This window comes from Primulina tabacum, chromosome 14 (assembly GCF_025594145.1).
Source record: "Primulina tabacum isolate GXHZ01 chromosome 14, ASM2559414v2, whole genome shotgun sequence".
NCBI lineage: Eukaryota > Viridiplantae > Streptophyta > Magnoliopsida > Lamiales > Gesneriaceae > Primulina > Primulina tabacum.
In genome coordinates, this window is record NC_134563.1 from 753,985 (window position 1) to 826,073 (window position 72,089).

A 72,089-nucleotide genomic window follows, 5' to 3' on the forward strand; every position below is an offset into this window, starting at 1 on the left:
CTACTCAAGAACATTCAGTTATCAAGTTAGTTGCGATTTAATTTAAAGATCACATCCAATTTGCAAATCCCAAAATCAAGCTCACACTTCAATTATCTATTCGTAGCAATCAGTCTACCATTTGAACAATTCAATTAACACATTACATTATTAAATTTGATCTTTTGAGATCAGTTGTGCTAGTATTACTTAGTCAGTTATTCACTGATAATTTTAAGAAAATCTATGAATTTCAATTTGGCAGTGTTTAAGTCAAAACAGAAGTGGGCTTTTACATCTTTTTGTATTAATCAAAGTTTTTAGTAAAAACATGTCCTTGAAATAGAAAGAGTGACGTAGGAACAACTGAAATCTCCGAACATCCAGAAAAATCCTTGTGTCCATCTTTCCTATTTACTATTTCATTATTATCCTTCAAACCTTGAGCTTTTTATACTATTCAAGCCAATTATTCAAATCTATCTTACAGTTTATATCTGCACTATTTTTGTTAACTGATTGATATTGACATACAAGATTTCGAGATCAGGTCTTAAAAGAACTGACTCACATTCGAAAAAAGAACTAAAAAAAACTTAAGTGTTTATTCAACCCCTCCTTCTAAACACTTTATCTGAGTTAACCGATCCTAACATAGTATTATAGATAAATATAAATTATATAAAGATATTTTTATTTATTCATTTAAATTTAATTCAAAATATTAAGTACAAACCATTTTTTGTTATAAAAATAATAATATATTGTAGGTTTAAAAAATACTAACCATGAATCTATATATTCATTTAACTTGAACTTTAAAAAGTTAAGTTCGAACCACTAACCATAAATTTATATGTTCATTTAACTTGAAGTTTAAAAAATAAAGTTTGAACCATTTTTTGTTATAAACATATATGTTTGTTTAACTTGAAGTTTAAAAAATTAAGTTTGAATCGCTAACCACAAATTTAAATGCTCCTTTAACTTGAAGTTTAAAAAATTAAGTCTGAACTATTTTTTATTATAAAAAGCAGAAAAGATATTGTATGTTTAAAAAAAATATTAATAATAGTCCACTTTTTCATGTAAAAGAATGCATAGTAAAAATATGCAAAAAAATTAGTAATATTGAACTTTTTTATTTGAAACTATATATAATAATGTATCAATTAAATTAATTTAAAAACTATAAATTATTAATTAATAGTTGGGAAAAAGAAGCCATAATAATGTATCAATTAAATAAATTAGTTAATTAGGTAATTAAACCAAAAATTCGAAAAGTCACCTAAATAAACAAATAAAACATTAGTTAAGTAATAGTGGAAAAAAAATTAACTAAGTAAATTCACAAATGAAATTCATATATTTTTATAGGTAATTGATATGCATGTGTGTTGCACGTGTGTAACATATAAAGATGATGTGAGGAGACAATTATAATCTTACTCTCACTATATTTTATTTTTCAACCATTAATTCAATCTACGATACCTCGATAAAGTTCAATTTTTTTTTTTTAGTTCTTGAATACTAATATAATTAAGTTGTTTTAGGTTTGATATACATATAAATATATAGTGTTGCGATATTTGTCTATAAAAATATTTATTAATGTAATCCCTCATCAAAACAATATTCTTACTATCACTGTATCACATATTTTAATATCACAAATCTTAAAATTGTAAAAATAATATGGTTAGACTGTGAGTATTCAAAGTTATTAAAAAAACAAATATATCAATTTTAAATTTTATTTACAACAGCCATAATTTCTAAATTTTCCATTATGTATTTTGAAGTTTTACAATTCAATATATAAATCACGTCTTTGAAAAAGTAACTACAAGTTCTATAAGTATTTATCAATGAAAATTTGATAAGACATAAAACATGAAGACAACTGTAATATTTTTAAAAACTCTTATTTTACAAGAAAAAAAATATTAAAAAACATAATTTTTTTAAAAAAACCTTATAAATCATTTTAACTAACTTAAATTTAAGAGTAATTTGTTTCACATAAAAACGATTTGAATTCATTTTTCTTCCTCTGTTTCTATCACTTTGATGCATATAAGAGTAATTGTTTCACACAAAATCAATTTCAACTCATTTTGATTCTTTTGAAGTGTTCTCTTATGACACCCAAATACTATTTGTGTTTGTCACGTCTAGGATTTTACGGTTTGGCCCATTGGCAACCACGTCAGTGCAATCCTCATTATGTCCACCATTTGCTTAGTATAAGGTTTTACACTGTAGACCAAAATTATGAGAAATAAAAATCGTGTATTGGGTAACAAATATAACTTTTGACCTGAAAATCAAAATATATTTGAATTAAAAGATTAATATTTCATTGTCTTTCAGTTTTGTTAATGATTTCATAATCATCAATATTGATTAGTTATAGTAGCTTAATATTAGCTTAATATTGTATTGTAATAAGTAACAAGAAAAGTAGTTATAATAATTTTTTTTACACGATACGTAAAAATGTTTATATTGTTTACTTTTGGTCTATTAGTTTACTACTTAAATTTTTGTGGTCTCTAAATAATTTTATTCAAAATTTTTTTGCTCTGATGTTTAAAATTAATACACAATTAGTCCTCATTATTTATTTGATGTTTAAAGTTAACACTTAATTTATTTTTTGGTTTTTTTTAAATGTCTAAAAATCAAAACATTAAAGTAAAAAATTCAATGGAGATAAGCTATAAGGTGGAAATAAGTTAAAAAAAATTTAAAAAAATATTATACTTTTATAATCATATTTACCACAAAAATTATAATTATTTTTAAAATTTAGATAATATATTTGAAATGATCCAATTTATTTAATAAATAACAATTTCTGTACTATATAACTTTTAAAATAGAAATATAATTTTTAATTCAATAAACTATAACAATAATATGGATTTATTTAAAAAAACAATGCAATATAATGATAATCGGATGAGTTTTATAAGTAAAATGGTTTAGATAAAATGTACATAAGTTACTTAGTAAAGATAATACGGTCAAAGGATTCAAAAAAAATTATATATTCAAAGATTGTGACAAATAACCAAAAGAAATTAACTAGTGAGCCGAAAATAAAAACATGCACTTTAACTATGTATTACACAACCATTTTCACAAGATTTGGTTTTTATTATGGATGAACAAAAATTATATTTTAATAAACTGAAGGGAAATATTATTTCGAAATTTAATTGATATAAGTCCGTGCATGTTAAATTATTTTCCTAACAATATCTTTTCCTTATTGATTTATTTGATTATAATATTTTATGTGATTTTGCCTTTCTTAGATAATGATATAATCATTCAAAAGTAGTCTAGATATGATATTTATTGGAATGATTTAAAGAGATATGATATCAATGTTTAAATAAATTTTACTTATAATAAAACTCTTGCTTTCCTTATGATACTAGGTTTCCTTATGGAGATAGGATTCTTCATCTATAAACAAGAGGTCAAGCATATGAGAAACAGGCTTCAAGATTGAACATACACATATGCTTGAAGTGGAGATTTTCAGAGCAATAAAATTTTCGAAGCCGACGGTGGTTGAAGGGTGGTGATCAAGTGTTGCCGTGAATATTGAGAACATCTTCAGACAACATCTGGGAAGAAGTTGGCCGAAGATTGCTTCTCTTGGATCTACTTTTTAGCAACACGTTTTTGCTTTCTTGTTTTAGTTTTATTCTGGTTATTTGTTTTTAGAAAGCATTTATTTTCTCAACTTGTTGAGAAAATTGATTTTTTGTCATAATCACTAGTGTTAGGTTTTTGTGAACGATTGATTTTTCTAGTGATTAATTTTTGTCATAAGGCACCGCACAAGTATTTATACTTGTGCAAATTTAATCTTGTCATCACATTTATTTAAAGTAAATTTGTGCTATAAAAGTTAATTTTCCGCTGCATGTTGTCTGAGATGTTGTAACATCTGGAACAACACCTAATTCTGACAAAACACAAAATTTCTATTTTACATCATATACTGATATTTTTATCAATTTTGACATCTGTCGGACAAAATAATCCTAACAAGTGGTATCAGAGCCTACTCTTGATATACTAAGTGCTGATTCTGGTTTTTGTTTTGTTTGACAGAAAATAAATCAAATGGACACATCACTTGCAAGCGCAGCACTTCGACCACCAGTCCTAGATGGTACAAATTACAGCCTATGGAAGGTCAAAATCAGATACTACATAAAATCCATAGATGAACGGGCATGGCAGCGCGTCATCAATGGATGGACTTCACCAACCATGACTGACCGAGATGGTGACAGCTTGCCAAAACCTGAAACTGGATGGACTACTGATGAAGTGCAAAGTTCGAACTACAATTCAAAGGCTTTGAATGCTATCTTTACGTCTGTTGACGTGAATATGTTCAGTTTGATCACAAACTGTACTTCTGCTAAAAGTGCATGGGATATCCTCCAAAGACACTGTGAAGGTTCTGAAAGTGTGCGACGAACCAGATTGAGGATGCTCACTTCCAAATTCGAGATGATGAGGATGGAAGAATATGAAAATATACTAGACTATGATCGTCGCCTACGGAAAATTGCTAATGAGGCGTTCAGCCTTGGAGACCCTATCTCCAATGAACGTTTGGTTAGCAAGGTTCTTCGCTCCCTGCCCAAAAGATTCAACATAAAAATCTGTGCAATAGATGAGGCTAAGGACACTTCTCAAATGTCTTTGGAAGATCTTATTAGTTCACTTCGTACCTTCGAAATGAACATGGACATGCAAAAGAAGGACAAGGGGAAGACAATTGCATTACAAGCCTCGAATGACTCATACAATGAACTCCTTCAAATTTCCCAAGAAGTCAATGATTCTGATCTTTGCGAAGACTCTATCTCCTTTATCACAAAGAAATTCGGTGATTACTTGAAAAGAATCCGAGACAAGAAGAAGGATGCAAAACCATCGAAATCTCCAAGTCTTCCACTCCTTGAAAGGCCACAAATGTTTCCTGCCAAGCAACAATTTCAACCAAGGAATGATGGCAAGGGACAGTCTAATGCAAGGAAGTATGAGTCGGTGCAGTGTAGAGAGTGCCAAGGTTTCGGTCACTATGCCAATGAATGTGCCAACATATTACGCAAGAACAAAGGCTACAATGTTTCCTTAAGCGATGAAGAATCTGATGAGGAGGAGAAATCTAATGATGAAGATAACCACACCTCCTTGAATGCACTGTTGACAGAAAGACACTGCCTGCAAGTGAATCCTTTAGATGTTTCCCTAGGTGTTGCCACACCTGGCCGCAACATCTGCGAAAAATCAATCTGTCTGAAATCTACAGATTTTGGAAATTCAAGTGTAGATGATGAATTAGAAGATGATGAAGAAATCACTCTTGAGAATGTTCAAAAACTTTATGAAGAGCTATTTGAAGATTGGACCAAAAGAAACAAGCTAAACTCAAGTCTTATGAAGGAGAACATTGATCTAAAAGCTGTAGTTGCCACGCTTGAGGTAATATTGAGTAAAAAGGATTTGGAACTTGGTAAGACTAAAGAAGAACTTCAAAAGGCAACTGAAACCTTGTCCAAGTTTAATTCAAGCACATCCAAGCTTGATTTCATACTTTTGATGGGAAGAGATGACAAAAAGGGCTTAGGTTTCAAAGACAACATATTTGAGATGGGTGAATCTTCAAAATCTACGGTGTTTGTGAAAGAAAAAAATGAAACAGGTACACCAGCACAAACTACATCTTCAACCAAAAGCTCTCCACCGAAAAGACAACCTGCTGCACCCATTCCTCGGAAAAGAAAACGAAGGTACGTATGCCATTACTGCTTTAAGCCTGGTCATATCAGGCCCTACTGTTTTAAACTCAGGGATGATCGCATGAATCAAAAGTCAAGTCGGATGTTGCCCCAAATGTTGCCCAACACTTCCCGCAACGCCTCCCACCATCGACCTAGAGTAAGACAAATTTGGGTACCAAAGGTAAAAACTCACTGTAATGTTGTCTATACTTTGTTGAAAACTAACACTGCAGGTCATTGGTACTTTGATAGTGGAAGCTCACGCCACATGATGGGATCACGAGAATATCTCACCGATTATGTTGAGCAAAAATGTGGTAGAGTGACATGGAGGGGGAGCTAAAGGAAAAATTGTTGGAAAAGGTACTTTGAATGTTGTACTCACAGGTAAGATTTTCGTGCTTTGTATCTCAATCTGAAGCAAAAAATGTCGACGAAGCTTTAAAAGATGAATTTTGGATAAATGCTATGCATGATGAACTTGAGGAGTTTGTTCGAAATAATGTTTGGACTTTAGTTCCATCTCCTGACCATGGCAATATAATTGGAACAAAGTGGATTTTTAAAAATAAAACTGATGAGTCAGGGAACATCATTCGAAATAAAACAAGGTTGGTTGCTTAAGGGTACACACAGGTTGAATGGGTTGATTTTGATGAGACCTTTGCACCTGTTGCCCGCATTGAGTCTATCCGACTTTTGCTAGCTATTGCATGCTTTATGAAAATCAAATTATTTCAAATGGATGTTAAAAGTGCATTTTTGAATGTGATTTTGTGTGAAGAAGTATATGTTAGACAGCCTAAAGGATTTGAAGATCCACATAATCTTGATCATGTATACAAATTTAAAAAGGCTCTCTATGGTTTGAAACAAGCACCCCGTGCTTGGTATGGCAGACTGACTGAATACCTACTCGAAATTGGATTCAAACGAGGTGAGGTAGATAAAACTCTCTTTATTCAAAAATTCAAAGGTGAGATCCTTATTTGTCAAATCTATGTTGATGATATCATTTTCGGCTCTTCATCCCAAAAGCATGCTAATAATTTTGTTGAATGCATGTCTACTACTTTTGAAATGAGCATGGTTGGTGAATTACATTTCTTTCTTGGCCTACAGATCAAACAAATGCATGATGACATCTTTTTGTGCCAAAGTAAGTATGCCAAAAATCTGATAAAGAAATTTGCTAACGAAAACTCTAAGCACATGAAGACACCTATGGGCTCAAATGAAAAATTATCTAAAGACGATGCTGCCGAAAATCTTGACAACACCTTATATCGCAGCATCATAGGAAGTCTCTTGTACTTAACTACTAGCCGCCCTGACTTAATGTTTAGCGTTTGTTTGTGTGCTAGATATCAATCTAATCCTATGATTTCTCACTTAAAAGCCGTAAAACTTATATTACGATACATAGCCAGAACCATTGACTTAGGATTATGGTATACACACGAAACCAACACAAATCTAGTAGGGTTCTCAGATGCTGATTGGGCTGGGGACTTGGATGATAGAAAAAGTACTTCTGGTGGTTGTATCTATCTTGGAAATAATTTGATATCATGGCATAGTAGAAAACAGAACTGTGTATCACTTTCAACTGCTGAATCTGAATATGTGGCAGCCGGAAGTGGTTGCACTCAACTTTTGTGGATGAATCAAATGATAGAAGATTATGGGCTTAAAAGTGAACCCTTAGTTATGTACTGTGATAATTCAAGTGCTATTAACATTTCAAAAAATCCAGTACAACACTCTCGAACAAAGCACGTTGACATAAGACATCATTTTATTCGAGATCTTGTAGAGAAAGGATTGGTTCGAATGGAGTTTGTTGATACCAATAACCAACTGGCTGACATATTCACCAAAGCATTGGATTTTTACAGGTTTTCCAATTTTAGGAAATCTCTCAACATGTGTTCTGCCTAATCATTCTTGAATGCTGTCTCAAATGTTAGAACATCTCGGACAACATCTCATTTGCATATGCATCTTTAGAACTTAGACATACTGCATTGCATTCATACTGTGATTTGATGTGTTAAAACTGTGTAGCATAATTTTCTGATGCACTAACAATTCCTTGCTATATTCTAAGAAACTTCACACATATTCATGTAAACCTGGTCACAAAAGATTCGAAGTATCGTCACTTGACTCTAAACAAGGTGACAAATTACCCGAGACATTGAAATACAATCATTAATAATGGGTCTGTGTTTAGAAGGAAAGATGGAAAAAGCTACCTAAAGTAGCCCAATGAAGGTTGGACTTTAAGTGTGGGAGCTACCCCTTCTAAATATTAACACAGAAATAGGAGAAAATGGAAAAGTTACCTAGGGGAGTCCAATGAAGACTGTTCTTCTAGTGTGGGAGCTACCACTCCTATGTTTAGAAAATTGTTGAATCATTGTGTGTGAAGAAAAATTGAAAATTGTTTTTGGAATTGTGCGTGTTGTCAGAAGATGTTGCCAACATGTGTGACAACACTTCATTCGTACTCATATCTCATATTTACTCACATGCTTTTATTATGTTACACTCTGTTATTAGGCATCCATAAGTCATGCATAAACATTACAGGGTGAATTTTGTCGTGTCATAAGGATATTCGTATGTAAACAAAGGAAAATTCTATAAAAATCCAATTTTTGCAGTATTTCGAATTCATGTGATCGTTGATGTCGAGTGGCACTAAAATTTGATGTGGAGTTATTTCTGGAAATTTTGAAAATATGTTGTACACAAATCATCCCAGTAATTATCTGGATGGGTTAACGGTTCAATTTCAGCGTTTAATTTTCTAACCGTTAGATTAGGATGGTTACAAATTTTTTTACCGTTGTGAGGATGTGCTTTATTAATGTTTACTTTATACTCATTTATCTCACAATTCCGATCATCGGTATTTCATTTAAACTCCTTGAAATCCCTAGCACTGTTCACCGCATAATCTGTTCTCTGATACTTTTATCCGATTTTTTTAAATCGAGCTACTCTCTCTAAAATTCACGGAATTCACTCTCTGAAATGGCAGGAAAGGGTTTTGATTCCCATGATATCCGAAGCGAAATGGGCCATACAGAGGATGTTCCCTCGCCTCCCGCAACATCTGCAACAACACTCCCTGTTCAGAATTTGCAGATTATCCCTGCTGTGCTAATGCCCGAGCCTCTGGAAGTCATTGCCCCCGGTGAGCCTGGAAATGCACTGGATATCGATAATCCACCAATCATCAGGGTTTTCGATCCATCCTCTCTTCCTAGAAGACGATCCAAAAGACAAGCAGGATATAATCCTGATCTGACACCTGGGAAGTGTTTCCGTTACAAGGGCCAGCCTTCCACTCGGCCGTCACTGATTGATCCTAATAGCACCTCGGGGGATGACTCCGACGATGCTGATTTTGAGCTGGTTCCTCGCAAACGGCCTGTCCCTGTAGTTACTGCTACTATTGCTAAGACCACAGGTTCCTCTTCTGCTAATGTACCCATCACTCCAAAGGAAACACATGTTGCACCTAAAGCAGATGAAGATGAGGTCTCCCTGGCTCAATTTATGGCCACACTGAAGAAAAACAAGAAATATGCTCGGCCCACGCCTCGCACTCCTCCACCTGCTTCCAGTAATGACGAGATCAAAGATGCCTCGGCAAGCCGCTCTACTAGTACTGAATGTGGTGGCCCCTCTCACCATACTGATGATTCACCTGATGAGGCTGCCTCATCTGCCCCTGATGTCTCTGCAAAATCCTCGGCTGATGAAGATGTTGCGGAAGATGTTGCCAACAGTGTGGACAACACAGATGGTTCTGGGTATGATCTCATTGCTGCTTTCTCAAACAAATTCTACACTGCGCAAGCCTCTGATCAGTGGAATATGTATGTGCACCGCTTATTTTTGGAGGAAAAGAATATTGATGAGGCTGTCTTCGAAAGACAAAATCTGCTCGCCTTTCTGAAGCACTGCCATCTTCTTCCCACTATATCAGCGGTAACACCATTTTCCCGACTGCCTGTGTTAGAATTCAATGCAAACCTATCCCTGAGCGTTGGTGATGAACGCTCTGCCCAGTATGGGAAAGTATTTGTAAGAAACAGGATCTATGAGTTCACCCCTACTGTCATAAATCAATTCTACCAGACCCCACCATTGGACATTGATGGTCTTGCCCCTGACATTGATCTGGCTACCTCAACCCTCACTGGAGGTGTTATTACTCACTTTCCGGTCCATCCACAGAAGCTTTCAGCTGCAAATCTTACTTCATTTTATTCCGTTCTTCACAAGCTGGCCATCCGAAATTGGACTCCTTCTACAAACACCACCACCGTCACCAGGCATCAAACTCTAGTGTTGTATTCCATCGGGCAAGATGGAGTGTTTGATTTTGGACAACTGGTGTTCAACACAGTGCTTCAATATGCTGAGGGTGGTCTACGATTTTCGAAACTCCCATTTCCCAGTCTGGTCTATGGGCTTCTTGTCTCCCAAGGTTTTGTTAGAAATGTCCGCGAACGCTTATCCGACCTTGGTGAACCATTCAAGATTGCTCCTGCACTCTTCAAGGGCAATCGCCGAATTGATCTTCCGTGGTGTGAATCTCCCAAAACACCACCTGTTGCGACGCCATCGCCAAGTCCTCCTGCTCCATCCCAGTCCACTGACTATATCATGATCTCTGTCCCAGACGCACATGCTCACATTGCTCATGCTGAGGCAAAGATTGAACAAGCCAGGGCTGCTGTTGTTCATGCTATGAAAACTGTTGAACAAGCCACGGCGGATATTGCATACTATGAAGCATTGGCTAGACACTTTCGGATGCTTTTGGATGTAGCAGTCTTTCCTGGACAAAAAGGGGGAGATGGAGATGATCAAACCAAAACCGAGACCGCAGCTGGACCTTCCGGGACCAAGGATGAAGGAGATGAGGGAAATTAAGTGTTTTGGTTAAGAGTCTTGTTTTTGTTTTACTAATGGTTTCTATCTATGTGTTGTTTCTGCCTCTTTGTTTATCTTGCAACTACTAATGAAATGACGCAGATGTTGTCTTCAGTGTTGCAAACATTTCTTACATCTTTAATGTGTGCAGTTTGTTCAGGGGGAGAAAAATGATTTAACTCAGGGGGAGTTGATTAACTTAAGGGGAGTTGATGTGAACTAAACATTGACACTTGAGTTTGATCTCATTTTTGTCCAAGAAAGGCAAAAAGGGGGAGATTGAAGGGAAATATTATTTCGGAATTTAATTGATATAAGTCCGTGCATGTTAAATTATTTTCCTAACAATATCTTTTCCTTATTGATTTATTTGATTATAATATTTTATGTGATTTTGCCTTTCTTAGATAATGATATAATCATTCAAAAGTAGTCTAGATATGATATTTATTGGAATGATTTAAAGAGATATGATATCAATGTTTAAATAAATTTTACTTATAATAAAACTCTTGCTTTCCTTATGATACTAGGTTTCCTTATGGAGATAGGATTCTTCATCTATAAACAAGAGGTCAAGCATATGAGAAACGGGATTCAAGATTGAACATACACATATGCTTGAAGTGGAGATTTTCAGAGCAATAAAATTTGCGAAGCCGACGGTGGTTGAAGGGTGGTGATCAAGTGTTGCCGTGAATATTGGGAACATCTTCAGACAAAATCTGGGAAGAAGTTGGCCGAAGATTGCTTCCCTTGGATCTACTTTTTAGCAACACGTTTTTGCTTTCTTGTTTTAGTTTTATTCTGGTTGTTTGTTTTTAGAAAGCATTTGTTTTCTCAACTTGTTGAGAAAATTGATTTTTGTCATAATCACTAGTGTTAGGTTTTTGTGAACGATTGATTTTTCTAGTGATTAATTTTTGTCATAAGGCACCGCACAAGTATTTATACTTGTGCAAATTTAATCTCGTTCATCACATTTATTTAAAGTAAATTTGTGCTATAAAAGTTAATTTTCCACTGCATGTTGTCTGAGATGTTGTAACATCTGGAACAACACCTAATTCTGACAAAACACAAATTTTCTATTTTACATCATATACTGATATTTTTATCAATTTTGACATCTGTCGGACAAAATAATCCTAACATAAACAAAATATGTGAATCTAAATGCTGAAAAGACGGTGGAGAGTGATCGTTGGTGCCAAGAGGTTGCACGGACAAGGAGCGACTCATGATAGAATTTTAGGCAAAAAAAAACATGAATGAACCGATTTCACACAGAAATGAGAGGATTTCGAGAATGTGCAAGTTTGGGATTGTACAGTTGAGGTTGATTTAAAAGGTTTGATAGGTATTTCTCATGTCAATAAGGTCCATCTTCTATTCGGAAACTCATCACATAAGAATTCCAAAGTTAAGCGTGCTTGAATTTAGGCAATTATGGGATCGGTGACCCCTTGGAAGTTCGTCAAGGTGGGTGTGACTGAGGATATAAGCACGATGGAAATACTTATGTTGGTAAAGTGGGGAGATTCATCAAATATGGGGCGTTACAAAATCTATAAAAATATGCATTTAATTAATTTGCTCGTTTATTAGAACGTTCTATTTGATTGATTATATTTCAAATTTTGTGTATAAGGATAATATAATCGATCATAAAAGTTAATTTGATAAATATTTTATAATTTTATTCGGTATAAGAAAAATGAATTCGATTATAGAATTTATTTGTTAGAAATTTACTATGACGGAGTCGTAGTTTTATGTATTAGTTACTCCTTCTAACAAAAATTATTCGACAAAACTCTAAAGAGTTAACAAAAATTATAATGATGGGCTATACAAAAAATATGTTTAGTCAATTTTATTTGTTTTACTAATAATTTAAATTATGATCACTATTATATAATGTATTTATAGTATGTTATTTTATGATTCAACGAATTAGTAATAATTGTTTTATCTATGTTATTATTTTATTAGATCTCATTTGTTAATGAATATAATTTTAGAACATTTAGTTTTGATAATTGGTAAAAAGATCCAAACTGAATTCAAGCAAGAAACTGAAACCAGTAACCTAACTGATTGCATTCTCAAACTGATATCCAGCGTAAAAATCAACTTACAAAACTGATTAAGGAACTTCTGATTTAACTCTACCGTTAGGCCATCACTTTAAATAAGATCGTTACAAGGACCTTACCTATTAGTGATTAAGGATCAGAATGTTAAGGTTAAAAGTGATCAATGTTAAGGTTAAAAGTGACCGTCTCTGTCAGAAGTTAACTAATACAACAAAAGGTGATGAATTGGCAACTAGCACATTTGCAGTCATGAACGGATATCTTTTGTACAAGTTACCATTAAATATTGAGACTATATATAGGATCAGTTGAACCAGCTAAGAAAAACAATCTTCGACTGAAAAGAAAGCTAAATCTCTTTTCAAAAATATTACAAAAATTCAGATTAAAGAAGAAGCACACATGTATTCATTATTTATCTAATCATATCAAGGATCATATTCGTACACAAAAAATTTCAGTTTAGTTCGTATAAGTTGTGAGCAAAGAACTCTACTTCTCTATGTTTTTTAGTTTCAATTTTACTAAGAGTTTCAGTTAGGCCGTGTTAAGTCCTACTGAAGTGGATAATTTCAAATCAGTTATAATTATCAAAGTCTTTTAGTATAAACCTTTGTTCAAGAAGAAAGAATGAAGTAGGAGTACTGAAATCTGCGAACATCCATAAACAATCATTCGTTCATTTACTATTTAATTTATTTTCTCTTAACCACCCAATTGAATAGCCAATTGTTGAAACCAGTTTCAGTAAGCCTACTTCCGCACAGTTCACATGATTGACTTGCTGATAACTCTACTGACAAGAAGAAAGTTTTAGCATTGTTAACACAATTGAAATAATTCGAAGAAAATTTATTCACACCTCTAAATTTTTAATCTCGATCCTGACATATAATTTTCAATTTTATTAGAGTTTTCAAATTTATTATTCGTGTAATATTTATGTTATTTGTTGGGGATCGAAATAGAGTTTAGAAGGGGAGGAGATGAATAAACTCGTTCCTTTATTGGATGTTTTTGCAAAGGGTTCTAGAATCCTGTTAGAGATTATATCTTATCTTGTTCGAACAAATATCCAGCACCCACTTCAGTAGGACTTACCCTTAGCCTACTGAAACTCTTAGTTTCACAAAACAATAGAATAATCACAACAAAGTTCTAGAAAATGCTCTTTTCCAGATTACAGACTCTTCTCAATAAGATGTAGTAAAGTGAATTGCTTATGAAGAGATAACGAAACAGCAACACAATATGATCTCAGAAGATCAGATAATTGCTATAACGAGTGTGCTGTTTTTCCGTATGTTAAGCTTGAAGATATAAAAAAGTTCTTTGATTTGCTCAAAACAATGTTGGATATAGAATATGTTCTTTGAAAATAATAAGCGTTGTTTTCTATATAGGGTTTATCCTTATATATAGAAAGCTTTGAATCCAACATCTATAAACAAAACGGCTTCTTTGACTCTGAGTAAATCAGCTTTATCACCTAAAAAGGGTCCTGCAGAAATCTTCAGAATAATCAGTCTTTGTTTCATACTAAATTAGTAAGGAGCGTTAAATGTCTTTGTACAGCATTAATGGTGCAATTAATTCTAGTACTAGGTAAAATAACATTAACATTTAAGATTTGTAACTATCAAACAAAAGACGTTAAGTTCTTCTTGTTTAAGCTCAGTTCTGCTTCTGGTTTTCTAAATTCTGATTCTGCTTTATATAAGGCATTAAGTACTTGAAAAGTATTGCTTCTGTTTAAGAGATACGAGAGCTTTTGCTTATTATACTGTCTTCTAATTTTACTATTACGACCTACTGATTTTGACTCTCATCACCACAATTAAATTAAGTCTAACATTATTCATGAACGTTAATTTACTCCACTTAAAAATTGGCACAAAAACTCCTAAGAGCTAAAAATAGACTTTAAAATTGGCACAAATTTTTTTATAAATATATGAGACTGTTTCATGTGTCAATTTTGTGAAACGAGTCTCTTATCCAATACGGCCCATGAAAAAGTACTTTTTTTCCCTCCGTCAATGGACCGAGTTGACTTGTCTCATAGATATAAATTCATGAGATCCTCTCACAGAAGACCTACTAAAAAATTGGAGAGCTGTACAATTTTGAACAAAAGTGTAAACTTCGTTTTCCTTCGATTTATTTTAAAATCTATTAATTAATGGAAAAAGATAAATCAAACAAAAAGACATCCAAAAAATAAAGATAGAGTTCATAAATCAAACAAAAAGAAAAAAAGAGACAAATCAAACAGAAATATTTATTGTTAAAATAAAGACAAGGATATAGTTATGTTGGAGTTAATCGTGCATGAGTGAGAGTAGTACTGAGATGGATGACCTCCTGGGAGGTTCTCATGCGTCATGCTACTGACGTTACGCAGCTTTATCTGGTTGGCTAGGTGGGCAATAAAAGAATGACGCCAAATCTTAATGGGTAATATTACCTCTACTGGGAACATGATCGACGGTAAAGAAAGGATAAGAATGATTTCTAAGGGATATAAGAAAGCACCGGCAGATAGACAAACATCTCCTCGGACTCATGGCATGCAAATTTCATTCAAAATAATGGAGGCTAAATTTATTTTTCTTCGATTTATTTTAAAATCTATTAATACAACAAACAAATAAAATACATGTATTTATTAATATTATTTAACGAAAATAAGTGCAAATCACACAATTCTATTAGAGTTTTAAAATTTATTATTCGTTATTTACGTTATTCATGAATGTTCATTTATTTAACTTAAAATGAAAATTGGTACAAAAACTCTTACGAGACTGTTTCACAGGTCAATTTTGAAACGGGTCTCCGATTCGACCCAAATCACGAAAAAATATTATTTTTCACTCCGGAAATGGACCTACAAAAGACCTACTAAAAAATTAGAGAACTATAAATTTTTCAACAAGAGTGTAAAATTCATTTTCCTTTGATTTATTTAAAATTAATTAGTTAATGGAAAAATATAAATCAAACAAAAAATAGAGGCTAAATTTCATTTTTATTCAATTTATTTTTGAATTTCACTCCAAAGAAATGAATGCTAAATTTTATTTTGCTTCAATTTATTTTAGAATCCATTAATATATGAAAACAAACAAACAAAGAGACATATTATTAATATTGTTGTTGTTCTTGTTGTTGTTGTTGTTTAATGCAGATAAAGAGATACATGTAAATTCAAATTTCAAAGTCATATATTTATAGTAGTATAGATAAATATAGATATAGGTATAGATACATGTAAATTCACAAAGTTCTATTAGAGTTTTCAAATTTATTAATAGCGTAATATTTATGTTATTCATGAATGTTAATTTACTCAACTTTAAAATTGGCACAAAGCTTGTATGAGCTAAAAGTAGACTTAAAAATTGATACAAAAACTCTTATGAGACTGTTTCATGTGGCAATTTGTGAAACGAGTTTCTTATCCAACCCGACCTGATCCGACCCGACCCGTGAGAAAACATTGTTTTTCACTCTGTAAATGGAACGAGTCGACCCATATCGTAAATATAAATTCATGAGATTCTATCACAGAAGACCTATTAAAAAATTGGATAGCTGTAAAATTTTGAATAAAGTGTAAACTTCACTTTTCTTCAATTTATTTTAAAATCTATAAATTAGTGGAAAAAGATAAATCAAACAAATGATATCCAAAAAAATAAAGATAGTATTCATAAATCAAACAAAAGGAAAAAAAGAGAAAAATCAAATAAACGTAATTGTTTTTAAAATAAGGGTAAGGATATAGTTTATGTTAGGGTTAAGCATGCATGAGTGAGAGTAGTACTGATATAAATGATGTTAGAATTAATTTCGTTGTGGAGATGCTAGTAAAAAACCAGTAGATGCTGGCTTAAATACAAAACCAGTAGATGTAAATAAGCCGAAAACTAGAAGCACTTGTACCGCGCTAAAACCAGTAGCAGCACTTATCAAGTAATGCTTAATCTACTTAACAAATGACTTCTTAGCTAAAACCAGAACTAGAAGAAATACAAACTCGAAATAAACACTAGCAAAATTTTGCGTATCTCAAGTCTTTAAATATTATCGTTAATCTATTAACGTGATACTAGCATTTATTGCTTCATTAAATGCCATTAAATGTTGTACGGGAACATTTAAGACGGCTTATCATTTTTGGTATGAACTGAGACTGATTGTTTTAATGTATTCTGCAGAGTCCATTTTCAGCAATAAAGCTGAACCACTGAAAAGTCAAAAGAGCCGTTCAGATTTTATAACGTTGGATGAAGCCTATATATGGAGACGAAGTACTTTTTAAGAAGAAAAGAAGAGAACGAATCTCAATCAAAAATTTCATTCAAGCATCGCTAGAACTTTCAGTTATCTCCAAAGCTCAACACTGAAAAAGCAGCACACGCTTCATTGCATACATTTGATCATTTGAGATCATTTTGTGCTAGCTATTTTCTTTATCTCTTCTTAAGCTATTCACTTCACTATCTCATTAATAGAAGAATTTGTAACTCGAAAAGAGTTATTTCCAGAACTTAAGATTATTCAAGTAGTTGAGTTGTAAAACTAAGAGTTTCAGTAGGCGAATGGTAAGTCCTGTTGAAGTGGGTGTGTACAACTGTTGTACTGTATTCACCAAAGTCTTTTAGTGATACCTTCTGGAAACAGAAGAAGGGGAGACGTAGAAGATTCATCTTCGAACTTCCAGAAACAAACCCTGTGACATCTACTGCTTTTCTGTTCTACTATTTTTCACCCACTAACCAACAGATCGTTTCCGCACATTATCTTGTGATCTGCTGGTCTTTAAACTTGAACAAAAAACCGCTATCATCTCTAACAGGATTCTAGCACATCATTCTGAAAAATCGATTAAGTTTGCCGTTGAGTTTATTCACCCCCCCTCTAAACTCAACCCGATCCTCAACAACTGGTATCAGAGCAGGTTATTCTTGTTCTGAAAAATATTTAACAGACATGGCTCACTTCAGCAAAATTCCAATGTTCTCAAAAGAAGACTTTGATGACTGAAAAATCAGAATGCAAGCTCATCTTGCAGCTCAAGATGATGACATGTGGTATGTCATCACAGATGGTCCATTAAAGATCTTAAAGCCAAATCCACCTGTTGCTATCACCGAAGGTGCACCTCAAATGCTGGAAAAACCAAGATATGAATGGACAAGTGAGGACAAGAAGAAAGCCAATCTTGACAACGTTGCAAAAGACATTCTGTACAAGACACTCGACAAAAATACCTTCAGCAAAATCAAGATGTGCCCTGCTGCCAAGGAAATCTGGGAAAAATTGATTCAGATCTGTGAAGGAAACGAAGAAACTAAGGAAAACAAACTTTCTGTAGCCATGCAGAAGTTTGAGAATATGAAGATGAAGGCTGGAGAAACTATGAATGAGTTTGATGAACGCTTCAGTAGCCTTGTCAATGAACTCTTAGCTCTTGGGAAAGATTTTGGCAACAGGGAAGTTGCATTAAAGGTAATGAGAGCCCTACCCAGAGAATGGGACGTCAAAACAATGGCAATGAGAGCTTCCAGGGATCTAAACAAGTTAGAACTACATGACTTGTTCTCAGTGAGTTTGAACTTGAAGTTCGAAGTGGAGAAGAGCCCTTAGCAATTCCACCAACCAAAGCTCTCGCAGCTACTGTTAACTCTACTGCTACAGTTGCCCCAAGTTCATCTTCTGCTACTGCTATAGAAAGTACTTCTGAGAGAAGCGCTGAACAGATAAGCAATGACGCAATGTCATTATTTGTTAAGAAGTTTTCCAGATTCATGAGAAAGAATCACAGAACATTTCAAAGTCCCAACCGCAATTTCAAAAAGGAATCACCATCTGGTGATATGGCATGCTTTAACTGCGGAAAAGTTGGACACTTCATTGCTGATTGTCCAAAACCAAAGAAGGATGACCAGAAGAAGAAGGGTGTCAAACGCAATGATAAAAAGACCAGAAAAGACAGAAAGGAAATGATTGCAGAAGAAAGTAAGTCCAAATGGGCAGACTCAAGTTCCGAATCTTCTGGTTCTGAAAGCCATTCAAGTGACAGTGATGAAGATGAGATCAAATGTCTGATGGCAAATACGGAATCAACCTCGACATCCGGAGAGGTACAGGTGAAGAAAGCCCAGATCAGTAGCTCAACATGGTATTTGGACAGTGGATGTTCCAGACATATGACTGGACAGAAGAGTCTACTATCAGAAATAATGAGTTGTGCTGGACCAGAGATAACCTTTGGGGACAACTCAAAAGGTAAAACCGTGGGTAAGGGTAAGATTATCCATGGTAACATCACTATTAAAGATGTGCTCTTAGTTGAAAATCTTTGTTATAACTTGATCGGTATTAGTCAATTATGTGATAATGGATTTTCAGTAGCTTTCCAGAAGCACACTTGCACAGTTAAAAATGCTGATGACTCTACTGTTTTAACCGGAATTAGAAAAGGCAACACCTAGAAAATTTCATGGAACATAGATCATATCATTACTCCTACATGTTTAGTTGCATCTCTAAGTGATAAACACTGGCTGTGGCACAAGAGATTGAATCACCTGAATATCAAGTCTATCAACAATCTCAAAAAGCAGAACTTAGTCGATGGATTGCCAGAAATAAATTTTGTTAAGAATCATGTATGTTCTGCATGTCAACTTGGTAAGCAAGTAAGATCTAGTTTCAAAAATAAAGGCAGCAAATCATCCTCAAGATGTTTAGAATTATTGCATATGGACTTATTTGGTCCAATCTCTATCATGAGCTTAGGGGGAATGAGATACACCCTTGTTGTTGTTGATGATTTTTCTAGATTTACTTGGGTAATCTTTCTTGCTGGAAAAAATCAAACCAGTAGCCTCCTGATCAAACTTCTGAAAAAGATTCAAAACGAAAAATCAGTTTCTGTCATTAGAATCAGAAGTGATCGAGGTACTGAATTTACTAACAAGACTCTTGAGATATATCTAGATGAACAGGGCATTCATCATGAATATTCAGCTGCCAGGACGTCCCAACAAAATGGAGTAGCTGAGAGGAGAAACAGAACACTTAAAGAAGCTGCTAGAACAATGCTAGCAGATGCAGACATCTCTCAGCGCTTCTGGGCAGAAGCTATTAATACTGCTTGCTACACACAAAACAGAACAATGATCAACAAGAGGAATAATCAGACTCCTTACGAAATATGGAAAGGGAGTAAACCAAATGTATCTTACTTTCATGTTTTTGGTTGTAGATGCTTTGTGCATAATAATGGTAAAAATCATTTAGCTGCATTTGATTCAAAATCTGACGCTGGAATATTTCTTGGATATTCAGCAGTTAGTAAGTCATTTAGAATTTTCAATAATAAAACACTCAATGTTGAAGAATCTATTCATGTTGTCTTTGATGAAGACAGCAGTGCTCCCGAGATTACTAACATATCTAATCTAAGTAACCGGTTAGACAGGGTTCATCTGGAACTAGACAATGAAGATGATGCAGAAGCAAGTGTCAAGGATATTCAAAATCCAGAACCAGACATTCATATGGTAGAACCAGCAGCTGACATTCCAGAACAATCTACTGCTTCACATAAAGATAATCTAAATCCTTTTATTTGGAGAAAATCTCATCCTCCATCTTTGGTGATTGGAAATCACAAGCTCTGCTAAGGACCAGAAGACAGATGATGAATGAATACATGCATGCTGCTTTTATTTCTCAAGATGAACCAAAGAATATTGAAGAAGCTCTTCTGGATCCCGATTGGATAGAAGCTATGCAAGAAGAGCTGAATCAATTTGAGAGGAATAAAGTTTGGTTTCTAGTACGTAGACCATCTCACCAACTGTCATTGGAACCCGGTGGGTATTCAGAAACAAACTAAATGAAGAAGGAACAGTTGTCAGAAACAAAGCAATATCGGTTGCACAAGGAGTCAAACAAGAAGAAGTAATAGACTATGATGAAATCTTTGCACCAGTAGCTAGGCTCGAAGCTATCAGAATATTTTTAGCCTTTGCTGCTTTCAAAAATTTCAAAGTGTATCAGATGGATGTGAAGAATGCGTTCCTCAATGGTCTACTACAAGAGGAAGTCTATGTTGAACAGCCTCCAGGTTTTTCTGATCATCTATTACCGAATCATGTTTTTAAATTACACAAAGCATTGTATGGTCTGAAACAAGCACCTAGGGCTTGGTACGACACACTTTCACAATTTCTTAATAATCATGATTTCACCGTTGGTACCGTGGACAAGACTTTATTTACCCTTGTCTAAAACAAACACATATTATTAGTTCAAATTTATGTTGATGATATTATATTTGGGTCAACTAACCCCAAATTATGTGCAAAGTTTGTAAAGTTAATGCAGGAACAGTTCGAGATGAGCATGATGGGAGAATTAACATTTTTCTTAGGACTTCAAATCAAGCAACTTGATACTGGAATCTTCATCAATCAAGCTAAGTATACAAATGAACTACTGAAAAAGTTTGGGATGGAAGCATGCTCTGCTGCTTCCACTCCTATGAGCTCGTCTACCAAACTTGATAAAGATGAAGGGGGAAGAACTCCAGTAGAGGTAACTCAGTATCATGGTCTTATTGGCTCATTGTTATATCTTACTGCCAGTAGACCCGATATTATGTTTGCTGTTTGTATATGTGCTAGATTTCAATCAAATCCTAAACAATCACATTTCATTGCTGGTAAAAAAATTTTAAAATATCTGAAGGGTACTCAAAATGTAGGCCTCTGGTATCCTAAGGACTCATCGTTTAATCTTATTGGATACTCAGATGCTGATTATGCAGGATGTAAACTGGATAGGAAAAGCACAAGTGAATTTTGTCAATTTCTTGGTGACAGGTTGATCTCCTGCTTTAACAAAAAGCAGACTTCTATAGCCACGTCTACTGCAGAAGCAGAGTATCTTGCTGCTGGAAGCTGTTGTTCTCAAATGCTTTGGATACAACAACAACTTAAAGACTATGGAGTTCAAGACTCTGAATCACCTATATTTTGTGACAATACGTGCAATTGCTATATCGCATAATCCAGTACTCCATTCCAGAACGAAGCACATTGATATCAGACATCATTTCATTAGAGATCATGTGCAAAAGAAGAATATTCGTCTGGAATACATTCCTACTGATCAGCAAGCAGCAGACATATTTACCAAACCACTTCCTGAGAATAAGTTTTTATATTTTCGTAATGTTCTTGGATTAATTGATTTATCATAACTACTGTTTATTATCTTCTGTTTTCACTTGTCTTCTGTTTCTTTATTCTAATCCAGTAGAAATATTCAGAAATAAGAACAGCACAAGAGGCATGGAAAAACGAAATCTTTTATTCATATAATCAGATGCATTACATTACAAGGGGTACAATTGAAGATATCAGCAGAATGATTACACAGATTATCCTACTAAGCTTTTCAGTATCATCGATCCACTAGCACTCTCTTATTGCATTAGAATGCTTATGGAAGGGAATGGTGCTGCATCCCAATCCTAATAAGAGCAAACAATCTTTTTGATTGTTCACATTACAACTTCAGGAGTTTGATCCAAGGATCATTATATAAAGAACGATATCTTCAAATATCTTCTTCGAAAACGCAGCAAGTTGTCTTCTGAACATTCTTGCTTCGGCTTCTGGATCAGATTCTGCTTCTTCATTCACATTAGTTTTCATTTGATCTTATGTATGCTTAACTTTGTTTAACTTGTGCAGGTATTTATAGTGGTATTCAAGGGAGATAAAGATCCTTGCGACTGTTCATTATCAATGGTTCAGATTGAAAGTTTGCCAAGAGTCGTTTGGAGTTTAATATCCTTTATTACTGCATTAATTGAGGGGGAACATTGTTATGGCATTTATATTAGAAACTGATTTGTCTTTTCGATAAAACAGTGTATCTACCAGAAGTTGTCGAAGTGCTGCATTTGTTTCAGCACTTTACCTTCTTCCAGTAGATATTATCATAAAACGACAAATCAGCTTCTGTTCTTTTAGCAACCGCCTCGGACAGCCCGCCATTTTTTTTACTGAATTTTTTTTTATAATTTGAAATAAGTAGAGTAACTGACACTCCTGTTTTCTCTCTCTACCAACCATAAACATATCGACACATGTCCCTATGTTTACTGACGGCTGTACATTTCATTCCTTTTAACCGTTCATTTTCTCTTTCATTGCACTTTACGAATTCAGATCATTACTTTGCATCTACTGCTTTCTCGCATCTACTGCTAATCTACCTCTAATCTCTTTCAATTCAGAAATGGCCGCAGCTTATACTTTGAATGCTTATCAGGTGAACTTTGCATCTGTTCTCACCATTAAGGATGAGAACCTCGTTAAGATGTTCAAATCCTTGGAAAAATCTGGACTTCGCAAATTCTGGAATCGCCTGCTATTATCTACAAGTCTGCTCTTCTAGATTTCTATGCCAAAGCAGAAGTTGTCGAAGGAAAGATTAACTATACACAGGGAGATGCATCAATCTCCATTGATGCTGCACTTCTCGGTTCCACTTTATTTCTACCAATTTCTGGACTTTTCGAGCTTTCGGATATCACAAAGGAAGAGATGTCTACTGCTTTGACAAACTTTTCAGCCACTGGAGAAGAGCTTTCACCTTCCTGCTTCAAGAAGCTATTGAAAATTGAGTACCAGGTACTCACTGATATCGTGGCAAAAGCCTTGTTGGTCAAGGCTGGAACATTCGACAAACTGACCAAAGAGAAGGTTCAAGTGATGGTGGCCATCACTTCAGAAAAGAAAGTGGATTGGGGTCGCTTTCTGTTTCGAATTATGAAAGATATGGTTGTAAGGAAAGGTACTGGATTTGCTGTGCAAATCAGTAAAATGTTGCAAGATGCTGGTTTTCCCAGAACAACAGAAGAGGATGGCTCTTCGGTCACCATGACTGATGCTGATAGTGTGCTTGCCTTAAGGCCAAAGCCAACAGTTGGTGAGTTTGTGGTTATAAAGAAGGAGATTGGGGAATCTCAGGCTGAGGGGCAGAAGAAAATCAAAAGAAAAAGAGGTGTAGTTTTGTCTGATTCTGACAAAATGAAATCTGAAGAATCAGCAGCACCCACTCAACAAGCTTCACTGCCTCCCACCCCATCCAAGAAGAAGCCTCGCACCACCATCCGCATCAAGAAAACAGCAGATCTTACTGAATTAGAGGATGTACCTCTTCGACAAGTTTTTCCACCAGCTGTCCCATCCACCAAAGCTAAAGCCATTGAATCAGGACCTTCAACTGCTCAATTTTCAGACCAACTTCTGGAGTGGTCATTAGAGAATCTACTACTGGTTCTTCTGCTTTCAAACCAGTAGTCCCTGCTACTTCTGGAAAAGGGAAAGGCAAGATTACCGAGTTGTCTCAGTCACCGGTGGCCACATCCACCATTCAAACAGCAATCAATCTTCATCTGGAAGAAATTAATAATTCAACCAGAGAAGACATGAAATTCTTTGATGATTGGCTCAAGGTAAGAGTCTACTATCCAATCACTTTTTTGAGGACTCCCGGTGCTTTTGCTCAAACTGTGAAAAATGAGAAAAAAGTTTTTGCTGCTGCCAAGACACAAAATGTGATAGAAGCCATCAATCGCAGAAACTACATCCTGGATCAAGCCAAACAGCAGAATATGTACACTGTTCTGAAAACGTTGAAGTTAAATTTTGACTCTACTGGTCATACTGCTTTTCATGATCAGAATGTCATTCAAATTTTGTCGGAGCAGCTGACAATTTTGTCTGAGCAAATTGTTACCAAGGAGAAGGCTTTTTCTCAGCCTCCAAAATTTAGTGTCAATATTGTCCCCGCCGTATTGAAGACTCAGTCAGTTGAGGAACCGGCCAAAGCTTCTTCTGAAGTCAAGATTTCTAGTACTCCTGCACCTCAAGAAGCTCCTACCCAATCTTCCTCACTTATCTCTGTTCATGATCTGGCATCGGTTGATGAAGTGATCGAATCGATTGTGCAGACTCAAACCGCACAGGATGACACAATGCCAATTATTTCCACTTCTGCTGATCCTCTCCCAGTCCAATCCATTCCAGAATCTGCTACTGCTACTGCTACTGCTACTGCTACTACTTCTTCATCTCTTCCAGAGCTTGAACATTTTTCAGAAGCTCATCAAGCTGAAATGGCAACTCTGTTGCCTACTTCACCTTCTGCTGTTGAGCCGAGAGCTATTACTGAACCTGCTGCTGATTTGCAACAACCAAAAACGAGCCCAACAGATCAAACTACTGCTTCAGAAGGTCTTTCTGCTGAACCAAAACCAGCTTTTATCACTCAAGCAGAAGCTGCACCTTCTACTGCTCTTACTATTTCTTCTCAGCATTCTCCTGAGCGCATCGCCAGAATGGAAGATATTAAGCAACCTGTTCTTGCAAAATCTCCTTCACCTTCTGAGACCTCTGCTCTTGAATATGCCATGGAAACTCTTCAAAGAGGACTTCATAATCTATCTGAGATTGTCAAACAGCTCTCTTATGAACACAGTGATCATAGCGGTCGCGTCAAATCTAGTCAAGAACGTATATCAAAAGAAGTTGCAAACACCAGCGACTCTTTGACGAGATTTGTTATCGAATTCAGTTTGTTCAAGAAGAATATTTTCCACAATCAAGGTATCATTTTGATTGGTCAAAGTGATCTCATCCAGACCGTATCTGATCATCACTCCTCACTTTCAGCAGTTTCTACCAAAGTCGAAGTCTTGGATTCGAAGCTGGAACTCCTAGATACCAAGATTGAATCTCAATTTCAATCTCTTACAAATATGTCAGACAGAGTTTCGAGCCAAGCACCATACTTGGAAATGCTGAATGCGGGAATCCAAACCCTCACAGGCCGAGTTGATGATCTAATCACTCAATTTAAAGAAAGTGATGCCAAAAAGGGGGAAGACGATAGAGCTGGAGATAGAACTGGAGCGAGTAGCAGCAGACCTCATTCTTCTGGAAGGGATCAAAATCCAGATGAAGCTATTTTCAGAGATATTGGAACAAATTAGTTTTATTTTCTTGTCTTGATTTTCTAGATACTAATTGCTTTTATTTGCTTCTTAATCTGTTTTCTCAATTCTACTAACGTTTTAAGGGACATCTAGGTTTTGGCATCACCACAAAGGGGGAAATTATTAGAATTAATTTTGTTGTGAAGATGCTAGTAAAAAACCAGTAGATGCTGGCTTAAGTACAAAACCAGTAGATGTAAATAAGCAGAAAACCAGAAGCACTTGTACCGCGCTAAAACCAGTAGCAGCACTTATCAAGTACTGCTTAATCTACTTAACAAATGACTTCTTAGCTAAAACCAGAACTAGAAGAAATACAAACTCGAAATAAACACTAGCAGAATTTTGCGTATCTCAAGTCTTTAAATATTACCGTTAATCTATTAACGTGATACTAGCATTTATTGCTTCATTAAATGCCATTAAATTTTGTACGGGAACATTTAAGACGGCTTACCATTTTTGGTATGAACTGAGACTGATTGTTTTAATGTATTCTGCAAAGTCCATTTTCAGCAATAAAGCTGAACCCCTGAAAAGTCAAAAGAGCCGTTCAGATTTTAGAACGTTGGATGAAGCCTATATATGGAGACGAAGCACTTTTCAAGAAGAAAAGAAGAGAACGAATCTCAATCAAAAATTTCATTCAAGCATCGCTAGAACTTTCAGTTATCTCCAAAGCTCAACACTGAAAAAGCAGCACACGCTTCATTGCATACATTTGATCATTTGAGATCATTTTGTGCTAGCTATTTTCTTTATCTCTTCTTAAGCTATTCACTTCACTATCTCATTAATAGAAGAATTTATAACTGGAAAAGAGTCCTTTCCAGAACTTAAGATTATTCAAGTAGTTGAGTTGTAAAACTAAGAGTTTCAGTAGGCGAAGGGTAAGTCCTGTTGAAGTGGGTGTGTACAACTGTTGTACTGTATTCACCAAAGTCTTTTAGTGATACTTTTTGGAAACAGAAGAAGGGGAGACATAGAAGATTCATCTTCGAACTTCCAGAAACAAACCTTGTGCCATCTACTGCTTTTTTGTTTTACTATTTTTCACTCACTAACCAACAGATCGTTTCCGCACATTATCTTGTGATCTGCTGGTCTTTAAACTTGAACAAGAAACCGCTAGCATCTCTAACAGGATTCTAGCACATCATTCTGAAAAATCGATTAAGTTTGTCGTTGAGTTTATTCACCCCCCCTCTAAACTCAACCCGATCCTCAACAAATGACCTTTGGAGAAGTTTTCGTACGTCAAGCTTCTAATGTTCCGCAGTTTGATATGGTTGGATAGGTGGCGGGCCGTAAAAGAGTAACGTCAAATTTTAACGGATAATATTGTCTTTACTGGGTACATGACCAAGGGTAGGGAAATGATAAGACTGATATATAAGGGATATGAGACAATACCAGCTGATAGACACGCGTCCCCGGACTCATGGACCTAATGGCTCGACATATTAGCACCAAAGTAGGTGCACTCTGCACTGCCACGAGCATAAGAAAATAAAGTTGCGTCTTGGCTAAAAACTAGAGTGTAAATTTTCTTATCCTTATATTTATTTTAAATTCCATTAAAGATATAATTTTTTTTTTGAAAAGATAATATAGTCATGTAAATTTCATTCAAAAAATGGAGACTAAATTTTAATTTGTTCAATTTATTTTAAAATCCATTAATACCCAAAAAACAAACAAACAAAATACATGTATTTTTTAATATTATTTAACGAAAATAAGAACATATGAGTACATTCACATAATTCTATTAGAATTTTTAAATTTATTATTCGTGTATTATTTATGTTATTCATGAATATAATTTACTCAACTTAAAAACAAAAATTAGTAAAAAAAAAAAAACTCCTACGAGACAGTTTCACATGTCAATTTTGAAACGGGTCTCGTATCTGACCCGAATCATGGAAAACATTTTTTTTCACTCTGAAAATGGACCCCCAGAAGACCTACTCAGAAATTGGAGCACTATATATTTTTGAACAAGAGTGTAACTTCATTTTCGTTTGATTTATTTAAAATTCCTTAATTAATAGAAAAAGAGAAATCAATTTATTAATAGATAAAAACAAACAAATAAACAAACAAAGAAACATGTAATTATTATTATTATTTAATGAAAATAAAGACATACATGTAAATTCACAATTAAAAAATTATAAATTTATAGTAGCAAGTATAGATAATAGATATATAACACATAATTATCGAACATATATATTTGTAATGAATGATTAGTTTCATAGGCAATCCTTTTACCAGTTTAAATTGTGGAAGAGACCAAAAATATATACCAAGTCTAAGTCTTTTTTTTTAAGTTTAATGTAAATTATAAATAACGACTTTGATAAAATATTATGTTTAATATATAATTGGAACGTCCTCAGTAAAATATAACGTGCGAGCTAGCTAGGTATCTCAAGTTATTTTTCCTTAATGATTGAGAAACTTGGATGAGGCAAATCCGACGGTCATAGTTGATAAAATATTTTGATATCTTTGCCTTAGATTTCTAAAACATATTTACATAAATTATTGATAATTAAAATTATATTTGTCAACATATTCCCATAAATATAATCGATTTGATTTATATATATTTATGTTAGGATTGATATTTAGATCTAACTCAACCCCGAAAACTAGTTCAAGGCCGAGGAAAGATTGTCCAAGTCTACATATGCAACTCCCAAGAACTATATCCAACCGATGTGAGACATCTTAACAGACCCAATTGGAGTGTGGAGATATTAACGAGTGACACAACTATGAACAGTCCAACACATAACAGTGATTTTTGGCTCTAATATCATGATAAGATTGAGACTTTAACCTAACTCAAGCTCAAAAACAAACTCAAATGAGAAGATTGTCCAAATTCATATATACAATTTTAAAGATTTTTTTTAAATCCAATTCGAGATGCCTTAACAATTTATTGGAAATCAATTTGCATCACATAACAATTAGAAGTTGTACATAAATCTTATTTATATATAATTCCCTACACGTTCACGTAACGTGTGGGAAGGAAGTGGTGATCGAAATAAGATGAATTATTTATCAAGTCGGTGGTTTGTCCCTTTCATCCATATTTAGTTATCTTTTAAATTAAATAAATTATTCTTATTAAAACAGTTAATTTCCTCCAAACGGTACTTCTACTTCTATAATAAACTATTACATATTTAAAAAAATTTCCAAAGAGTTGACTGTAACTATCAATAAACAAATTTGGGTTAGTGATTGTATAAAAATAGCCCAAAACCAGAACATGGAATAAGTTATTTGAAATTTTATTTATTTTTTTAATCAAAAACTTTTTCAGCAAGAGATGCAGATTTCGTCGTGGTAACGAGATTTTTTACGATGAAAACCAAGCTAGTGCTGCAGTAAAGCACCCATTCAGTCTTCCCCATAAATAAAGACCTTTGCTCTCCATTATACCAAACAAAACCATAGGCTCTAGCTTCATCGTCTTTGCCGTTCGTAAAAGTGTCCTTTTGCTTTTACTATACAATGGCTGGAGAAAGGGAAGGACCGGCGATAGGAATCGATTTGGGTACCACTTATTCATGCGCAGCCGTGTGGCACCATGGTGACGTGGAGATCATACCCAATGATCAGGGCAATCGTATTACGCCTTCTTATGTAGCTTTCAATGAAACCGAATGTCTCATTGGCCATGCTGCCGAGAATGTCGTCGACATTAACCCGGCTAACACTATTTTTGGTGAGACTTTGTACATCATTCACCTTGTTTGTTGCATCTTGATGATGTGTTTGGATTCAAATATTCTCATTTTTACTTTTCGTCCCATTGAAACTCAGTTTGCAGATGTTGAGAATATATGCTAACTTGTTTCTGTAGAAAACATGCTAGTTTTGCGTTCACTACCAGGGAATGTGATTTTGCAAAGCTTTTGGAATGTAATATGTACCACTATGATAATTATTTGGATCTTTCTCTGCTCTCATATCCATCTTTCCATTATTTTGTTCACGAACTATCATATGCTTGAATAATGCTTCTGTTCGTATTTATGTCTATGCTAATAGTAATAATATTATATTGTACAATTAGCAGACTGTTGAATTTCTATTGTCATCTGATGTATTTGGACGCGGATAGTTTTATTCTCATCGTCTCTCGATGGATAATTCTTCTACAATATTTATATATATACATATTTTACTTTGCAGGTGCTAAAAGATTGATTGGTAGGAGATTTAGCGACCCTTTGGTCCAGAAAGATTCGATGCTTTGGCCATTCAAAGTCATCTCGAGTCATGATGATAAGCCCATGATCGTGGTTACGTACAAAGGTGAAGAGATACAATTTGCTGCCGAACAGATTTGTTCCATGGTCCTCACCAAGATGAAGGAGATCGCAGAAGCTTTTCTTGGTTGCTCAGTAAAAAATGCGGTTATTTCCGTACCTGCATACTTCAACGGTTCCCAGAGGCAGTTGATCAAGGAGGCGGGAACCATTGCTGGGCTCAATATCTTACGTCTCATTGCTGAACCAACAGCCGCAGCGATTGCATATGGTCTCCAAAAAAAATATAGCAACACAAGCCCAATAAACGTACTTGTTTTTGACCTTGGTGGCGGTAACTTGGATGTGTCTGTTCTCACCATCGAGAATAGTATCTTTCAGGTCAAGGCTGTTGCTGGCGACACACACCTTGGAGGAGAAGATTTTGACAATAGAATGGTCGGCTATTTTGTTGAAGAAATCAAGAGAAAGCACAAAAAGGACATAAGCGGCAACCCCCGCACATTAAGAAGGTTGAGAACTGCTTGTGAGAGGGCAAAGCGAAATCTATCTTTTATGGCACACACAACTATTGCATTGGAACATTTGTATGATGGAATCGATTTTGAATATAAACTAACCCGTGAAACATTTGAGGAGCTCAACATGTACTTGTTCGAGGAATGCATTGGCCATGTAGACAAGTGTTTGAAGGATGCCCAGATCGATCAGGAAAGTATCCACGACGTGGTGCTAGTTGGTGGATCCACTAGAATTCCTATGATTCAACAACTTCTTAAAGATTTCTTTAATGGCAAGGAGCTGTGCAAGAGCATTCACCCCGATGAGGCTGTAGCATCTGGTGCAGCCATTCAAGCGGCGATTCTGAGTGGCCATAGCGAGATTAGTGACATTGAACTATGCGATGTCGCACCTCTATCTCTTGGTGTGATGACTTCAGGTGGTGAAATGGAAGTCGTCATCCCAAGAAACACCCCAATTCCTACCAAAATAAAGAAAATATTGAAAAAGGGGATTGACCGAAAGAAAGTACGTTTCTCAGTGTACCAAGGAGAGAGTGAAAGAACAAGAGGTGACAATACTCTCTTAGGTGAATTCGTTCTCTCTGCCCAGAGAAATGTTTCTTGTCTAAATGTAAGCTTCGACATTGATGCTAATGGTATCTTGAATGTTTCCGCTGAAGAAAAAGACAGCCGGAAAAAAAGCATCATCGACAAAGTTGGAGGCTGGTTGCATAAGAAAAAGATTGACAGACCGGTTGAAGAAGCTAGCTCGTAAATATACATCAAGATGATAACGAGTACGAAGAATTAGGAATTGAATGCTCTAAAAATATATATATGCTTGTAATATAAAAAAAAAATTTAACAAATGGAGAAAAAATCAAAGACTTTCTTGCATCGAAGTATCTTTCTCTTGTACCACCTGGTTGGTTTGAGTTTCAATTAATTCCACCGTTACCATCGGTTATATTTTTTGGTAAAACGCTCGATGCATAGAAAAAAATACAAGGTAATTATTACATGAGAATTTTAACGTAGATAACATATAACAATTCTATCTGTCTCTATTTTCAAAACTTAATCTTCACTTAAATAAGCTAAAGTAATTTAACTACTCGTTAGATACCCTCTCCTGGGAAAATATTCAGTTGCCGGAACTTAAATAATTTAAGAGATAATTGTATATACTACAATGTGGAATATCGAGATTGCTCTGAAAATATCTTATGAAAAAATGTGAGTTATGAACTTCTCGTGATTTCAAACATTGGGCACACGATAGCGAAGTAGATACTGATAATTTAGTCTATCATTTATTTGTGCAAGGAGTGTTTGCAATCACTAAAAATAATTAATGACTTTTGGCTTAAAAAAATCCATTTGTTATTTTTCTTAAACCTATATTATGTGTTATTTTGTGTTTAATTTAATTGAAATCTAGAAGATAATTCTGTTTCAAAAAAATAATTCTATTATTAGATATCAAATATTACACACTTATAATTTTCAGTCTTATATTTACCCATTTTTCATATATATAAATTTATTCAGAAACCGTTGTCATATAAATCATATAGATTAGGTCTCTTGTGAGACGGTCTCACGGATCTTTATCTGTGAGACGGGTAAACGTTTAACCCTAACGATATTCAAAACAAAAAGTAATACTCTTAGCATAAAAAGTAATACTTTTTTATGAATATCCAAATAGGAGATCCGTCTCACGAAATTGATCCATGAGACCGTCTCACGAGAGTTTTTATGAATCATATATGAAGTGGAAAACCATATTCCACACCATTTCATGTTGTTCATTATAAGACTTTACCTAAAATTTATTTTAAATACCATATTTGATATTACAGAACTCCTTTAAAATACAACATATATTATTGAAAGTTAAACATCCGTAAACAACGTAGCATTTACAATAGAAACCTTAATCAAATTCTTCAATCTTAGGGGCAGTGCTATTGGAATACATATATATTTGCAAGGATGGGGTCGCAGATGCTCTCAACTTCTTTCATTTTATCCTTTAAATCATTTTCTTCGGCGAGTTGGTTGCTTTCCAACCAGTCAGTGGCCAGCTCAATCGCAAGCTCAACCTTCTTCTTCTCTGAATATGTCAATTTGAAAGAAAAATTCATGTCGTTTTCGATTTTACTTTTTACATGATAAACATAATTTTCCAGAGCATTCTTGGCCTCAGCTTTCCTTCTATGTTGCTCATCTTCGGCCTTGAAAAACTCAGCCTCTTGCAACAATCTCTCGATCTCTTCGGTAGATAACCTACCTTTGTTATTGATAATTGTCATGTTGTTTTTATTCCCAGTTGTTAGATCTTCAGCAGAGACATTCAAGATCCCATTAGCATCGATATCAAAGCAAATGGTTATTTTGGATACACCCCTCGGAGCAGGTGGAATGCCGGTGAGCCCAAATTTGCCCAACAAATTGTTATCGGTTGTTCTCGCCCTTTCTCCCTCGAACACTTGGATCGACACGGATCTTTGGTTGTCCGAACATGTCACGAATTTGTTCTCCTTATGGGTAGGAATAGCAGTGTTTCTTGGTATTACCACACTCATAAAATCTCCTTCGATCTGCACACCAAGGGACAGAGGCGTGACTTCGCATAACAATATGTCTTGAACCTCTGTGTTGCCCTGGCCAGTTAAAATTGCTGCTTGGATTGCTGCACCAGAAGCGATGGCCTCGTCAGGATGAATGCTTTTGCACAACTCCTTGCCATTAAAGAAATCTTGCAGCATTTGTTGAACCTTTGGGATTCTAGTTGATCCGCCGACAAGAACCACATCATGAATACTTGTTTTGTCCATATCCGCATCATCCAAACACTCTTTAACATGTTTAATGCATTTATAAAATAAATCCATGTTGAGTTCCTCGAATTTTGCACGAGTTATTTTGTAGTCAAAATCGATTCCATCATACAAGCAATCGATTCCGATGGTCGTTTCAGTTGCGGAAGATAGATTCTTCTTTGCCCTCTCACAAGATGTCCTCAACCTCCTCAATGCTCGGGGGTCCATTTTAATATCCTTTTTATGTCTTCTCTTGAACTCTTGAACACAATGACTAACTATCCTGTTGTCGAAATCCTCTCCTCCAAGGTGGGTGTCACCAGCAATAGCCTTGACCTTAAACGCACTATTCACCACAGTGAGAAGCGACACATCAAAGGTGCCACCCCCGAGATCGAAAATAAGCACATTTTTGTTTTCATTAGAGAAGCTTAACTTTTTGTCGAGACCATATGCAATGGCTGCAGCAGTTGGTTCGACAATGATACGCAAGACGTTAAGCCCAGAAATGGTTCCAGCATCCTTGGTTGCCTGCCTCTGGGAATCATTGAAGTAGGCCGGCACTGTGATAACTGCGTTTTTTACTGTTAACCCAAGAAAAGCTTCTGCGGTTTCTTTCATCTTGGTGAGGACCATCGAAGAAATCTCTTCGGCCACAAATTTTTTCTCCTGGCCTTTGTAGTTAACCACAATCATGGGTTTATCATCAGGGCCAGCAATGACCTTGAAAGGCCAGAGTTCCATATCACCCTGGACCAAAGGGTCGCTAAATCTCCGACCAATCAACCTCTTGGCGTCTGCAAAATTAATTATGCACCAAAACACTGTAAATTTATCATTGAAACCGTTAGAAACATGAGATCAGAGGTATAACCAAATGAGAGTAAATCACCAAAAACGGTGTTGGTTGGGTTCAGGGCAACAAGATTCTTGGCGGGACCGCCAATGAGACGCTCGGTTTCACCGAATGCTACATAGGAAGGCGTTGTGCGGTTGCCCTGATCATTGGGTATGATCTCAGCGCGATCATGCCTCCACACGGCTACGCATGAATAAGTTGTGCCCAAATCGATTCCAATCGCGGGTGCTTGGATTTTTCCCGCCATGGATTATTTGCTGTAGTGCACGCAGTGAAAAGCTTAATGGATAAGTAGATTATGGAGAGTGTGGGGAGAATATTAAGAATCAGGAGAAATTTATGAGCAAATGCTTGGATTTTTCAATGGAAGAAGAAGAGGCATACACAATCAAACATGGAAAAATTATATACTTTTAGGAAAAAGTAATTTTTTGAAAAAGGTCGCAGGGTTATATTTAGATCATGCAGTCACGCAACTTTGCAAAATCAATATTTTTAGAAAACATCTAATTATTTGTTTTTTTGTAATGCTTGTGTATGTTGATACTTGAAAGGGATTTCCAAGTTGAGTTTAAAATAATTGATAAATAATTAATAAATAATTTGCCGAGTATCCGACAAATAATGCGGCGGAGTTTGCATACGATAAGACAAACTCCGGCCGGCTGTCACATTTTAAAGTTTGCTAATCTAATTTATTGAGCTTATGCATTTCATTTTATCTCGCAAGTGAAATGTTAAAGTCGATGGTGATTTGACTCTTTCACCAATATTGGTTATTAGGATAAATACAAAGCTAACTAAAAATGATTCGATTCTTGATATAACGTAACTTATCCACGTCATGACGATCGTAAGTGGAAAGCTTATATTCTTCGGTCATTGATAAACAATTTGTTGAACAATACTCAACGCAATTACCACAAAATGTACAGATTCCAAAATCAATAATATAATTAATTAATAGTTTTTTTAGAATATCATATTCCAATTTTCAATCAACTACAGGTAAATCTATAGGACATACGCGAACATATACTTCACAAGCAATACATTTATCCGCATTAAGAGAGTTATGGGTGTATATGTTATAAAATGGTTGAAGAATAAAGTGAGTTAAATACCACACACTGTAAATTTCAAAAAATAACAAGCATTGAAATGTATAGTTTTTTGAACTTCTACGAAGAAATATTATTATCTTGAAATTTTTTTATTGATATTTGAAAACAAAAAAATTCAATTAAATTAATTCTTAGAACTTGTACAAAGAAAGATTTGATGTGTCATTCAATAATGTTGTGCGGTTGAGCTGCCAGGGACAGAACCAAAGATAAGAAAATGATAAAATTAATCTCTGAGGTGATACGAGATAACATTAACAATAATACATGCTCCTTCCTAGACTAATGGGATAATAGCCTGATTGGCACTAACTAGGTGCAACCCTTCATGTGCATCTGTCGCTCAGTAGTATCACAAGTATAAGAAATATAGTTACACTTTGTGTAACAACTATAATTTTTGACCTAATAATAGTTTCCAAAAAATCATATTTTATACTTTTTGAAGGGATTGTTATTGTAATTGTGCATATGTGAGAACATAATAGTGGATACGAGGAACTCTCCTAATACCAATATGGAGGAGGAGACTCAAAAAATATATTAATCTCTAACGTCATAATCAACTTTTTCGATACCATCTTTTGTTGTTGAGAGAGTGAGCAAAAGTTCAGTTAAACCGAATTAATTGATCAAATCTAATTATTTAAAAATTCACTCTTTGTTTTATAAAAGTTCGGTCAAATCAGCTGCATTTCAATCATTGTTATAAAAAATTCAGTTATGTTGAAAAATATATTTAAAATGTGAGTATTGAATATTTGAATGTTGAATATTTGAATGTTGAAAATAAGAGTTGTAAATATTGAAAATTAGTGTGTGATGATGTAGGTAATGATGTATTTTATTTTTGGATTATTTGTAAAGATTTCCTATAAATAGATCTCTCATTTGTGAAGAAAATCACAATTGAGTAGAGAGAAAAATATTATAAAGTGTGTAGTTTGGTAAATTTTGAGAGTTTGAGATTTTTACTTTTTACCATAAATTTTTACTTTTTCACAACACGTTATCAGCACGAAGCTCTAAAAGTCCTACATACTTTTCCAAGCTCCAAACAGAAGAAAAAGGTAACAAAAATAATTATATTTATTTTACTGTTATTTATTTATTGTGTATTTATTTAATATACAATATAATGTTATTATTAGAAATAATAAAAATAAATTTTTCATAAACTTGTTATAAATCCTGGGAGGATGTTAAGACGACATCCCACACTCCCGGTAAGGGATACGACAAGTATAAAAGCCTATAAGGTTTTTAAACAAAATAAATTATGACACTCATTATAATATTATGATATGATATACATAATTATTTAAACATGTCTAATATTATATATATCATATTATTATCATAAAATTATACAAATACATACCTTTATTTTTTTTGTACCCCAACGGTCATAAATGGTAAACAACGGCTATTTTTTGCCCTATAAATATGATCTCACAAACACATTCCATCACTCCAACTTTCTCTTCTTCTCTAAAAATTATTCATCATCAAATTTTTCGAAGAAAAAAGAAGATGGCTTTCTCAAGGTTATTTTTAATTATTTTGGTTATCATACTCACGAGTCTTTTATTTATCGGAGAATATCCTCCTCGTGTGTTTTCTTTATTTTTACAAATACTTGTACTTGTTGTTTATCCGTTACTTTCTATTGCAATAATTATTAACTAATAAAATGCATCGTAATTTTTTAGTACCACCATGTCAAATTTAACAAAGCTCGAATTTGTTGCGCTCGACATCACGGGAAAGAATTATATGCCATGGACTCTAGATGTAGAAATGCATCTTGAGTCATTGGGTCTAAGCGAGACCATTAAAGAAAATGGCATATGCACGTCACAAGAAAAGGCAAGAGCCATGATATTTTTGCGTCGACATCTCGACGATGGATTGAAATGTGAATATCTGACTGAAAAAAATCCCATGGCTTTGTGGAAGGGATTAAAAGAAAGATTCGAACATATAAGAGAAGTTATACTTCCGACCGCCCGGGATGAATGGAATACATTGAGATTCCAAGACTTTAAAAAAGTCAGTGATTACAATTCGGCGATGTATAGAATAATCTCGCAATTAAAATTTTGTGGACATGAGGTCACAGAATCTGAGATGCTTGAAAAAACATTTTCCACGTTTCATGCATCAAATATTACTCTACAGCAACAATATAGAGTACGTGGATTCGCGAGATATTCTGAACTCATCGCCTGTCTTCTTGTGGCGGAAAAAAAACAACGAGCTATTAATGAGAAATCATCAGTCCCGACCCACTGGATCAACAGCATTTCCAGAAGTAAATGCTGTAAGTAAAAATGAATTTAAACCTGGAAACCAAAATCAAATTCAAAGACAAGGTTTTGGTCGAGGTCGAGGTCGAGGTCGTGGACGTGGACATGGACGTGGAATTGGCCGTGGTCGTGGTCAAGGCCGTGGTTTTGAAAATAATCGAGATAGTTATTTTTATAACTCATCTCAAAAGAACGTCCCAAACCATCCACAGAAAAGGCATCATGAGAATACAAGTGTTAATGAGAAGCACTCAAAAAGATATGAAAGTTCTTGTTACAGATGTGGTACTCCAGGACATTGGTCCAAAGTTTGTCGAGCCCCTGAGCACCTTTGTAAACTTTATAAAGAATCATTAAAGGGGAAAGAAAAGGAGACCAACTTCACTGAACGCAGTGACCGTTTGAGTGATGCAACTCATTTTGATGCCGGTGATTTTATGAATGATTTCTCTGGAAATGATCAATATGTTGGTGGGATAGAAATGAACAATATTGATGCTGCAGATTTTCTCAACGATTTCTCTGAAAATGAACAATATAATGGTAGAATATAAATGTACAATAATCTATTTTTCATGTATTCATAGAATAATATTTTATTGTATAATTATGATTTGTGTTATATTTAAATATATATTGCAAGTAATTTATTTCATTGCATATTTTTTTGAAGTTCAAATATGGAAAATGCTATGAGCAAAGCTGAAGTTTGCATACCCGATAGTGGTACAACGCACACTATCCTCCGAGATAAAAGATATTTCTTGGAACTAAAACCAACAAAAACAACGGTGAATACAATATCAGGTCCTGTAGACTTGATTAAAGGATGTGGTAAAGCACAATTTTTGTTACCTAATGGTACAAAATTTTTGATCAATGATGCTTTATATTCACCACAATCGAAAAGAAATTTGTTGAGTTTTAATGATATATATTCCCATGGGTATGATACTCAAACAATGAATGAAGGGAATGAGAAATATATGTGTCTTATCACATATAAATCAGGAAAGAAATATGTGATTGAAAAACTACCAATGCTCCCTACTGGATTGCATTATACACATATAAGTCCCATTGAATCAAACATGGTAGTTGATAATTCTTCGATATTAACCAATTGGCATGATCGATTGGGACATCCTGGTTCAACAATGATGCGAAGAATTATAGAAAATACACATGGTCATCCACTGAAAGACCAGAAGATCTTTCAGAATAATAAGTTTCAATGTAAAGCATGTTCTCTTGGAAAACTTATTATAAGACCATCACCAGTCAAAATCCAAACTGAATCACCAATGTTTCTTGAACGTATTCAGGGTGATATTTGTGGACCAATCCATCCACCATGTGGACCATTCAGATACTTTATGGTATTGATTGATGCCTCCAGCAGATGGTCACATGTATGTTTATTATCAACTCGAAATGTTGCATTTGCAAGATTACTTGCTCAAATAATAAAATTGAGGAATCAATTTCCCGATTATACAATCAAGAAAATTAGACTTGATAATGCTGGTGAATTTACTTCCCAAACTTTCAATGATTATTGTATGTCTATGGGAATCATTGTTGAGCATCCTGTTGCTCATGTACATACACAGAATGGATTGGCTGAATCATTGATTAAACGTCTGCAAATGATTGCTAGACCAATGATAATGAAAACAAAGCTCCCTATTTCTATATGGGGACATGCAATTTTACACGCTGCTTCATTAATTCGCATCAGACCAAGTGCATATCATAAATACTCCCCATTGCAGCTTGCATTTGGTAAAGAACCAGACATTTCTCATCTGAGAATTTTTGGATGTATGGTGTATGTGCCTATTGCACCACCGCAACGAAAGAAAATGGGACCTCAAAGAAAGGTTGGAATTTATATCGGTTATGATAGTCCATCAATCATTCGATATATTGAACCTCAGACAGGCGACGTGTTCACAGCACGTTTTGCTGATTGTCATTTTAATGAGGAAATCTTCCCAATGTTAGGGGGAGAACAGAAACATACCGAAAAAGAAATTACATGGTATGTATCATCATTGTTACATCTGGATCCAAGAACAAAACAATGTGAAAAAGATGTACAACAAATTGTACACTTGCAAAGAATAGCAAATCAAATACCAGATGCATTTGCAGACACAAAAGGGGTAACTAAATCATATATACATGCTGCAAATGCCCCTGCTCGAATTGAAATTCCAAAGAAACAAATGGAAGATACTCATGATGTCATTAAACGCCTGAAGCGTGGAAGGCCAGTCGGTTCCAAGGATAAAAATCCTCGAAAAAGAAAATTCATAGAGAAACACGATGATCACAAAATAAAGAATGACGTTCCTGAAGAAACACATGATGATCACAAAATAGAGAATGGTGTTCCTGAAGAAACACATGATGATGAAAATGTTCTGTCAGAACCACAAACTGACGAGAATCATGAAATCTCTATCAATTATATTAATACTGGAAAAATATGGAACCGAAAAGATATAGATGAAATTGATGATATATTTTCTTATAATGTGGCAATCAACATCATAAATGATAACGAAGATCATGAACCAAAATCTTTTGGTGAATGTAAAAATCGGCAGGATTGGATAAAATGGAAAGATGCCATCCAGGTTGAATTAAATTCGCTAAATAAACGTAATGTTTTTGGACCTATAGTCCTTACACCTGAAGGTGTAAAACCTGTTGGATACAAATGGGTTTTTATTCGAAAGCGAAATGAGAAAAATGAAATAGTAAGATATAAAGCTCGACTTGTTGCACAAGGTTTTTCTCAAAGGCCTGGAATTGATTATGAAGAAACGTATTCTCCTGTGATGGATGCAATTACGTTTCGGTATTTGATTAGCTTGGCGGTATCTGAAAATTTAGAAATGCGTCTTATGGATGTTGTTACAGCTTACTTATATGGATCACTTGATAGTAATATATATATGAAAATCCCTGAAGGATTTAAGATGCCTGAAGCACAAAGTTCAAAACCCAGGGAATGTTATTCTGTGAAATTACAAAGATCATTATATGGGTTAAAGCAATCAGGTCGAATGTGGTATAATCGACTAAGTGATCACTTGATGAAAAAGGGATATGTAAATAATTCAATATGCCCTTGTGTTTTCATTAAGAAAACAACATCCGGATGCGTAATTATTGCTGTATATGTTGATGATTTAAACATCATTGGAACGAATAAAGAAATTCAAGAAGTTGTGTCATACTTGAAGGAAGAATTTGAAATGAAGGATCTTGGAAAAACCAAGTATTGTCTGGGTTTACAAATTGAACAAAAAGAATGTGGAATGTTTGTTCACCAGACAAATTATACAGAAAAGATCCTTAAACGTTTTAATATGGATAAAGCAAATCCTTTAAGTACTCCAATGGTTGTTAGATCATTAAACATAGAAAAGGATCCATTCCGTCCATGTGAAGATGATGAAGATATTCTTGGTCCAGAAGTACCATATCTAAGTGCCATCGGTGCCCTTATGTACCTTACAAATTGTACAAGGCCTGATATATCTTTTGCCGTGAATCTGTTGGCAAGATTTAGCACATATCCAACAAAGAGACACTGGAACGGAATTAAACATATATTCCGTTATCTACGAGGAACGACAGACTTGGGACTTTTGTATTCAAAAGATGCTAATCCAAGTATAATTGGTTATGCTGATGCTGGATACTTATCTGATCCACACAAGGCACGTTCCCAAACTGGATATGTATTTACTCGTGGAGGCACTGCAATATCTTGGCGTTCTCAGAAACAAACGCTCGTAACAACTTCATCAAATCATGCCGAGATTATTGCACTACATGAAGCAAGTCGTGAATGTGTGTGGTTAAAATCAATGACCCAACATATCCAAATTTCATGCGGATTATCATCTGATGAGAAGCCTGTGATACTATATGAAGATAATGCTGCATGTGTTGCTCAAATGAAAGAAGGATACATAAAAAGCGACAGAACTAAACATATTCCTCCTAAGTTCTTCGCATTCACCAAGGAGCTTGAGAAGAATAGATGTATTGATGTTCGTCACATTCAATCAAGTGAAAATTCATCAGATCTCTTCACAAAGGCGCTTCCTACGTCAATATTCAGAAAGCATATATATAATATTGGGATGCGCAATCTACGAAATTTGTGAAGAATTGTTCGTGTCAACATGAGGGGGAGTTTACGTGACTGCACTCTTTTTCCCTTACTATGGTTTTTATCCCAATGGGTTTTTCCTAGTAAGGTTTTTAACGAGGCAGTATAAAAACACGTAATGAAGACAATCATTATGATCATCATCACAAGGGGGAGTGTTGAAAAATATATTTAAAATGTGAGTATTGAATATTTGAATGTTGAATATTTGAATGTTGAAAATAAGAGTTGTAAATATTGAAAATTAGTGTGTGATGATGTAGGTAATGATGTATTTTATTTTTGGATTATTTGTAAAGATTTCCTATAAATAGATCTCTCATTTGTGAAGAAAATCACAATTGAGTAGAGAGAAAAATATTATAAAGTGTGTAGTTTGGTAAATTTTGAGAGTTTGAGATTTTTACTTTTTACCATAAATTTTTACTTTTTCACAACAAGTTAAACCGAATTAATCGTTTTTTTTAAATAAAAGTTAATTTCTTTACAGGGCGAGGATGTTGTTGGGTTTGGGCTTAGTTATAGGCCCAAGATCGATCAGAAACCGATCTTCTGTGTTATCTATTTGTTTGATGCATCTCTTGCCCTAGCATTTGGAAGGCAACTCCGACGAGTAAATCGACAACACAACAAAAGGACACAGGTTCTCTCTCTCTTTTTTTCCATTCTTATCTTCAATTTCTGCTGGAACTTCCTTGAACCCAAATCTTCAGCTAGAATGGCTTTAGCGATCGAAAATTCCTCTCAGCCTGTATATGAGCGAGCCTCGCAATCAAATTTTGTGCTAGAGGTAGCTCGAAAAAAACAAAGAATTATTATGTGCAGGTTCTTTTCTAGACTTCGGAGGCCAGAGGCGTTCTTGTGATGTTTTTCATGTTTTTAGGTTTGCAATTTCAACAAATTAAATTCCATTCATCTTTACTTCTGCTTGGGGTATCATATTTTACTTGGCAATTGCAAGAATTTTACAGAGTTTTTCCCCATTTTCATCGTTTCTTCATGTTTAATGATAGTTGCTGGTATTGACTTGGTGAGCATTTATTTTTTTTCCCTTGATCGATAATTGGTTGTTGGATTAGCTTAAATTAAAGGGATTGAAAAAACATAATTTCAAATCGTATTAAATCATTCCTTCCAACGCATAAAGATTTGGGGAACTTGCAATGAGATCTGTGTTCTGGTTTTGCTTTGTGCTTCTGTATATTTCCTTGTCAAAAACAGAATTTTCAGTATTTTCTCAAAGAAAGTTTTTTTTTTGGGTCAAATCTTGCCTGTAATATTTTACTCATGTAAAAGATGATATTCTTGAAAGTTTTGTTTTTCATCGGAAACCATTTGAGTAGAGCCTTAATTTTCTACGGAAAATAGTACCCCAAAAAGAAGTTGGATGTTTTATTTATTTTGAAAAATCTTATTAATGAAAAAAACTGAACCATACTTTTTTTAAAGACCCAACATATATAGTTTGACTCAGGATACAAAATCTCAGGTACAGCCCTTGTCTCAAATTCTGTTTATTGTGTGACAAGATCTTGAACGTAAGGCAATATGGCAGAGAACACTGAAGTTGAGGACCAGGTCGATCTTGATGACGACAACTATACTGAAGAGGATGAAGAACCCATGGAAGATGAAGGAACTGGTGAAGGTGGTGAAGAAATTGGTGAAGAGCTCCAGGACACTACAAGTGATGATGGTAGGAAGGATCCTTCTCCCTTCCATTCACTGGGGAATGATCTAAATGATAATAGCATCAAGCCTGAGGAAGATGTAGAAAACTCTGATCAAGATCACGAGAATATAAAGCATGCGCAACTTCTTGCTCTTCCTCCGCACGGTTCTGAAATTTTCATAGGAGGACTTTCTCGTGATGTTTCTGAAGATGACTTAATGGAACTTTGCGAACCATTTGGTGATGTTTTCGAGGTCATTAATTTTGCGTCTAAAACTTTTGTGGGTTGATAATTATGCTATTTTCTATACGACATTTCTGATTTGTCTTAATGCTTCATAAAATGGCAGATTAGAGTAATGAAAAATAGAGATACTGGTGAGAGCAAGGGCTTTGCTTTTGTCACCTTCAAAAGAAAAGATGAAGCACAGAAGGCCATTGAAAAATTATGTAGCAAAGAATTTAAGGTAGAATTGGAGACTTTTTTCTTTAATCTTTTGGATTTGTTTTTGTAATGTAAGTTTGCCCTGCTACTTCTAGTTTGTGGTTTAGTTCTACTTTCTTAACTGTCATTTGTTTTTTACTGCAGGGAAGAACATTACGATGTTCACTGTCTGAAACTAAATACAGATTGTTTATTGGTAACATACCTAAAAGTTGTACGGATGATGAGTTCAGAAAAATCATTAAAGTCACCGGTCCTGGTGCTGAAACCATAGAACTTATTAAGGTCTAATATGGGGTTTTTAATTATTTAATAAATTGTCAACATGTGCCAGTTTGTGAGGGAAATTTTATTTTCTTATGACCTACGTTTATTTGCAGGATCCTCAAAACCCAACTCGTAATCGAGGTTTTGCCTTTGTGGAATATTATAACAATGCTTGTGCTGATTATTCTAGGCAAAAATTGTCCGCTGTAAGTTTTAAGCTGGAAGGCAATACACCAACTGTCACATGGGCAGACCCAAAGATTACTCCAGATCATTCTTCTGCTGCCGCTGCTCAGGTATAACCTCAAGTGTCTAGCAGTGCACCATGTCTTATTGTTTGAATTATTGAAATCTGATACTCTTTGGACTTATTGTGGTGCAAAGGATTTTCTGTGCTTTTGATGTCTGAACTTTAAATATTGAAAGTTGTTGCTTTTATGCTGTAGTGTATTCTGTCATTTATTGAAACGATTGCCCTTTATATTTCAGAGAGTAATTGAAGATGGATTTAGTTATGGTGTGATTTACAGAATAAGCTTCATGTTGAACCAACACTAGATGAGGCATGTAAATAAGTCGGGTGGGATACAAAAAGCTGTTTAGCTTATGGTGAAACTATTTCTTGTGTGATGACTGAATACACTCCATCTCGAACCAATGTCAGATGAGGCATGCAAATAAATCGGGTGGGACTCAAAAAGTTGGTTTAGCTTGTGGTGAAACTAGTTTTGATCAAAGTATACCTACAATACATAATTGGATTTATTATGAGCTAATGGGAACTATGTTGTGGTTGATATAATTATATTCATTTTAGATTGGATACTGCGATGGACCCCATCGTTGAATTATCACTGTATAATTGTTAGCTAATTCTGACGAAGCATTATGCATGTTATGCTTTGACGTGTTCTTTTCCCAACATGCTTTCTTAGTATCATATATTTAGCGGGCTGTGTCTCTTTCTTTTATGTAAATCTGTTACTGATTTTGATTGAGGGGGAAAACCATGTGGCTTGATTCTCTTGCCGAAGTGTTTTCAACCCTTCGTCAAATCGCGATCTCAAGTTTTAGTCGGGAAGGTGCTCCTATTCACTTTTCCTCTTAACCCTAAAGCAAAGTTTTTATCTTCTCTTTCTCATAACTCCATGGTTGTGCACCTATACTGCTACTCTTGAAGTTTATTATGGTATTACTACATGCTTTTATATACGCTTGAAAATTAAACTTTTTAAAACAACTTTTATAGAAATTATTATTTTTCAAGATTTCACTGTTCATCTTATGCAAAGCAGATTATGATGATGTGAAATAGCCACATTACTGAATGCCATCAATAAGCCAATTAGGGACAATACACTCATTGTCTGCAGTATCAGTACATGACAAAAAATGTATTTTGATTCTTTTAGGGTACATTTTGTGGATTAATGGGATGTTGACATGATTGATGTTTTGAGTATTGAAGATTTTGAGGTGATTGGTTAAACACCGGTAAAAGATAGTTAATCAACTGATTTATCCATTTTTGTCCAGCATTGCTATGAGTTTTGCAAAGTTTCTTCTCTCTTATGTTTGAACTAATATCCTTATTTATCTGTCGAGTAGTTGGAAAAAAATCTGAACTTCGATGGTTTACATCCTGTTGAAAAATTATTTCAATATCATTATTTTTTTTTCAGGTCAAGGCTCTTTATGTTAAGAATATACCTGAAAATACAACAACTGAACAATTGAAGGAAATCTTTGAGCACCACGGGGAGGTCATTAAGGTTGTTATGCCACCAGCCAAAAGTGGTGGGAAAAGAGACTTTGGATTTGTTCACTATGCTGAAAGGTCGAGTGCTTTGAAAGCTATCAAAGAGTCGGAGAAGTATGAAGTTAATGGTATGCTCCAACATACTTCTTATCTACCGGAAATTGGCTATGAAGATCACTATGAATAAGAAAAGTCGATTGCTGTTTTTGATGTAATTCTTATCTGAGCAGTCATCGGTTGGATGAAAGTAATCAATTTTTTATTGGAATTATATGATCAGAAAATATGAAATTTGCATATGATCTACTCAAATTTGGCTTCATTGCTTAATAAGCATAAGATGGAGTTGAATTATCTATGAAGAACTCATCACGAGCAATCTCTGGTTTGATCAACATTTATGAATCTCATATCAGCCATCGACCTTATTACAAGCTTGTAAGTTTAGAGTTTGATGCCCATGATATATTTCTAATCCCTTGATGGGAGATATGGGCTTGAACTTAAAATGAATATCTTCGGTGTGATTGGACCTTCATTGCTATTTCTTGTCATTCTTAAATTTTATATGTAGAATTTTGCCCCTTGACCTTATTTTTTATAGATGCTAGATTTTTTAACCTATATTTTACATTAAAAAAGTAGTTAATTTCATTGTAGATGCTTAATATATATAATAAAACACCTTAGACTAACACGTTAAGAGACACTGAGATGCCCCGCGGTATAATTTTCGTAGATACAAACTCCTCTGGTTCATCCATTTGTTCTAAGATCTTTTTGACCCCATTATTTAGAAACCTATGTTGATTTATTTAAAATACAGGCCAGGTGTTGGAAGTTGTTCTTGCAAAGCCTCAGACTGAGAAGAAGTCAGATGCAGCCACTCCTCATAATCCCGCTCCAGTTCCTAACTACATTCCTCATCAAGGATATACTGGTGGTATAGCCATGAACCCTTATGCCTCAATCACTTCTGGATTTCAGCAGGTAGTTACCAAACCTTTTGTTTGCATTCTTTTGTTTTACCCTGGATGACTTGCTTCTAATAAGTTTGAATACCTCATAAGCCTATGATTTACGGGAGGGGACCTATGCCGGCAGGAATGCAGATGGTGCCAATGGTCTTACCTGATGGTCGGATTGGATATTTTCTGTAAGTTTTCTCATGTGTGGACGTCCATATTTAGGCAAACAGCTTCCCCATAATCAGTTATCCGTGTTTTTTCAGCCAGCAGCCTGGTGTAATGATGCCACCAGCTGTGAGACCTAGGAGGAACGATAGGAGTAATAGTGGCGTCGGAGGACCTGGAAGTAGTAATGATGATAGTAATCGAAATAGACGGTACAGACCGTACTAGAGGTGAGGGCATATTGGTTTATGGCACTTGCCTCTTACAGCGATGGGAAAAACTGTAATGATAGAAGTTTAGTGATTAGAAAACTATGGTAGAGCAAACTTTTGTTGGGAGAGGTTTATTGGCTCTCCGTTTGAAATTGTGCACTATCAATATTTTTATGTCTATTGTACTCGGTTCTTTGCGGAAACAAATAGAAAAAAATTATGACTCACTGTGTGTTTTTTAAATATTTTAAAAAATAGTCAGTTTCATATATATTGAAATGCATGAGAGGGCTTTTTCAAAACAATACACACGGCAATAAATGATCATATATAACTTTATATTTTTAAAATTTAAGCAAAAAATTCCCACCTTTTTTATTTGCGTGTGTGTGTGTGTGTGTGTCACGAGCTTGTGAATGTAAAAGACGTTCATTCAAATTTCATCAAAGTCATGCTATTTTAAAAATTCATGATTTGTTTGTTCCATGGAATATAATAATAATGGTAGTAATAATATTATTTGTTTTTTACTTATATATTACAATAACAAAGATGATGATGGTAATAGTAATAATTCATATTAATGATAATCATAATAATCGCAGTAAACAATTTTTTCTACAATTTGGCGAAATAATAATCAATATTTCGATGAGTCAGATGTTTAAAACGAAATTCACTGTCCAAAAAATCTAATAAAAACTAATGAAATCTACATTTTTCTTGTACTACTAGCAATTGCGTAAGCATCTGATTTTATAAATCACTCGTGGGATGCTCATGAAAATATGATGGTCTCATACAATTCATAGGTTTTGAGACCATATATGAGGTGTGTGTATATATAATGAATATGATGTTCTGTTTTTACAGTATGTTCATGTCATAGTTAGGGAACATGCATGAACTCAAAATTCCATAAATATTTCTTTTAAAAATCAATAAGTTTTCCAAGTTTGATCCACATTTAGATGGCTCTACGACTTCTGTGTGACTTCTTTCAAGACTCCATTTTTATTATTAGTAATTAAACCAGCTATGGCTTTTGCTCTTTCAGTTTCCCCACATTATTAATGTTCTTCCGATCTCACACACTACTCCACATACTTCGTGCATGCTAATCGATTGATTAATTCACAGAACTGCAGAGGATTATCATGGCGGGAAAGAATACTAAATCACCCGCAATTGGAATTGATCTGGGCACCACTTATTCATGCGTAGCCGTGTGGAGGCACGATCGTGCGGAGATCATACCCAACGATCTGGGCAACCGGACAACACCTTCTTATGTAGCTTTCACTGAAACCGAGCGTCTCATCGGCAGTGCTGCCAAGAATCTCGTCGCCATGAACCCAACCAACACCGTTTTTGGTTAGATGCTTTTATTGTTGTTCCTTATTTCATCATTTATATGAAAGTGATGTTATTTGGTTTATGTGCTCATGTTTGCGATTAGTCTAATTTGGTTTGAACAATTTTCTGTTTTTTTTTTTTTTTTTTTGCATAACCCATTTTGTAGATGCTAAGAGGTTGATTGGCCGGAGATTTAGCGATCCTTTGGTTCAGAGTGATGTAACACTTTGGCCTTTCAAAGTTATTTCAGGCCCTGGTGACAAACCCATGATTGTGGTTACCTATAAAGGTGAAGCGAAAAAATTTGTAGCTGAAGAGATTTCGTCCATGATCCTCGCCAAGATGAAAGAAATTGCTGAAGCTTTTCTTGGATTAACAGTAAAAAATGCAGTTATTACGGTTCCTGCCTACTTCAATGATTCCCAGAAGCAAGCAACCAAGGATGCTGGAACCATTTCTGGGCTCAACGTCTTGCGTATTGTTGTTGAACCAACTGCTGCTGCCATTGCGTATGGTCTTGACAAAAAGTTAGGCAGCTCTGATGAAAAGAATAAAGTGCTTATTTTCGACCTCGGTGGTGGCACCTTTGATGTTTCTCTTCTCACTGTGGAGAATAAAGTGTTCAAGGTGAAAGCCATAGCTGGTGACTCTCATCTTGGAGGGGAAGATTTCGACAATAGAATGGTTGAGCATTGTGTTCAAGAGTTCAAAAGAAAGCACAAAAAGGACATAAGAAACAACCCACGAGCACTGAGGAGGCTAAGGACATCTTGTGAGAGGGCAAAGAGGAATCTATCTTCTGCAGCAGAAACTGCTATAGGAGTCGATTGTTTGTATGATGGAATCGATTTTAACTATAGAATAACTCGTGCAAAATTTGAGGAACTCAACATGGATTTATTTAAGAAATGCATTAAAGCAGTTGAGGAATGCTTGCACGATGCTAAGATGGACGAGGAAAGTATCCACGACGTGGTGCTTGTTGGCGGATCTACTAGAATTCCAAAGGTGCAACAAATGCTACAAGATTTCTTTAATGGCAAGGCGTTGTGCAAGAGCATTCATCCTGATGAGGCCGTTGCTTCAGGTGCAGCGATTCAGGCAGCAGTATTAACTGGACAAGGCAATGCAGAGGTTCAAGATATATTGTTATGTGACGTCACGCCTCTGTCCCTTGGTGTGCATGTCCGAGGAGATGCTATGAGTGTCATAATACCAAGAAACACTGCCCTTCCCACCAAGAAGGAGGAACACTTCATGACATGTTTTGATAACCAAAGGACTGTATTGATCCAAGTTTTCGAGGGAGAAAGGGCTAAAACTACGGATAACAATTTGTTAGGTAAATTCGAGCTCACTGGCATTCAACCTGCTCCGAGAGGAGTACCTAAAATATCCATCTGCTTTGATATCGACGCTGATGGGATCTTGAATGTTTCTGCCGAAGATCAAACAACTGGGAACAAAAAGGACATGACAATCATCAATGACAAAGGCACGTTGTCTACTGAAGAGATCAAGAGAATGCTGCAAGAAGCAGAGCTTTTCAAGGCCGAAGATGAGCAACATAGAAGGAATGTTGACGCCATGAATGCTTTTGAAAATTACATCTACAGTTTGAGAAGCAAAATTAAAAAAGACAAGAATTTTACTTTGACACTGACAATTTCAGACCAGAGGAAGATTGAGCTTGCCATTGAGCAGGCAAAAGAGTGGCTGGAAAGCAACCAACTTGCCGGAGAAGATGAGTTTAAGGATAAAATGAAAGAACTAGAGAACATCTGTGACCCCATCATGGCAAAGATGCATTTCAGTGGAACTGTTCCTAAGATCGATGAAGTTGATTAAGCTTCTTATTAACTACATTTCTATTATTCGAACAACAAAGACTTCTCAGTTATGTTATATGGAATCGTTATTAATATGATCTGCACTTAGTTTTCTACTAATATTTAAGTATTTTATTTTCAGCCAATTCCACAATTTATAATTTTGATCACTTTGAATCTTCCTTCAAATTAAATGATCGATGCCGGCTATGATCTGAAGAACGCGGGTAAAACTAATCATTGAAACTTTATCTTAGACCAAACTAATAAATTTAACCAAGTAGTTTTTGCAATAATGTGCACTAATATGATGGATAACATATGTATAAAATATATAATATGATTTATAGAAATATTTACCGTCTCACGGATCTTAATCTGTGAGACGGGTCAACCCTACCCATATTTACAATAAAAAGTAATACTCTTAGCATAAAAATTAATAATTTTTCATTGATGACCCAAATAAGAGACTCGTCTCATAAATACGATCCGTGAGACCGTCTCACACAAGTTTTTGTCTTATTTTAAATAACATTCAGAGAAAATTGCATTTTTTTTTATCATCTATGTATGTATTTCTACGATTTTGTCTCACACAAGTTTTTGACTTATTTTAGATAACATTCAGAGAAAATTGCATTTTTTATCATCTATGTATGCCTTTCTACGATTTTGGTAGTTATAATTCAGTTTCACTCTATTATCTTAGTTTTTTTTTTTTTTTTTTTGAAATTTTAGTTGGCTTTTCAATATTTCTTTCAATAAAAATGATTCCTTAATTTATTCGGCCATGCCTAGAAACTCAACTTTCAATTATAATATTTAGAAATAATAAGTATTCATTTCTTTTTAGAACAGTACTCGTGGACATGCAGAAAATACATTTTAAAAATATCTATTATTATATATAAATATGTGACTTTAAATATGAATTTACATTTATGTCCTTATTAATTACTTCTTTTACATTAATTTCTTAATTTAAATGTGTTTTTTTTTAATTAAATGTGTCTTTTTTATCTTCTTAGTAATTACTTGTTTTACATTAATTTAAATGTGTCTTTTTTAATTAAATGTGTCTTTTTTTTATCTCCTTATTAATCACTTGTTTTACATTAATTAATTTTTTTCTTTAAATGTGTCTTTTTTCCCTCTTTATTCATATTTTAAATATGTATGATTATTAGTATTTAATTTTTTATGTCTACACACATTATAATATGTTATTTTTTTATCCAATGCTGTCTTTTCATTATGTAAATTAGTATTTGGTTTTTTGTGTCTACCCACATTATAATATGTTATTTTTAATCCAATGATTAAATATGTGTGATTATTAGTATTTAATTTTTTATGTCTACACATTATAATATGTTATTTTTTATTCAATGATATCTTTTCATTATATAAATTAGTATTTGGTTTTTTTGTGTCTATCCACATTATAATATGTTATTTTTAATCCAATGATTTAGATTTTTTTATTTATCTTTTCATTATGTAAATTAAATTAATTAAAGTTTAGAAATAACCCATTATCGAATCGTGAATTTTCTTTGATGTCTTATTAATTATTTTTTGCATGTCCTCGTTAATTTGTCTTTGTGACGCGGACTATAACTCATGCGTTTAAAAAAATATTTTTTGCAAAGGTTTATATTAAAAAATACTTTAATAAAATATGATCAAAAAATTTATTGTGATATAATTTTTTTACAAAAATATTTTTAAAATTTTAAATCTATTTACCTGTGACCGTTTCCTAGAATTTATGTGTTTAAATTAAAATTTTTTGCAACCGAAATTTTTTTGCGGTTTATATTTATAAATTATTTAAATAAAACACGGTAAAAGATCGTTGTGATTTGAGCCGTCGATTTGGGTTGGGTCTGTCGGTTTGGCCTGCATTTATCTAATATTATCTATTTTTAATAATGAATTCTTGATATAAAATGAAAAATATCATTTTGATTTTAAAATTGTGATGTTACTGTCTTGTCCAAAAATTGTGGGTTGTTGAGACATTTTGGCAGTCACTCAAAATTGAGTGTCAAAGTTGACATTTGAGTTGTATTTTTGGATTCCTGACAATATGTTCGTCAACATATTATTTTTAAGTTAGTTTTATCAGTATCGTGAGGGGTAAATTTGTTTATTACAATATATAAATATTATCATATTTTTAAATTAATATTCACTTTCATGCTTGACATGTTATGGGTCTTGGTAAAATCAGGAACAATAAATTAAAGCAAACGAATACACAAAAATCTGGGGCGAAACCAAAATTATATGGTAGCAGGAAACTAATATATAAATTTTTTGTGAATTTATCGATGTTAAGATGCATAACAAATCTTATATCATAATATATAAAATTTGAACCTTATAAATGAAATAAATCAAACATATATGAAATATACAAAATTAATTCATTACATATACAATCAAGTAATTTATTATAATTGTATTTTATTATACAATAATTCTTGTCAAACTCAGTGATTGTGGATCTAACATCTATTAAATCAGCAAAATAAAGAGTGTCAATTAAACTAATTGAGTAACCATATATTCTTGAATTTTTTAATTAATTTTTCATCTTGATAATTTGTTTCATTTAATGTTTTAAATTATAAGACACCGTTACTATAACTAAAAACACATTTTTTTTTAAATGTTCATAAGGACTCAACCACTAACTCATATGGAAAAACATTTATCTACATACTGTATTGAAAATATTCTAATTAATTCAGTACATGTGCTGATAATTTTATAATTAATTAAGAAAAATTCATTTACAATCATATTTAATCCTTTTGGACTAACATAATTTATTTTATAAGATATTCATCGTAATTATTTATTTGTATGTTAATCTTTAAATCTGATTTATGATGTATATAGTTTTTCTAAAATTTCTTAAATAATGATTTAATACATTTATTCGACACTTCAATATTAACATTTTAAAATATATTAATTTTATTGTATGTGTGCAACACTTCTAATCATGATTATAAAATTTCAATAAAAATTCTAAAAATGAATTAAGTAGAACATAAAAAAATTACACAATTAATCAAAAGATAGAAATTAAAAACTAATATAAACTACTAATATCGACTTCTAAAGATTGAAGTCGGTGAGAGTGGAGGCCACTATGTAATAAAAAAATAAAAAGCTAATCCTTGAATGAGTCATACTGCAAAGTTAGTGAACTAAAAACAAAGGACAAAATGTGTTAATAAAAATATTATAACGGGCTAAGTTGAATGAGGCTCATATATATAAGTATCTCACTTGGTCTCACCTTATGTTTTGTCACTGTACAAAACGAAATTTCATGCACTATATTGTTCTACATTTTCTTAATTTTCTCTTGATTTTAAATTTAATTTCATCATCTATTGATCTTTAAAGATATATTAGAATTTTTTTTAAACATCTAATCTTAAATGTGATCAATTAAACAAATAATTATTATAATTTGTATACAATAATAAATAGATTAATATATTTAAAGATAGATAAAGTAATATATTGAGAAAAATAAAAAAATGTTATAAGAATTAATACTATAATTATCTAATGTCAATATTAAATTTAACATCCTACATTCGAAAATGTTTTTATTGAGGTAAAGACTATGATGATAAAATAAAAATAATAATTTATTTATCATTGTAACGTAATCATAATGTGATCGTTATTCGGAATCAGAAACTGATGTACTTTGACTTTTTAATTAAATTGTATAAACAATTATTTCGTTATTTTTAGTGGATAAACATGTTAAATTTATTAAAATTAAATAGTAGAATTTAATGATGAATATGAATGAATTAATTCAACTTTCAATTTGGATTTCAGGATTTTGTCAACATGCTATATATATATATATTTTGAATTTTTTTATTTTAAAATATAAATTTTCAAATAGATGAAAAAAGATTTTTTTTCTCTACTACTTATGTAGAATATCAAGTATACATTCTACTCAAATGTCTTATAAATTCATATGATTTAGTAAAAGGTTATTTGCATAAACTTATTTGGTGGGTACAATAATTGATCATGTTGGATAGAGTAATTAAAATGTTGCGCTTGAGCTGTTGTACTATTTAAATGATTTGATTTGCACCGTTACCATAATCTATAGGTTTTGATAAAACAGTAAACACTTGAGCCTACAATTGATATGAAAGCCAAGATCGCGACTTTGATTTTCATTGATTGCAATTAGTGCAATTATTAGGAGATAGATTGTTGGGTACAATAATTGTCCACGATGGATAGACGTTTGAGCTGTTGTACGATTTAAAGATTTGACTTGCATCGTTAGTATCAGTTATAGTTTTTGGTAAAGCGACAAACGCTCGATCCTACATTATTCAATTGTAAAGCTAGAAGAAACATGTTGCATCAACTTTTAGTTTTGAATTGGTCCATTATATGTTACTCGATTTTAAATTTAGAAGCATTCTACAGTTTTCAAATATTATTATAGATTGAATTATAATTGATCCCTTTCAAATTGGATAAATATAGAATAAAACTCATGTAAAATATTAACAAAAACATTTAAATGAAATATTGGATTTGTCGATAATCAAAATAAGAAATAAGAGACTTAAAGAAAATTATAATTGACACAATGAAATAGTGCACTGACATACATTTATCACTGTATTTTGCAACTAAAATATCAAAAAAGATTCCACATATTATTTTTATATCATATTTAAAATAATAATGAATCCTAATTTTTATTATTTTGAGTTGTCCTTTGTTATGAAAAATCATTGTGAATAAATTGAATTTGAAAATTCTTATATCTATGTATATCACATATTAATATATCAACCTAATTCCAGATAATAAAAAACTACAAAATGAACTTATTCATCTTCAATGTACACAAATTATATAGTAAATATATATGGCAATTAAGACAATGAAGTATAATATATGTTCACATATAACAAAATATATAAAAAAGAAAAACAATAAATAAAAATATTTTTCTAGATATAGATATTTTTTTAATAACTTTTTACAGTGAGTTGAAGAAGATAAAAGAGGAATTTTTTTTAACTCTTTTAGGTTACACAAAAAATAGAAATGAAAGAAATGTTTGTCATACAATGAAATCATTTTCGACATTAAATGTATACTATAAAGTTATATTTACTATTCAAACTTTATAAATGCAATGAATTTTTCTCAAGATAAGGGTACATAAATGATCTCGTGAAGATATTTAAACAATTAGAAAAATTAAATGTATTATTTTTCTGGAGGTAATACCAATATGACATTAGTAATTTAATTGTGCTAATTATACTTATGAGTTAATATGAAATATTAAAATAAGTATAATAAGAGTCAGTAAAAAGATGATTTATTGTCAAAAATATTATTATTATAAATTACAAATAAATGACAACATTTAATCAATATTTTTTTAAATCAGTCCATCAGTATTTTTTATGTGATGATAGATTATTATAATAATGTGTAGTTTATATGTTATCAAGTATAAGTGTCTAATAAATTAAAGGTAACTAGGAAAGTAAAAGCATCCGATAGAAATTGTTGTCAATTTACATGAAAGAGAATAATAATCAAATAATATTATAAATAAAAAATTGCAGATCATTGATTGTCAAAAAAGATTGTAATAATTGAATATTGTAATAAAATATATGTATTATTGAGAGAATATGACAAATAACAGAAGAAAACAATATGACAAAAAATATATGAGAAAAATTTTAGTAGTCCAAATCTTTTTTTAAAATTAAAAATATATGTTTTTTTCCTAATTAGTTACATATGCTAATTAACACGAATTGTCAAAATTTACAATACTATTATCATTATCTTTTGTTGAGTTAACTAATTTTATTTCAAATTCTAATTACTTCAACATATGTTTGCCACTTGCAACGCACGTACATTATTTCTAATTACTTCAACATATGTTTGCCATTTGCAACGCACTTACATTATTTCTAGTAATATAATATATATGAAACTCTTCCACTCCTTGTGATGAGACTATTCGTTGGCCTAACTCTTCCTATAAATTATAGTAATTTCTTTGCTCTTTCAGTTTCTCCAGTTCTTATTCATGGCTGGAGAATGCCAAGAACCGGCGATTGGAATTGATTTGGGCACCACTTTTTCGTGTGTAGCAGTGTGGCGCCGTAATCGCGTCGAGATCATACCAAATGATCAGGGCAATCGCATTACACCTTCGTATGTAGCTTTCAATGGAACCGAACGTCTCATTGGCGACGCCGCCAAGAATCTAGCGGCCGAGAACCCCACCAACACTGTTTTCAGTAAGATATATATTGTTATTATTCCCAGTTCGTTTTTTTCCTGTGATCTTCAGCTTCATTTTCCTTAAGTGGAAATCAGTACAGAATCAACAACTTTAATATTCTTGTATTTTTTGGCCCCATTAAGTTATCTATGTGTTAAAATTGGTGGTTCGAAATCAAACAAACAAAGTTGTACGAGCTCTTTGTTTCTGTACGAGAGTTTTGCAGGGCAATTATTTGGAGTCTTGAATCTTTCGCTGCACATTATTTTGTTTATTAACTAACTACCACGGTTGTTGAGAGATGCTTGGATAATGCTTCGTTCATATTTTTTGTGTTTGCTAATGATATTGTACAATTCGCAGACTTTTGGATTTCTCATCGAACAAAACCTTCTGACATGATGTATTTGCATGAGATTATGGTCTCGTATATATAAAGTTTCATATAAATTACTTTTCCAGATGCCAAGAGATTGATTGGTAGGAGATTCAGTGATCCTTTGGTTCAGAAAGATTTGATGCTTTGGCCATTCAAAGTCGTTACTGGTCCTAACGATAAGCCCATGGTTACAGTTATCTACAAAGGTGAAGAGAAACAGTTTCATGCCGAAGAAATTTCTTCAATGGTCCTCGCCAAGATGAAGGAGATTGCAGAAGTTTTTCTTGGATTTGAAGTAAAAAATGCAGTTATTACTATACCTGCCTACTTCAATGATTCACAGAGGCGGGCAACCAAGAATGCTGGAACCATTTCTGGGCTCAACATCTTGAGTCTTCTTGTCGAACCAACTGCAGCGGCAATTGCCTATGGACTCGACAAAAAATATATCAACATCGGGCAAAAAAATGTACTTATTTTCGACCTTAGTGGAGGTACCTTTGATGTGTCTCTTCTCACAATTGAGAGTGGTATCTTTCAAGTCAAGGCCATTGCTGGTGACACTCACATTGGAGGAGAAGATTTCAACAATAGAATGGTTATTTATTTTGTTAAAGAGTTCAAGAGGAAGCACAAGAAGGATATAACCAACAACCCCAAAGCATTGACAAGTGGCACATACAACTATTGGAATCGATTGTCTGTGTGATGGAATCGATTTTCACTCTAACATAACACGTGCCAAATTTGAGGAGGTAAACATGGACTTGTTGGAGGAATGTATTAGCCATGTGGAGAAGTGTTTGAAGGATGCAAAGATGGACAAAGAAAGCATCCACGATGTGGTGATTGTTGGTGGATCCACTAGAATTCCAATGGTACAACAATTACTTCAAGAATTCTTTGATGGCAAGGAACTGTGCACAAGCATTCACCCCGATGAGGCTGTAGCATCTGGGGCAGCAGTTCAGGCAGCAATTTTGACCGGCCAAGGTAACTACGAGATTAAAACCTGGTGTTGTGTGATGTTATACCTCTATCCCTTGGTGTGTGTGTTGAAGATGATGAAATGAGAGTGGTAGTTCCCAGGAATACCATGATTCCTACTAGGAAGGTAACAAAGTTGACCACTTTTCATGATGGCCAACCTAAAGCGAAATTTAAAGTGTACGAGGGTGAAAGGCCTAGAACAAGCGACAACTTTCTGTTGGGTACAACATTCTATTTATTTGGCATTCCTCCTGCTCCAAGAGGCATCCCTACATTAAATGTGGTATTCGATATCGATGATAATGGTATCTTAACCGTGTCTGCTGAAGACGAAACAACTGGTAACAGAAAAAGCATCATGATACTCACGGGAAATTTAGGGTCCGATCCACTCAAGCGTCACTAATCCAATCACGGGCTTCAAAATTACCCTGGGCCGAAAATCACAAATAAGACCGTTAGGAGGGGGCTAGGAGGGTGTCCTGGCGTAGCCCCTCCGACGCTCATGTCAGAGACTGAGGATATATGGGGGAGAGCAGCTAAGGGCGCTGCTGAAAACGATATAGTGAATGAAATATCGTACGCTCAAACCTGTTATTTATAGGAGAATACCAGGGCTTGTCATGGGCCCTTCACCTGTGGGCCTTAGATAGGGGCCGGGGGTTTGGGCTAGATCTTGATGGGCTTATCCATGGGGTATCACCAGTCTCCCCCTCCCGAGTCGAACTGAATCGCAGGTTCGAAGTTAGATTAGTCGTACTGACCTCGGGTTACCGGGTGCGAGTTTTGCATTATCTTCCAGCCGTTCGTCAGTACCCAAAAATTTGGAAACAAATCAAATCATAATCCTAGCACCGCGTCAATTTATTCACAAGCTCTTTCCCGTCTACGCTCTACCTGCGCGCCAACCCTAGCACCACTCAACCATCACCGCACCACCATCCGCGACCCTCACGCGTTCCCCACCACATCGCAGCGTCGCGCCACACCCCTGCCCTGCGCGCGCCTCACCATCGTCCGAGCACCCAGGCTCGCCGGTTGAGCCCATCGCCTCGCGCCGCGCCACGCCCTCATCGAGCGTCACGTTCGCCCAGCACCTGCTACGCTCGCCCGGCGCGCCTCTCCATCTGCCGCACCGCACGCTCGCCCTCTGCCGAGCGCCCTGCTGAGCTCGCCCCAACGCAACGTATACACGCTCGCCCACAGCGGGCAGCTCGCCCCTCGCCGAACGGCTCGCCATCTGCCGCGCTGCACGCTCGCCCTCTGCCGAGCTCGCCCCATCGCTGCGCATACACGCTCGCCAGGCGCGCCTCGCCTTCTGCCGCGCTGCATGCTCGCCCTCTGCCGAGCGCCCTGCCAAGCTCGCCCCATCGCTGCGCATACACGCTCGCCCGGCGCGCCTTGCCTTCTGTCGCGCTGCACGATCGCCCTCTGCCGAGCTCCCGTGCTCGCCCCTACCGAGCTCGCCCCGCACCAGCCCATCGCCTCGCGCCGCACGCTCGCCCGAGCGCTCATCCAGTACGTTGAGAATTTTGATACATTGCCTCATGATCCCCGCGATCTGACCGGGCAGGTCGATCCCCGTAATTTTAGCAGCGGCAAACATTGTTCGTTAACGACAAACGAAATAAATTTTTCTAACACAGTATGCCCTCGTCGCCCCCATCTTCAAGGTCCTCTACTAAGCTTTTGAAGTGAAATAGTTTCCACTTCCCCGTGCCCTTGACTCCTCTGCTAAAATAGTTCATAGCAGGAAAATAAAATTCAACACCTCCACCCTCTAACTCCTCTGCTAGGTGACTCCATAGCATGAAGATAAAATTCAACGCGCCCACCCTCTAACTCCTCTGCTAGGCGATGCCTTAGAAGGAAAATAAAATCAACACCTCCACCCTCTAACTCCTCTGCTAAGCTGGGCCTTAGCAGGAAAAATCAAACTCTCACCTCATCATCTCATAACTCCTCTGCTAAGCCGGGCCTTAGCGGGAAAATAAAATCAACACCTCCACCCTCTAACTCCTCTGCTAAGCAGGGCTTTAGCAGGAAAATAAAATTCAATGCGCCCACCCTTTAACTCCTCTGCTAGGCGATGCCTTAGCAGGAAAATAAAATCAACACCTCCACCCTCTAACTCCTCTGCTAAGCCGGGCCTTAGCAGGAAAAATCAAACTCTCACTTCATCATCTCATAACTCCTCTGCTAAGCCGGGCCTTAGCAGGAAAATAAAATCAACACCTCCACCCTCTAACTCCTCTGCTAAGCCGGGCCTTAGCAGGAAAATAAAATTCAATGTGCCCACCCTCTAACTCCTCTGCTAGGCGATGCCTTAGCAGGAAAATAAAATCAACACCTCTACCCTCTAACTCCTCTGCTATGCCGGGCCTTAGCAGGAAAATAAAATCAACATCTCCACCATCTAACTCCTCTGCCAAGCCGGGCCTTAGCAGGAAAAATCAAACTCTCACTTCATCATCTCATAACTCCTCTGCTAAGTCGGGTCTTAGCAGGAAAATAAAATCAACACCTCCACCCTCTAACTCCTCTGCTAAGCCGGGCCTTAGCAGGAAAATAAAATTCAACGCGCCAACCCTCTAACTCCTCTGCTAGGCGATGCCTTAGCAGGAAAATAAATATTCTCCACCCTCACCCTCAAACTCCTCTGCTATGCGACAACTTAGTAGGAAAATAAAATTTTTCTTCTCCCCAACTCTGCTCCTCTGCTAGGCGATGCCTTAGCAGGAAAATAAATATTCTCCACCTCACCCTCTACTCCTCTGCTAGGCGATGCCTTAGCAGGAAAAATTTAACTTTTCTCCCCCCCCACTCTTCTCCTCTACTAGGCGCAGCCTAAGTAGGTAAAATAAAATTCATATAATCCTCATAATACAAGAACAACCACGAACTTAATATAAGAACTTGGCTTTATTAAATATCAACTGATAACGTAAGACAAATTCAGGAACGAAATACATCAAAAATGAAGTAAAGATATTCTCTAAGGTGGTAAGCGTTCCCATGCCTCTTTAGAGCATTACCAGCGCATTCTCCAACTTTCCTCTCAGCTCCTCTTGTACCTCCACAGGACAAAGTTACCCATTTAGAAGCTTCTCCGAATGACTCTACAACTGCAAGACTGAGCTCAAGCTTCCATGCGAATGCTCGTGACCTCTCTTTTCTTCTTCCTTCACGATTCTTTCATAACAACGACGTGCGACTTTTTGGTCCCCGCACAAGACTCCAACTCCTCTTCCCACAGGAAACTTAAGCTTCTGATGATAACTGGAAGCTACTGCTCTAAAATCCTTCAGGGCTGGTCGTCCTAGAATTCCACTATACGCTGACGGGGTATCTACTACAGTGAAGGCTATCACCTTTGTTACCCGCCGAGGATCAGTCCCCAAGGATAGGGGAAAGAACAATCTGACCCAAAGGCAAGATGACGTGTTCTGCGAACCCATACAGCGGGGTGGATACCGGCTCAAACTCAAATCCTCTCATCTTCATTTGATCCAACGTGCTCTTGAACAAGACGTTCACGGAGCTTCCATTATCAATAAATATTCTCGCCACATCATAATTGGCAATGGTGATCATTACCACCAAGGCATCGTTATGTGGAGTCACAACGCCTCGGAGGTCTTCCGGCCCAAAGCTGATGACGGGGTCTTGTGGTAAGTCTGCACCCCTAGATATCTCAAATTTCTTCAACCTTCTCCCATGTGCCTTCCGAGCTCGCCCAGAGTCTCCATCAGTAGCACCCCCCGAGATCATATGAATCATTCCTCTCGTAGGGTGGTTATCCTCATTCATTCCCCTCCTCGGTTCCACGAGCTCATGAGGGACATCTTGACATCCACCTTCCCTTCTCTGCTCACCCATCCTCTGATTTATCCATGGAGGGCCTTGACCATGCCTAGGGGACGAGCGAGACCTTTGTCGACTCCTTAATGAGGATCCTTCTCGTCTATCTCGTGAAGGCAATCTAGCACTGCACCCAACCCTTCGCGACTTCTCCCACCTCCCCGCGGGCTCCCACACCTCCATCACCTCGTCCCGACTCCTATCTAGGGGAACATGGGATGAGAATTGTCTTCTACTACTAGTTCTGTCTTCCTCTCTTTCCCCCGCACCCCTCTTCCTTCCTCCCTTCTCCGCTCCCTCAACTCCACTTCCTCCGGGCCGGCTCTCCATCCTTCTGTACCGTTGGGCATCTTCCAAGTTTACATATTTCTCAGCTCGAGCCAACAGATCATCATAGCTCAACGGAGGCTTCTTGACTAGCGACTTGAAAAACTTCCCTCCCCTCAGTCCTTGTGTGAAGGCACTTATCATGATATCAGGGGTAGCCGCTGGTATTTCCAGCGCTGCACTGTTGAAACGTTGGACAAATTCTTGCAAAGTTTCATTCTCTTGCTGTTTCATCACGAACAAGCTCAAAAAATTTTTCTGGTGCCTCTTGCTGCTAGCAAATCGGTGCAAGAAGGCAGCTGAGAAGTCCTCAAAAGAACATATAGAGCTGGGCTGCAAAGTGTTAAACCAGTGCTGGGCTGACCTCACCAACGTGCCCAGAAACACCATGCACCTGACTCCATCCGAATATTGGTGCAACAGAGCCGCATTCTCAAACCTCCCCAAGTGTTCTTCGGGGTCCGTATGTCCATCATATTCTCCAACGTTTGACTGTCGGAAATTTGGAGGAAGCCCCTCTTCCAAAATGGCGAGGGAAAAAGGACTTCCTTTATTGGGCGCTGCAGCTCTGTTTCCCAACTGCTGCCTCATCATCCGTATCTCCCTCCACATCTCCTCCATCTCCGGATTCTCCTCACTGGGGAGGGGTCGCATCTCCTCTACCCTACTCTAACTACCCTCCACATTCTCCTCTCGCTCCTGGCGAGCGGCCTGCTCTTCTGCAAACATAGACTCTTGATTCCTCTTTATGGCCTCATCCACTGTCCGGGTGATAAATTGTCCCAACTGTTCTAGGGTCAAGTTCCCTACATTCTCATTGGGACGGGGCTTGCTCGACCCTTGTCTCGTGAAGGGGCTGCTCGGTTCTTGTCTCTTGACGAGGTTGTTCATGTCTCGTCTCAAGACGCGGTTGTTCCTAGTCTTGTCTCAACATGAGATTGTTTGGGTCCCCTCCGAGGACGCGATGATGCTGAGGTAGCTCTTCTACTTCCTTTCTTGCCTACCATCTCTACGCCAGTGTTCCCACAGACGGCGCCAAGTGATACTCATGGGAAATTTAGGGTCTGATCCACGCAAGCGTCACTAATCCAGGCACGGGCTTCAAAATTACCCTGGGCCGGAAATCACAAATAAGACCGTTAGGAGGGGGCCAGGAGGGTGTCCTGGCGTAGCCCCTACGACGCTCAAGTCAGAGACTGAGGATATATGGGGGAGAGCAGCTAAGGGCGCTGCTGAAAACGATATAGTGAATGAAATATCGTACGCTCAAACCTGGTATTTATAGGAGAATACCTGGGCTTGTCATGGGCCCTTCACCTGTGGGCCTTAGATAGGGGCCGGGGGTTTGGGCCAGATCTTGGACTCATCCATGGGGTATCACATCACAATAAGAAATTTTAAAGGTATGCTATCCGCAAAGGAGATGCAGAGAATGTTACAGGAAGCAGAGAGATTTAAGTTTGAAGATGAGAAGCTTAAAAAGAAATTCGAGGCAAAGCAATCTCTAGAAAGTTATGTCTATGGGACCAGAGCTACTCTTTTGACCAGAAATTTAGCTTGCTTTCAAACTAATATCAGCAACGGATGCAGAAAAATTAGAACATGAGATAAATTTTGCTATCAAGTGGTTGGAAGAACACAAAGATGTAGAGGCACATGTATTTGTGAAGAAAAGAGAGAAGCTGGAGAGCATTTGGGACCCTGTTATCACAAAATTCACTTATTTTTCAATCTAGCTTAAGGTTGATGAATTGTTGATTTTGGTATTATCAAGAATTTGAGGTATTTTTGCTTTTGAATTGAAATTTGAATAATAAATGCTTAATTTGATTAATTTTCTGCTTTCTGTTTTGAGGATAAATAAACCAAAACTTTCAACTTAGTATGTGGGGATAGTATATTAGAGTATGTCTCATGTATCGGTAAAACGGGTCCATCCGTTCTATATTTATAGTTTAAAACAACAATTTTTAATGAATCGAGTCAAAAGATTTGTATAAGAATGTATCGCAAGAGTTTTTGTGAGTAGATTATTACATGTAAGCATTCTAAGTGCAAGATGTAGTCTGACAAATTCACATTTTCTGTGATGGGTAGTTTAGGACTAAAAGAAATTTAGAAAAGAAATCAACCACCACTGGTGATTTATTTAAACAAGATTTTTTTAAAAATATTTAACTAAAATAATATCAGATATAAATGGTAGATTGGTTTTACATATAAATTACAAAGCATAAAGGAAAAATAATAATATTCCATTACATTTCAGTCGTTAATGTGAGCCTTATGTCATACTAAATTTTTAAACATTGGTAGGTGCTTAGAACATGTGTTTTTTCATAGATAAGGAGACAACTTATAAAAATTTGGATTTTAGTCGATTAAATTTTCAAATTTTGGTTTTGATACACTAAATTTTATTTTTTGGCTATTTTGATTAAATTACTGATATGACATTAGATAAGTTGACAATTTATGATGTCATATCATTATTTTTTATTATCATATCAACATTTTATTGTGTCACATCAATATTTTTCGATGCTACAATCAAACGAAATAAGATTGGTAAAAAAATATAACCAGAATTTGGAAACTTAATGTAGGACAGAGCGTTTGCCGCTTTACCAAAAGTTATAGCTAGTAGTAATGGTGCAACTCAAATCTTTTAAATCGCAAAGTAGCTCAAGTACCATGGTTTGGTGCAACTCAAATCTTTTAAATCGCAAAGTAGCTCAAGTACCATGGTTTGATCGCTTTACCAAGCAGGGACAATTATTGCACCCAACAATCTTTCTCCCAATACTTGAACTCCTTACAATCAATGGGAATCGAACTCATGACATTGGCTCCGATACCAATTGTGGACCGAGCGCTTGTCGCTTTACCAAAAGCTATAGCTAGTAATAATGGTACAACTCAAATCTTTTAAATCGCACAGTAACTCAAGTACCCCTACAAAAAAAAGGGGATTAGCGACGGTCCAAACCGTCGCTACAACAGTAAGGCGACGGTTGTAGCGACGTTTTGGTGGTCCGTCACTGGAGGTCGCGTCGCCTTCATATAGCGACGGTTTCTAAATAACCGTTACACAAAGCGACGGTTTTTTGGAACAACACCGTCGTTATAAAGCGACGGTCACGATAAAAAGACTGTCGCTAGTTAGCGACGGTTTTAATATACCGTCGCTAATATTCGCGACGGTCACATAGTAACCGTCGCTATAAGAAGCGACGATTATGCAAAATCGTCGCTATGTTAAGCGACGGTTTATGACAAAGCCGTCGCTATATATAGCGACGTTTTCTCAAACACCGTCGCTATATTTACCGACGTTTATTTAAACAATGCCGCCGTTACTTAAGGAAACGACGGTTTAAATAAACCTAGTAAAAAACCATATTTACAAAATTAATAATCTAAAATCAAATATTAAATTTTCTGTAAAAAAAAAGCTTTAAAAAACTTACGTGCACGAATTTAATAGATTCACGTAACACCGGAGGATCACACCGACGAGCAAATCTACGAAATGAATACGAAAAAATGTTAGTACAAAATAAAAAAACCGAAACGGTGAAAAAATTAAAAGATTTCAGTTACTAGAGAAGAAAGGCGAAAATCGCGCAAAGAAAATGTTCGCAAACCTCGGTATATATAGAACCATAGCGACGGTTTATGCTGAAACGTTGCTCTGATCGACGGTTTCGTGAAAAACCGTCGCCTATAGCGACCCTTTTACATTAAACCGTCGCCGATCTAGATCGGCGACGGTTTTTGCATAAATCGGCGATCGGCGACGGTTTCTGCATAACTGTCGCCGATCGAGATCTGCGACAGTTTAGAGGTAACCGTCGCTACTAGCGACGGTTAGTGAGAAACCGTTGCTTATAGTAGCGATGGTTTAACAAAAACCGTCGGTATGATAGCGACGGTTTATCCTTTAACCGTCACTAATCCATCCAACAGTTTTTATTGAGCTACAATATGTACCAAAAAACATGCATGATTATGTGAATATAAAATCATGAATTATAAATATCAATAATTAACTGATGTTTTCTGATATTAATATCTCAAATTTAGAACTAAATCTCATGTTTAATATTAATGAATATGAAAAATCTCAAAACATTAAATATTCGCTTATATTAATGTCATATGATTTAAACTCTTTAATTGCTTTTTCATGAAAAAGAAATGTGAAATAAATGTTCCTTGTTATACTAGCTCGGTCTAATAACTTGTTTAATTTTTTTGTTTTCATAAATTAAATTTTCAAAGTTTTGTTTTGATATATTAAAATTTAATTTTCGTTTATTTTTTGGTACAATTTTTGTATGTCAGCATTTTTCTAATCATTTTTAATGATATCATAGCGACGGTTTTTGTAAACACGTCGCAATTATCGACGGTTTTTAATAAAATCGTCGTCAATAGCAACGGTTTTAACTAACAGTCGCCCATCTGCATGGGCGACGGTGTATACAAACCTGTCGCTAATAGTGACAGTCTACTTAAACTGTCGCCTAATAATATGGCGACGGTCTTATAATTTACCGTCGCACATGGCGACGGTTCAAAACCTGTTGCCTAGTATGGCGACGGACTTTAATACTAACGTCGCCAAAGGCGACGGTAAAAAAACCCGACGCAAAAAATGGCAACGAGTTTGTTATAACAGTCGCAATATTAGAGACGGTTGTTGGGCAAACTGTCGCTATTTGAGCGACGGTTTGTGATAAAAGCGACGGTTTTTTATAAACCGTAGCTCGGTAGCGACGGTTTTTTATAAACCGTAGCAATAATAGCGACGGTTTTTCCAATAACCGTCGTTAATCCAACCGTTTTTTGTAGTGTACTTTGGTTCTATCGCTCTACCAAACAGGGACAATTATTGCACCCAACACTTAAAACCCAAAATAGGCAAAGTTAGTGAATCAAAAATTTTTTTTTCCTATTTTTTATTTAATTTATAATATAATTATTGCTGAACCTTCGAAAAACTATTTTGTTCTTAAAAAATAGTTAAATTAAGTGGTGAAGGCAACCTTTGTAAAGGCATGCATGGCCAGCCAGTCCATTTTTTTCATAAAAAAATATTGAAAATGTCAAATTTTTAGAATGATATTACTGATTTTAAATAAAAAAAATGTCTTGTTTATTTTTTTCGAGAATGTATATTTTTGTAAATCCCTAAAAACACTCAATTAATTTTTAATTTTAATTTAATAAATATAGTATTTAACTGGAAATAGAACGCGATCTCCATCTATCAAAAATTGTTTAAGCTCACAATTTCCAGCGTACTTCAAATCCAATTTCTAGCTTTCCATTTCATTGTAAAAATCGTGTATAATTCCATTCGTACCGACAAAGTTAAATGGATTGTCATTTGTTATCTTTCTAGTTCAATTTTACAAAATAGTTTCTTAGTTTCGATGCCTATAGTGTATGATCATGTATGTAATGATGTATTAATTTTTGGATTATTTTCAGAGAAATTCTATAAATAGGTCTCTCAATTTGTGAAGAAAAACAAAATTGAGTAGATAAAATTTTATAAAGTGTGTAGTTTAATATATTTTATAAGTTTGATATTTTTAGTTTTACCGTAAATATTTACTTTTAACAATTCAACTATTTAATTCCGAAAGGTTTATTTTAATTGTTTTATTTTTTTTTCATGAATTAATTATAATTTACTATTTCTAATAGTCATCAAATGAAACTAATGAACAAGGTAACGACCAAAAAATACATAACACAATTTATTAAAAATATTTATTATATTTTATGTCTGTATTTTAAATAAATTGAATCGAATACACATGTAGTTGTGTTATGTTTAGCGAATTAATTAATTTTAGTTAGATAATACATTATGAAATTAATTAATTATATATATGTGTGTATTTGAAAACGAAAAAAATATATAAAAAAATAGAATATTTGATAATATTCAGATGATATGAGTTGGAGGAAGTTTTTGAATCGGAAGATAGAGAATGAAATTTATTAAACTTGGATGCAAAATTTGTCAATCAAAGAAATCTTGAACTTGAAATCATCCTTAAATATATATACACACATATGAATATGTGTGCATGCTTGTGTGCCACTCCCATAGGTTAGTTTCAATGAGTCGAGTTTAATGTGATTATGTGTTCGGATTTCTACTTTTGATTACGAGCAACTTTTAAGCTTGGATGCAAAATTATAAGGTTTTAACATTGGGAATTCGTTTGTCTTTTTATAAAAAATTATAGTTTGTAATAATAGTATAACTATAATATTTTAGATTGTATAATAATTCAAACATCGTGGTTCGATCAATCTCCTAGTAATGACAATTATTGTACCACAACAATCAATTCACTCATCGCACTAAATAAGAATCAAACTCATTATCTCGACTATCATATTAATTATATGACCGAATATTTGATGTTTTAACAAAGACAAAAACTTGTGTGAGACGATCTCAGGGGTCGTATTTTGTGAGACAGATATCTTATTTGGGTCATCCATGAAAAAATATTACTTTTTATTGTGAATATCGATAGAATTGACCCGTCTCACATATAAAGATTCATGATACCGTCTTACTCTTTAACAAAAGCTAGTATATTTATTTTTTTTCCTGCCATTTTTTGTTTCTATAATTGGTCCATTATGATCAATTGGCATCACTTATTTATTGACACCTTGTCCCGTTTGGTTAAATTTCGAAAATCAAGGTAAAAAAGGGTTACGAATTTGATACACACACAAATGTTTAAACAAAAAATTGTATTCAAAATTCATTCTATGCCGCAAACCATTGTTATCTTGTACATTCTTTGTTCGTAATAATTCCATTTTCAGGTGACAGCTGCCATCAAATGCTTTGATTTAATCTGATAACAGTTATGGTTAATTAGTTACATGACATACCGTTTTAGCAGTTACACGACATAATTTGTCGTACAATTGAATCTATCAGAAGCATCAAAAAGCCAAAGATAGTTAATATATAAGTAGGGACAGGACACATGCGCGACTTGATGATTAATATATATTTCTTTTCTTCCTTGAATGTTATGAAAAATAGATGAATACAGAACAATAAAACTGTGGGTCGAAGTGGACGTTGATGTCTTCTCTTTGTCAAACATAATTTCTGTCGAAACCAAGAGTTTGGTAACGCAAAAAAAAAAAAAAAAAAAAAAAAGCGATTACATTGAAATTTTCGTGCTAAGTGTATCTGAGTATCAGTATCACACATGGAAATTGAATTCTGTTGGAAATCCAATTAATTATAACAGAACAATAAAACCCCAATTTTATTGTTATGTTTGGTATACTTGAATCAGGATTAGGATATCTATAAAATTGAAGTATGATACTTTAACTTTTCTGCCAACTAATTATACCATATTATCAGGCTGAAGTCGAAAAGTCGCCATGATCGATTTGCTTTTTAATATCTCTTACTTTGTATTTGACAGCTAAATATGAAAAACTAATCCAAAAAAGATAATCATTACATGACGGGCAATAATTTCAGAATACATGACATAATAATAACATGATATTATCGAGTCACTGCAAATAAGATACTACTCATCTCTTACACTAATTTTATTGGTACATCAGAGAAAAGGTTGTATCGAAACCTCGATACATTATTAATAATAAAAAAAAGAGAAATTTTGATTTTTTACTAGATGTCGACGGTCTTGATATGATATATTTGTTTTTTTTAAAAAAATTTACAATTTTAGTCATTTTTTCGATTTAGAGTTGACGTGACACCATTGTAGTATTGATGTGATTAGTGTCCCATCAGTACTCTGAATTAAAAGATTAAAACCATTAAAAATTGAAAAATATAATACTAAACGTGGAATTTGATAATTATTTACAAGAAAGCTGCAACTAATTCACTACCAAAAAATGAGTTGCGATGGTCAAACTTGTCGCTAAAACCATTGCTAATTTAGTTTTCGACGGTTTTTACTTTCCTCACTAAATCAACCATCGTTGACTTTTAGCAACGTCTTTTCAAAAACCGTCGCTAATTTTAGCAAAAATTTACACAAAACATCGCTAATTTAGCGACAGATTTATGAAAAACCGTTGCTAAATTAGCAACAGATTTAACAAAACCACCGCTAATGTTAGCGACGATTATTGAAAAACCCTCGCTAAATTTAATATTTATTTTTTAAAAAAAATCAAATATTTGTTTTATATTTTAAATTTTATATATCAAATTTTAGTTACAGTGTATTTTAATATTTTAACAAACATAATAAATTTCGCTAACCGTGTTTCAAAAAACAACATTAAACTAATACATATGCAACTAAATCCAATTGATATTGTATATAAAACAAATAAAGTTTGATGGGTATTTAAACTAAGTGCAATAAAAATGGTACACATATGGTGCCTCGCTCTCGTCATCGTCGTAACCATCGTGGTTATCGTCATCGTCTTGTCCATCATCATCGTCATTGCGTGATGTGCAGAGATCACAATGTACAAATATACGTACCAAGAGAGACAATAATCCCCGCGAAATGACGACTCGACATGAGAGAATGAGAAATGGTAATTGTATAATTATATAATCACAAAACTCGTTCATAAATACACAAATACATTCGTATTTTTCTCCTAGAAAATTATTATAATTGATATGCACTAAAAAACCATCGGCCATATGTAAATTTTTAAATCGATTTCGAGATTCAACACTTATTCTATATAACCAAGTCTCTTGAAAATTTTATTACTTGTGTCATTGCGTAAAACTTTGGGGCAGATAAGATAATCTGACGGTCATAATCTGATCCTAGAATTTAATTTGTTATATGCTCGTGGGCCCATGATTCTCTCCACGTTATTATCAATTTCAAAAATAAAACTACCATTTACGTCAAATAATATTCAACATTTCAAATTGGTTATAATTTAATATAATAATATAAATAATGAGATACACACATATGAACGCACATTCTTACTATTACCGAAATAAGAAACACTTCTCTACTCAAGCCTGTGTGGTCTCCAGCGAAAATGGTGTTCGAAAAAGTGAAGAGTTATTTTCTCACCGACGGATTTAGCAAGGACGTTGTCTACATCGCCTCATCGGCATGTTGTGCCTGGGAATTACGGTCTCCGATAATACTTCTGGACAATCGCTTGAAAAAATCAGCGAAATTGCTGACAATGTGGTAAGTTTAGGGTTTCTTCAGAATCCACCGCTGCTGGCCTATGGAAAGATTTGAAAAACTTTACATTAAGAAATCCCGTCAAGACAGAATCAACCTAAAGGGAAAATTCTTTGGTTTCAAGATGCTGGAATCCAAATCCATCATACACAATCTAGATGACTTTAACAAGTTGACACTCGATCTTGAGAACATAAGAGTGAAGATTGATGATGAATATA

General features: G+C 34.9%; 4 protein-coding genes, 1 long non-coding RNA gene and 1 pseudogene across 7 annotated transcripts in view; 4 read left to right on the forward strand and 2 right to left on the reverse strand.

Moving 5' to 3' along the window:
* Positions 1 to 29,287: 29,287 nt before the first annotated feature.
* Positions 29,288 to 31,654, forward strand: LOC142524662 (heat shock cognate 70 kDa protein-like). Its single transcript, XM_075628715.1, has 2 exons — positions 29,288 to 29,709; positions 30,180 to 31,654. The coding sequence occupies exons 1-2, from the start codon at positions 29,496 to 29,498 to the stop codon at positions 31,532 to 31,534; spliced, it is 1,569 nt and encodes a 522-aa protein (XP_075484830.1). The 5' UTR covers positions 29,288 to 29,495; the 3' UTR covers positions 31,535 to 31,654.
* Positions 31,655 to 32,729: 1,075 nt separating this feature from the next.
* Positions 32,730 to 34,732, reverse strand: LOC142525350 (heat shock cognate 70 kDa protein-like). Its single transcript, XM_075629625.1, has 2 exons — positions 34,480 to 34,732; positions 32,730 to 34,384 (listed from the first exon to the last, which is right to left on the reverse strand). Exons 1-2 carry the CDS (start codon positions 34,691 to 34,693, stop codon positions 32,730 to 32,732), a joined length of 1,869 nt encoding a protein of 622 aa, XP_075485740.1. The 5' UTR covers positions 34,694 to 34,732.
* An 8,890-nt stretch (positions 34,733 to 43,622) lies between these two features.
* On the forward strand, positions 43,623 to 47,789 carry LOC142524525 (heterogeneous nuclear ribonucleoprotein Q-like). 2 transcript variants are annotated; one of them, XM_075628549.1, is made up of 8 exons: positions 43,623 to 44,000; positions 44,097 to 44,213; positions 44,336 to 44,476; positions 44,572 to 44,754; positions 46,141 to 46,345; positions 47,044 to 47,207; positions 47,288 to 47,373; positions 47,449 to 47,789. In XM_075628549.1, the coding sequence occupies exons 1-8, from the start codon at positions 43,623 to 43,625 to the stop codon at positions 47,576 to 47,578; spliced, it is 1,404 nt and encodes a 467-aa protein (XP_075484664.1). In that variant the 3' UTR covers positions 47,579 to 47,789. The 2 variants fall into 2 exon arrangements, with proteins under 2 accessions (XP_075484664.1, XP_075484665.1); XM_075628550.1 differs by having other exon boundaries at positions 47,322 to 47,373.
* Positions 47,790 to 48,674: 885 nt separating this feature from the next.
* On the forward strand, positions 48,675 to 50,802 carry LOC142525349 (heat shock cognate 70 kDa protein-like). Its single transcript, XM_075629624.1, has 2 exons — positions 48,675 to 48,936; positions 49,085 to 50,802. The coding sequence occupies exons 1-2, from the start codon at positions 48,720 to 48,722 to the stop codon at positions 50,764 to 50,766; spliced, it is 1,899 nt and encodes a 632-aa protein (XP_075485739.1). The 5' UTR covers positions 48,675 to 48,719; the 3' UTR covers positions 50,767 to 50,802.
* A 6,087-nt stretch (positions 50,803 to 56,889) lies between these two features.
* Positions 56,890 to 64,380, forward strand: LOC142524955 (heat shock cognate 70 kDa protein-like; annotated as a pseudogene).
* A 7,214-nt stretch (positions 64,381 to 71,594) lies between these two features.
* Positions 71,595 to 72,089, reverse strand: part of LOC142525437 (uncharacterized) — a 2,138-nt gene continuing 1,643 nt past the window's right edge. For both annotated transcript variants that reach the window (XR_012815072.1, XR_012815073.1), the window contains exon 4: positions 71,595 to 71,909. This is a non-coding gene — a long non-coding RNA (uncharacterized LOC142525437). The remainder of the gene's footprint in view (positions 71,910 to 72,089) is intronic.

Excerpts from the sequence above, each read along its gene's own strand:
- LOC142524662 (XM_075628715.1), top strand. The coding sequence starts at position 29,496 with ATGGCTGGAGAAAGGGAAGGACCGGCGATAGGAATCGATTTGGGTACC. Across the intron at positions 29,710-30,179 it reads CCCGGCTAACACTATTTTTG|GTGCTAAAAGATTGATTGGT; the intron begins GTGAGACTTTGT and ends TTTACTTTGCAG.
- LOC142525350 (XM_075629625.1), bottom strand. The coding sequence starts at position 34,693 with ATGGCGGGAAAAATCCAAGCACCCGCGATTGGAATCGATTTGGGCACA. Across the intron at positions 34,385-34,479 it reads CCCAACCAACACCGTTTTTG|ACGCCAAGAGGTTGATTGGT; the intron begins GTGATTTACTCT and ends TTAATTTTGCAG.
- LOC142524525 (XM_075628549.1), top strand. The coding sequence starts at position 43,623 with ATGGCAGAGAACACTGAAGTTGAGGACCAGGTCGATCTTGATGACGAC. Across the intron at positions 46,346-47,043 it reads GGAGAAGTATGAAGTTAATG|GCCAGGTGTTGGAAGTTGTT; the intron begins GTATGCTCCAAC and ends TTTAAAATACAG. Across the intron at positions 47,208-47,287 it reads TCACTTCTGGATTTCAGCAG|CCTATGATTTACGGGAGGGG; the intron begins GTAGTTACCAAA and ends ATACCTCATAAG.
- LOC142525349 (XM_075629624.1), top strand. The coding sequence starts at position 48,720 with ATGGCGGGAAAGAATACTAAATCACCCGCAATTGGAATTGATCTGGGC. Across the intron at positions 48,937-49,084 it reads CCCAACCAACACCGTTTTTG|ATGCTAAGAGGTTGATTGGC; the intron begins GTTAGATGCTTT and ends CCCATTTTGTAG.